The following is a 71,720-nucleotide window of genomic DNA, read 5'->3' as shown; positions in this document are numbered from 1 at the left end:
GACTTTGGTTCCAAGAGAATGAAGCTAATTTTGTCTTTCTTGATTTTGGTATGAATAGTTTGGGATCCCTACAATTTACTTTAATTTGCAGGCTAAGCTGAAACTCAGCAAAAAATAGTTTGTCTGGCTTCAGAATAAAAACGTTCTCAGTCATGTAGGGAATAGTGTGTGTTTTCCACCTCAAAATAAAATAAAGCTCTGAACTGCCCAGAGAAAGGCAACATTTTCACCTAAAATTAAATCCTGTTCTTTCCTCAGAGTTTTATTTTGACTTCTTGCCATTTATCCTACCTTCTCCATTGCTCCTGAGCTACGTACACACACAAATAGGATTTCTCCATTCTTTAATCTTGCATAAATTACATGTGAAGACTTCACAGGGGTTTCCCATAAACAATCTCACATTATCCATCCACTCTGCAAATTCTGGGATATGGCCATGGACTGTAATACGCCGTGTTTTGGTACATGACATCCATATTTTGGCTCCCACCTTAGGGCACATCTCTTCGTATGCTGATGTATCTTCCATCACAGCAAAGCATTTCAAACCACGAGAGACAGTTTCTGAACAAGCGTGGCCCTCATTTTGCCGAGAAAGATGCAGCTTGAAGATTTTGATCTTCAGTAGCAACAGACATGAGGACAGCATCTGAGTGTGACCGTAGGCTCTGGCTTGTCTTTGTGACACATCTTCTGACATGACTCTGACCGATTTTCCTGCTCTTGTTAGAACTGTTGCATGGATGATATTTGAGATATTTTCCAAGGGACTACTTCCATTTCCAAGGTTTATAAATGGCATGCACTGTGGGAAATGAAACAAATACAAGCAAGGGATGGAGAAGCCTTTCTCTTGCACTCACAGAAACAAAACCAGACATGGGGTTTCCAGCTGATATGATGAACCATCACAAATATTTATGTCCAAAAGGCTCTTTCCAGACTCACTGATCTTGGTCTCGTTTAGCCATACAGTGCCCAGAGAGTGTTTCAGCCCCAGATTTCTGTGAATGGGTGGGGCACTGGCTTAAACTGGATCCAGACTCCCTAAAATTGTGTATTTAAAAGGAATACTGGACTCTAAAATGAGCTGGATTAGCACCTCAGGGGGATAGGGGATGCACACCTATTTTATTAACCTGCTCAAAGAATTAGTAGCTGAAGTCCTGCAGAGAGTACTGCCAGTAACCTCAGATGGTCTGGGATTGGCAGGTTGAAGCATTCCTGTGGGCTGTTCTGTGCAGCTTTTTCCTGGGGTCTCTAATAGCATCTTTACTTACACCCTCTCTCCCTCCACTCACATATCTTCTGCCACAGCTGGTGTAGGCATCTCCCAAGAAGAGACAAAGTTAAAAACCCCTGGTCCAGTCACATTTCATCGTTCGTCAGCTCTCTGGAAGGGATGGTCAGAGTGTAACTAGAAGCTTTTATTAATTTAGCTTTCCCACACTATTGTTGCTGCCCTGCTTCTCCTACCTAATTAGAAACTCATTTCCTGAGGGATACACATCTCCCAGAGGGGAAACAATAAGAAGCATTCAGTAATCACTAGCCTGTGCTATAAGTTTATTTTAAGGCTATAATTGCTGGGAGTTCCAAGAGATTTGGGGGATATTTATTGTTACAGCAGAGCGAGCCGAAGAACTGGCACTAGGACAGAAAGCCTTTCATCTCTGGGTCACCAATTCAAATCCAGTACAGGTCAACAGTGGCTACAAGTGGTCTTAATCCAATGAGTTCTCAGGGGTGAATGTGACATTAGTTTGGTGGCCTTCATTTATTGCCTAGCAGGCAGATGCCAGGCTCCCAGATCTGGTGGCTCTGGGTGACCCCACCTGCAGTCTCAGCAAGGCCAGTCACCACAAGGGCCAGCAGAAAAGGTCTTGTGCAAATTATTCATTTTCATAAAACCAGCTGTATGCATGCACTCCTGGAAGAGGGGTCCCACCCTCTCTTCTCCTCCATACCCCATTCCTCCCATTTTTCTGCTCTGACTTTCAACTGAATGAATAGTGTTCTAAAGTTGCCATTCAATTTTAGCTTGATCAGCTGTGAATGCCCGATATGAGCACCCTTCATGCAGCCAAAGGAAAACAAATGCTGTTACTGAGTATAAAATCTTCATTGGTTTCACCAGTTGCAGGTGGATCTGCCCTGAGCATAGGCCTTGTGATAGATCAAGGGGTGTGGATCTGAGACCTGGTCCAGGCTTATGCTGAAATCCCCCATTAGCCAACCAGCCTGTCAGTCATTCAGGGTGACAAACCCCATGAGGTGCTGGCTATAGGGACTTTATATCTCTGTGAAGGCTATAGACACCATATATCTTTCTCACACTCAGCTCCTGCGCTCATGGGCTTTCGACACTTTCCATTGCAGCTTTGCACCTTGGACCTTGTCTCTTGCAATAGTTACTTCCGAGTCGTCAAAGATGTTTTCACGCAGACACAGCATGAGAAAGCAGTGGTGTCTGGCCAGCCAACGTGATATCTGAGACTGCAGCGGGGCTGGCCCAGCTCCAGCACGTACGTCAGGGAGGGCTGGAGTCTAGGAGCCAGTTTCTGACCTTAACTACATGAGCTTGTCTCCCACATATCTCTACCAAATTCAGTGGCACAACTGCACAGGGAGTTCACACGCAATCAAGACCAGGATGTGGCTCCGCAGTTGCAAACACCGTTATTGTAAAATGTGGCTCAAGGGCAAGTGGTTATGTGGGCTCTGCCATCTGGCAGGCTGAGCATGCACACCTGCCTTTTGGGGAGTGTATTTCCCATTTATGAATTGAAGGCTTCTTCTCAGACCTGGTGACAGCTCTTGGTTTGGCCAGGCTCAACTCAGTTTCTTGGGAATGCCTGAGGGCAGAGCTGAGCTTTGAAGCATTTAAACCTAAAAGATCCAAGTTTTATGAACCAGAAAAACACAAGGTGCACTTGGTCTTGACACCTTGTGCACGATTTGCGTATTTTCCCCAACAAGCCCTGCCTAAGCCTTCCAAGAGCTCAGCATGAGATTTGTAAATGTGGACAATTTGACAATTTTATTTTTGATGAGCACAGCTAAATTACACAGCTTTTCTCACTCTGTAATTTAATTGGCTGAGACATTTGAAATTAGACCTAATTACTTTTCTCACTCCATTAATACCCAGTGACAGTTGATTTCTGTTTTGTGAGAGCATTGAAGCTTTTGCTGAATTATTCAACTGCAACCTCGTTTTGAAGGATCCTAGGAAGTAATATCAACAACAGCCAAAGCTAGTTTATGCTACAATGCCTTATGCACACAACCTCCTTTTCACCCAGGTCAATTGGCTGTAGTTAAGCCTCCTTGGATCACACATTACTTTACTTTACTTTGCGGAGAGCTTGTTCTTGTTGGGGTTGCTGTGGACGGGCTCCCACTGCTCTCGTCACTGGCAAGTGCTTGACTGCTACCCCACACTGCTTGGATTGGCACCGGCTTTTGCACTTGGGTGTTCGTCTTCGCCCCAGGTTATTCTGGCAGGATCTCTCCTCCCCATTTAAATTCTTGTGGGCAAGGAGAACTTCACCACGTTTACCTCAACTAGCAATGAGGCCGTGTAAGCTTTCCAGTTGCCCTCTCCCTCTATGCTTGCACATTGCATCCCTTCAGAGCACCGCCTTCGCTTGCCCTGTTTCTTCGCTATAGAGATGACTATTTGTAGAAAGAGATTTGGAAAGCTTCTTAACGTCTCAAAAGAAACCTCAAAGTACAAGGAAAATATGGGAACAGCTAAAGAAATACAATCTTTCCATCATAGTTGGCCTTAAGATGAGGGTTGGGAACAGAAGCAGTTGTGCACTGACTCTCCTCAGCATCTTCCACGCCTTGGCTGACACAAACAGGAGAGCCACCACCTGCAAAGAGGGTGACCTAGGTCTCTGGGTGAAATTGGGAAGACAAGAGATGGGAAAACCACAGCCATTCCAAGAAATAGCCTTCAGGACAGCATTTCCTGGAGCATGTTCAGGGCATCAAAAAAGGTAATTTTGCAAATGTACAATTAAGACAATTCAGAGATAAAACATAGCAGTGAAGGTCTTGCTGCTAGGCAGACTATTTTCTGCTGTTCTGGCCTCCTGGAAAATACAGAGAACACTCTTTGATGAGACCAACATTTTTGGTCATAATAGTTTGAGGATCTTCCCAGCATTCACTTCCAGTGGAAAAGGAAAAGGAGAACCATTCTGGTTATGGCTTCAATTATGTGATTAAATGATGTGGCTACAATGGCTGTGTTCCATGGTCAGATTCATAATAACCTGATTTATATGCTTGTTTGTTGTGTTTTTTTAAAGATTCACTGGATTTTCTCTTTTTTATCAACTCTAATATCTGAATATTGTGCAACTCGTGGAAAAAATATCATCAAAGTGCTGTCTAACACTTCTAAAATTTTACATCCTCCCAGGGTATTGGTTTCTAGGAAATCAGAAATCCATCTTTTTTGTTCCAGCATTTCTCAAAGCAGAGGCGCAATGCACTCCTGTCCTTCCTGTTGTCGTGTGGGGCATTTTTTCACCCGTCCACAATATGTCTGCTCCAAGCCATGCTCCAGCATCTCCCTTTGTACTACACAGCCTTTTCCATGAAGCTGTTATCTCAAAAGAAAACAGATGGGGAACAGCCATGACTAGCACAGGGCACCGCTTCTTATCTCTCTGGCTTCCAGAAACACACGAGACCGGCATCCTCCACTAAGCTCTCTGTGTAAGGATCCATAGCAAACAATGAAAATCTAATCCTCCTCCAGAATGCCTAGAAAAATCACATCTCTGTCCATGTCCTTAAGTGATTTGAGAGCAGCCATTCCCTGGCTTGTTTTGGTCAGAAGGTGTTCGATCTGCAACCATGGCCCTTTTCAGACTGTTATCACATCAATATTGAGTCATCTTTGCATCACAGAGATACATTGTTCCTGCTGAAATGGCCGTTGTCCAGGCTAGGGGGGCATTCCCGTACAATAGCTTCTTCTCGCTTCTCTGAGAAATCCCAGTGAGGGGAAAATGGCAACAACTCCCATGCGCTGTTGGGCTTTAATGTCTCAGCACAGCCACAATCCACACCCATAGACTTCCTTGTGCATCCCAGGAACAACTGGGGTTGCAGACTGATAGTGACCATGCTGTGGGACGAGACTGAGGGGCAATAGCCATCATCAAAAAGATGGCAAGCAGGTTTGTACACTCCTGTTCTGGAAGAGGCACAGAGCTCCAGTCTGGAAAATGCCTCCATGGTTTCCTAAATCTGTATTACATCTCCCATGCTTCAACATAGTCTCATCTCCGGGGCTGGATGACTAAAAAAAGTTCAAGTGGTTTCCTGACCTCCCCATTTGCAGAGACAAAACCATCACTTTGCTGACTGCAATCCATCCCCAGGAGTCACAGTCAGAGTAGCCAATAACAGTCCTCCACTGAGAAAAACAGTGCCCGATAAATCATCTGCAAAAAATAACTGCCTTATTTATTTCTCCTCACCCTGCTCCTTCTTTAGCCACTGTGCAGAGCCACTGCAGAAGAAGCTGTAGGAAATATCAGACCTTAACCCCTCCACTTGAGCAGCAGCCGATGTGTGTGTGATCCTGCGACTGGCTGTTGTGATCACCATCTGAACTGATGAACGCTAGCAGAAGAAATATCAGCAACTGCTTGTTTATCCTTTCTGAGTCCCAGAGTCCTTATAGGTTGCAGGGGACATCACAGCAGCTCTTCCAAAGAACACTGCAGAGCACAGAGGTGCGGGATGGGACTTTGTGCCATGTGCTGCTTGCTCAGGGCTGTCCCTGGGTGCACAGCCTGGTTTGTGTGTGCACCCTGAGGAACAGGTTCCTAGAGGCAGATGAATTGCCCATCATTTTGAATCTTTGCCTGAAGCAAGGATATGCTTGTGACAGAAACACTGAATTTGATCACCTGTGCTGGGCAGAGGTCCAATTATCTGGGTATTAGATTCCATTTTAGCCTTGAAAATAAGTAAAAGAAATGCCTGTACTTCATATCAGCCTACCTACTGCACCGCTAGCAGCATCCCAACCAGTGAGCACTGGGACACAGGACTGGGAGGACCTCCTGTGTCACTGACACTTGCAATCTCAAGCGAAACGTCATAAATATCCTTCTGTAAATTAACCACACTTCATGTTCTACTGCCATCTATTTTCTTCCCTCCTGCTTAGGAGGGAGCTCGTTACCCCAATTGCTAACAACCTTCCCCGGTTTCTAACCTAGATTTATTCCTAGCCACTTCATGACCATTTGTTCCTGTGCCAATATTGTCCTTAGGCTGAAATAACTCTTTTCTCTCAACCGTATATTTATAGACAGCCAACACATCCTCCCTTGAGCTTTTGTTTTGCTAAACTAAACAAGCCAAATCCAGCAGTCCCATCACATGTGACAGGTTCTCCATAGTCCTGATCCTATCTGTGTTTCGTCCAGCCTCAGGTCACCTTCCCAGTTCCAGGAGGTCTGACTTACTCCAGATGTCCCACCTATATGACCAGGTCGTTTCAGGCCCTATTCATAGTGCCTGGGTGATGGAAAAACAGAGAGAAATGATGCATCAGCTGGGTTTTGACCCAGCTACACATGCCAGTAGCTCCCAAGTGCTACCACCACACACAACTCGTGCAATACCTGTGATGGGGCAGACCCACCATGCTGTGTGGGTAGCACAGCCTAGGGCCAATATGTGAAGCAATAAACTCAAGGGATGACGCGTGGTGAATACCAGCTGAGCACTTAGCACTGCAGCGATTTCTTCACCAGTTAGGACGATTTCTTCATGCATGTCCTGGGTTTTGTTACTGTCATGAGCCCATCCTATAAACATACTTTGCACAATGACTAAAACCAAATACAGAACAGCAGCACAGTGAGTTGTGTTAAATAAGGGGCAGCTCATGAAAGAAGAAATAGTTTGTGGGCATTGAGGAAAGGCAGGCACGTCTGGACACAACCAGTGATGGGGTGGAGAGCTGGGAAGGGGAGGGAAGAGAAGAAGCAATGCCATTGTGTCATCTGAGCACAGACTGCCCCATGGCACTAAGTCCTTTGAACTTCTCCCCCCTCCTGGTAAGCCTCTCCCTGCACAGAAGCATACAAGTTGGGCAGGGAGCCTTAATAAATTACAGCTCCTAATTAAGCTCCTGATTCGGCACCTAATCTGATTGCCTGCTTTTAGAACTTGGATTTTCTTTGGATGTGTATTTTTTCCTGTACGTGACCATTTTAAAGGTTATATTTCAAGTAAGCCTAGTCTTGATCATTCTCTTTAGCAGCATTTCACCATTGAGATGTACATCACGGACGACAAGCTGCCTGCCCAGAAACAGGGAGGTTATTATAATCACCCTGTCATCATGAAGAATCAGCTTTTGTGTCAGCTCTGAGAGGCAAGGGAAAGAGGGATGATGCTGAGCTTTCCTGCAAATATGAATTTATTTTGATTTTGCTGATGGATGGGTATTTGGGCAGCTGATTCACCTGGGCTGGGATTTTCCTGCTCATCTTTTAGTTGGGGAAGGTTACAATAACTTCTCAGAAAACTTAGGACTAGCAACTCAAATAAGGCCCTGGAAAATTACTCCGAAGTGACCTGATGTCCCAAGATATTGTGTTTCATTGTTTATTTGTTTATTTACTAGGAGGAAAACCTAGCAGTAATTTCTGCTATGCAAAATGCTAAATGTTTCAAAAATTCTTGGCCTGCACAGGACTTTTCCTACTTAGCGATGACCACCGGTGACCTAATTCAGATTTGACTGGACTAAGCTGCATGGCTCCAGTGTACCAGATATGTCCCAAAACTTCAGCAATGCATGCTGCATGGCAGAGAAAATAGGAATCGCTAATTTTAAGAAGCCCATGCATGGCTAGTAAGTCCCACCTTTTGAATCAAGATGCCTGACGAGAGACTGCCGCTCTGTACACCTCTTAATTGTGTTGTATTAGGTCCAATGATGGCCTGATGTGAGAAGCTCTTGGCCAGCAAAGAATTGCCATTACCACAAACAACCACCTGCTTGGCAGCAGCTCCAGACACACTACTGTCAGAGCAGGAGGGGTGGAGAAGGCCGTAACAGAGCACAAGTATTTGATGCTTTGGCATTTTCGGCAACCTGTTTCCCATGTTTCTAGTTTTTCTGCCCAAATTGTCCTCTGATCCCATTTAGCTTGTGAGGATGGTTGCACTCATAAAGGTACCGTGGGAGAAAGTCAGATAGAAAAGTCCTCCAGGTCCAACAATTCCAAAGTCAACAAAGGCACTTGGTGAAGCATGTCCTGTGTTTAGAAGTCCCCAAGTTTTGAGCTGTCTTTGAAATGCCAGCAAATAAAGGTTCTGAACCACCTGTCACATGATGTTCCATTAATGTCTGAATTATGATATCTCTTCTGGGAGAGAGAGCAGAGAAAGTTGAGACTGAAAATAAGAACTGAAATATAAGGAAATGGTTCTTGTGGTTCAGACAAGGGATATTTAAGTTATTTAATCAGAACTTTTTAAAATGCATTTGAATAACAGTGGTAAAATTCCCGGCTAACAATTTACAATTAGCCACCTTCTTAGACTTCCTCTTAACATTTACAAAAGAGTTGACTACACTTTTAGTACGATTCATGATTCAGCTTCAGTCCAGCACTGAAACTGTCTTGTCCCAGCCAGTCCAATTGATAGGTTCAAGTATTCTATTGTTGGGTTAGTTCAGTATTTTATTAATAAAAAGCTTAGCTTCAGGGATGTTTTCTTGGTTTTAAGTTAGTTTACTAAACAGCTCTAATAAAATATATAAAATTGAAATTGATACTGAACCCATCTCTCTGGAGCAACACTGCTCCAAAACCATGGTGGGCCTAGAATGGATGCCAGCCGGTCGATTAAAAGGCAATTTCCCCCACAATAAATCTGTGCTCTTACACACTGGGAAGCTGTTAACAGTGAGAGCAGGGAATTCTGCTCGAAGTGCCTGGCAGCAGAGGACCACACAAGGTGCAAGACAGAGGAGAACTGGACCATAAATAATCACTTTGTTATATTACTATTTAAATATCCTCAGGGATGGAGGTCGCCACCCTTCCACCATGCGTTTTGCTGTCCTCCAGCACATCCTTCCCCTGCCCCAGTCCTCCCCAGCCTGCCTGATGGACAGATAATCCACACATGAACACAACCATCCTCTCCATGGGGTCTCGACTTCTTATTCCTTGCATGCCCTGTGTATGGCAACAATATAAAGTGGGGATTTTGTGCTTCTTAGGTGTGTATTTAGTGTGGACCTTCACTTCACAGCAGGTATATAGATTCAGGAGCAGTATAGAGGCCACTGGAAGGAGCATTTTGGAGTAGTCTGTCATGGCATTGGTGTTCAGAGAGATCACTTGAAATAGTAAATAAAAGCTGGTGCTTGGCCATTCAAAATTTGAGTGAAGAGCTGCTATGTTCCACTAGGGTATTTAGTATTAACTTACAACCTCTTAGGATGTCATGGACACAGGAACTTGGTCCTTCCCCACAAGGTCCATCATCAGACGCAAAGCAACACTGCTCTATCTATACATTTTTCTTCAAATGCAGGAAAAATGAGCAAGAAAGACAAATCTGGTTCCTAAATAATTGTCGTAGAGACTAATTTTCTAGAATTCTTTGACATAAACATTTTTAGAAAAGAGGAAATTGGAAGTTTGTTTAAAAGTATTTGGGTACTTATGCCTTCCTTTGACATCACAAAGGCCCATATGCCAGAGGGCAGAGACTGGAGGCAAGGGGCACAGAAGGGAACCCGGATTTACAATTCCTCTGAGTGGGTAACGCTCTGCAAACTACAGCCCTATCAGCCTGTACACATATTTTCAGGTAACACATTCTGCAATGAAGACCCACACACCAACGCTCCTGATGATGCCACTAGCATTTAACTTCTCTTTTAGATTGATATTTTTATTTCCCAATCAGTATTTGCATGTAACATAATCCTTTTTCCCAGATGGTTACAAGAATATAAACTTTGTCATCTAAAACATCAGTTAAAAGCCAAAACCTGTCATCATTTCAAAAGAGTACACTCAAACGTCATATTGGCAGCTGATAGATGGATTCACCAGGAAGGCAAAGTGAAAATATACCTGTCCCGAAAAGCGCAAGTCCTTCCTCCCAGGGACCTTCTCTCCTAACACCAAGAAGACCAAACGGACACTTAGCAATGAACACCAAAGGCCTTAACAGTCTGTGGTAAGCTGAGAGAGGGCTTCCATTGGCTTCTTTCCTGAGTAATTGCGCTCTGTGATACCCATGTGCTGGAAACCTCTGTGACTTCTTCCCTCCTGGCAGGCACGTGTACGCCTTCTCACCAGCAAAACTTCCCATGAGTTTGTATTGATCCTGTGGCATAAGTTATTTCTGTCAGCCTCCCAAAAGACCACAAAGAATTACCAAGCAATAGACACTCAGAAATGCTAAAAATGGATGATAACGGTGCCCAGCATTTTATTAAAACTATCATTATCTATAATAAGCAAAGAGACTGACTGCGGGATCTGAATCCTTATCTGGCCATGAGTTCACTCTGCTCTCGCAGCGGGACAGGCAGCCAGCAGAGAGGACAGGATGAATTGCCCCAAATCCCCAGAGCAGAGCTGATATTTACGGACAATGCTAAAAATTATGGCACAAGGAAATCAACAAGCTGGAAGGCCATACTGGCTGCGGCTCTGTAGGAAACAGCGGGGCGGAAAAGCAAAGTTTGCCAAATAGATGAGGAAAAATCTGGTAGAGATGCTTTTTCTTTTTCTTTTCTTTTTCTTTTTTTTTTAAATCAAGTTTTGTAGGATGTTTTACAAACAATGAAACACAGAAGAAAATGTACAACATGTTTTTAAAAATAGTGGATGGCTGGGGAAGGCAGATGCACTTCAAGTGGAGTTGAAATCAGTGAATGATGGGCATTGTCTTCCAATTCTTGGTTCTATCACATCTTGCCCAATCCACCTCCAGAGCTGGACAGATATCAGGGTCTTCATCTGCTTTACGTGGCCAAACTTTCCTCCTGCCCTTGCTCACTGCAACAAATGTAACTAACAGGAGAGTTAGGATCACGTTTCTCTCTGTATCTGCTCAAACAGTTTTTGTTTCTCCTCTCTCCGCCCCAGATGCAACAAAAGACCTAAGCACATGCTTGACTTTAAGCCCTGCGTTTTGATCCTGCTTGATTTAGATGAATTCAAGCACATGCTCATTGCTCAGCGGGATCTGACACCATCACTGGCAGTGTTATATGGCCTCAGCCTTCAGGGCACCGAATACCCAGACCTAGACTCAGCTGTGAAGCTTTTTGGCTTGCATTCCTCATCTGTTTCGATCAAGGTAAATAGAGCAGCAAAGCCAGCGTAAGAGTTTGTCATTCAAAGAAGAAACGCAAGTGATTTGTCCCCCAAAATCATTGCATGGCCACGAACCTCACATACAACCTCCACCAAGTTTCTACACCTTCGCTTTTCGCCTGTGAAACACCGATATATGTGTACCCTCACTTCCCTGGACTTCTGTCAAGACAGACTCATTTAAGATTGGGAAGTATTTGAATACCATTGGAACAGGAATGACGTGTATGTTAGAAACAGATTTGGCTGCACATTCAAATAAAGACCCCTGGATGGGGTATCCCTGGTTGCTGGCACCCCTTTAGCATCACATGGGAAGACTGTTCTTATCCTGGTCAATTCAGTCCTGACCAGCAACACTCCCATGCATGGGAGACTTTTGCCCATGCAAGGAAATTGTTAGACCATCCCCTGGTGTGAATTTGTCCCATCCTGGTTCGAAATATCTCCAAGCCATTCCCAGGCTCGGTGTGGGGTTGGAGGAGTCCAGAACCTGTTCCCAGTTGATGTTTTGGATGCAGTCAATCTGTCTGAGTAGTGAAGAAGTTTGATAGGGTAGCTGAAGAACATCACCTCCCAGTTGGCCTCAATGCTCAGAAATGTCCCCAGGCACATTTCATTTTCTAGTACCTATATAGCTAGAGACACCATCACTGCCCTGTGCATATTCCCAGTTAAATAACAAGGCAAATAAATCACTTCCAAAGAAAAAATATTAAATTAAAATAATTAAAACAATTTAAAAGCTTCCATTGAAAAATTATGGTCACTTTGGACCGGTTTTACTAAATGTTCTGAGATTTTTTTATAACCTTCATACAGAAACTCATCCCATGAAGAGTGGAGTTTTGTTTTCTTCTCCTTTGCTGTACAGGTCTAGCTGCTGCTACAATGAAATCTGACTCTAGTTTTCGTTTTAATGATGTGACAGAGGCCCTTAAGGCAGGGCTTCTCTCATTTCTTACAAATAAAAATAGTTAAATAAGATTCAAATATAGTCTTTGGGGGACATTTTCTTAAAAGCTTCCATAAAGTAGGGTTACAAGTCACTGTAGATCCAGGCCTTTGTAGTCATTTCTAATGATAAGAGTCTTCATACACGAATTTTTTTTTTTTTAAATTGTACTTTTGTACTAAAAGATTGAATGATTTCCTGATATTAGGCATATTTGTAAATTCTAATGAAAAAAGATATTAGAGGGGACCACTGATTGTGAAACTGTAGCATAAACTTGAAACTAAGCTCAGTTAAAACTCTGGATGTTGAGACCTGGGACTTTGAAGTTACCCATTATGAATATGAACTAGGAAGTTCCAGTTTATCAGCAGAGTTATCTGACTCAGAGCCTGGGTTCAGAGGACCATCCTGGTTCCTTTTGGAGCCACTCCTAGGAATCTCAGTTAACTCTATTTCCCAGCATCTGTGGAGGACGTTGCTTTGGCTAGAGGATCTCCCAGTTGTAGCAAATATCATGTATCATAGAATCATAGAATCATAGGGTTGGAAGGGACCTCTGGAGATCATCTAGTCCACCCCCCCTGCCAGAGCAGGGTCACCTAGAGCAGGTTGCACAGGAACGCGTCCAGGTGGGTTTTGAATGTCTCCAGAGTCAGAGACTCCACCACCTCCCTGGGCAGCCTGTTCCAGTGCTCTGCCACCCTCAAAGTAAAGAAGTTCCTCCTCATGTTTAGATGGAACTTCCTATGCTCAAGTTTGTGCCCATTACCTCTTGTCCTGTTGCTGGGCACCACTGAAAAGATCCTGGCCCCATCCTCCTGACACCCACCCTTTAAGTATTTATAAGTGTTGATAAGATCCCATGTACTTGCATGGTATCTTCCACCCAAAGGCATCCTGAAACAACTGCTCCAAGGCTCTTCACCCATGAGTGCAATGCCATCCTTTCCCTTTTGGAAGGTGCCATCAGTTTAACATCCTGCAACATAATGCAAACCTTTAGAAGAGGAATTTCAGAAGACAGAGTCCAACTGAAACCTTACTGAAATGCCCCCTTTCCTTTGCAAATACAGACCGGAGGCAAAATTTTAGGGCATTAGTTTGGTTTCCTGCTCCAGGGAAAGTTGTTACATAGAGAAAAACTATCCCTGTTCATAACCCTGTATAACCCAGCTAAAATCAAATGTCAAAGCCCCATAAGCATCTGTCCCTCAGCCAGAGGTTGTTTTTCTTCACGGATGAATCAAACATACTGAGTAAATCATATGAATCACCAACGGAAACATCATCCTTACAGCATCATCTCACATTTATGAATAAGGAGCTTGTTTTGCAGGTCCCTAGAGAAGAAATAAAGCACTGGGAGTTCAGGGAGGGGCCCAGGACTTTCACAAGTGTTTTGTTTTAATATATTGTGAACAATAAGGTGTCTCCCTCCTCGCATCAAAAAAATTATAGTCAATTGCTTTGCAAACCATCTCTCAATTTAGCAGTCTTTTATTAATAAGAAAATGCTTATGCTGATGACATAGCTCAATAACCCAGTTATAAATCGTATAAATCTGTTGCAACGGTTACAAATGAGCAGCGTGATTTATGAGCGGGGCCACTGACTTCTACACCTGACATAAAACTGTAGGCTATCAGCCACATGTTTCATTTTAGTTTTATATTTGATGTATAAATCAGGCAGTGAAAGGGACTCTCTCTCCACCCCCACTTCTCCCCTTTAAACAGATGAAGCAAATATTTTACAAGCAACATGTAACCCACTGTAGCAAGGACACAATACAAGGCATGGAAAATATTATGCCATGATTGCATTAGTTTGATGTGAACCAATACGAGGTACAGCGACCTGCTCTGCAGAGCAGGCAGGAGAGCAGGCAGTTGAGAGGGGAATAACCACGCAGGTCACCGTGGAAAAACACTTGAGAAAACAAGCTGTTTCTCCTGCACTACGTGCCCCGTTCGTTTCCAGGTTTTGCAAACCTGTGGAAGGTCCCCATCTTCCCTTCCTGAGATAGGCAGAGTTTGGCCCTGCTTTTGAGAACAAGGTGTCCAACACAACCCCATACAGGTGATGTGGCCGTCAACAGTATGGAGCGGAAAAGGAAACTCAGCAGTCACTAACTGGCTTTTGGGGGGTTGCTTTTCATAGGTGTTAATAAAATAACTCTCTGCCCAGCATGCATCCCAGGATCCCTCCCCTCTTCAGATGCTACAGCAGATGTGCCTTATAGCTCAGAGCTTCAAATTTGAGTCCCAGCTCAATGCTGAACAACCATCTTTATTTTAAAAAATGCATTGGGAGCATGTTTTGGTCATTTTAGGGCATTCTGCGATAACTTGCAAGTTTCTCCTGCCGTTTGAGTGTGACCCAGCTCCAAAGTGTGTCAAAACCAGAAAGACTTCCTCATTCATCTGAATCTTCCAAACATTGGCAAGATGAGCCAGATCTTTGTGCAAAGAGCTGCCTAAAATTGGGCAGCATTAGGTTTCTACTTCCCTTAGAAACTCCTGTTCCCATTGTCTAGCTGCAAATTCAAATGTCTGATTTTCAGCAAGTATAAAATCGGACCCACAAATACGGAAAATTTTCTACAGGTAGCACATACAGAAGTGAGATGAAATGTAAAATAATTCAGATAAAATGCAAAATAATGTATAACAGCCTAAAGAAAAGTTTATTTTAAACAAGTGGTATAAATCTGTAGTACTTTCACTCAGTTGTACAAGTTAGCTTATCTCAGCTGGATCAAGTCCTGTTGAAGGTTTTTATGTGTTCTCTCCCAGGGATGTTAGTTTTTCCATAACAGAGGTGTTGGCCATTTCTGGAAAGCTCTCACTATGAGTCAGGCATGTACTACTTTTCCATTTTCTCAGAAGAACTCCTTAAATACACTTGAGGCAATGGAAAGCCATCTGGAGGCAGAGGTTGAAGGATGGGTTCTGACTGCTTCGTTCAGTGATGCAGAGCTCTGAAGATGGGGTAAGAAATGGATTATCCAATGTTACAGCAAGACTTTTGTCAGAATTAATCCACTATTTCTTTACTTCTAATCTTCAGTGATTTTATGTGATACGTTCTGTGAACACAGGCCTCTTGGAAACTCCAGTTAGCCTCTGATCAGCCATCCATGTTACACCACCATCCAATTTCTTAGTGCAGATGAGGCATTTGCATACCCTCAGATGATAACTACATCCTCAACAACGTAAATGTCTGCAGTCCTGCTAAGACTGTTAATGTCTTGTCTACTCTAAGAAATAATATATGCTCCAGCTTAATTAGACACCAACTGTAACTAGCTTTCTCTAGTGTGTGTTCAAAGTGGAAAACAGATGATTTGTTTATCCAGATGAGCTTCTTGGACCATAGCTGAGGTCTCATTATTTATTAAACATATGTTGTAAAAATACAGGAGAAAGCCAAACTTACACCAGCTAAGAATTCCCCCTGTATGTTTTTCAGCTGCTAATGACCTTAGGTCTTCCTGCTCACTGACAGGTAATGGAGTTGATTTCCCCATATACAGAAGGGGCACTGGATATTGGAAGGTTTACACCTCTGTGTGTCTTAATTAAATATGTTGAATGAGTCCTGGAAGAACGATAATGAAAATGTACTCTGCGTGCGAACTGACATTTAGTTTGGGTGATGGTATTGAAGCAAACACAGCAATGCAATAATTCAATGTCAGTATAAGATGGAGCTGCCAGTGCAGTGGTTGAGCGTTAACCCATGTCTGGATTTGACAGCAGAGGAATCCAGCAGTCCACCAGTATCTGAAGCCCTTGCCATGGCAAGGAATGCACTAGGATAAATACGTCCACATGAGTCCATAGCCCAGCTTTGCTTATTTGGCAGCCATTAATTAGCACCAAACTTTTCAGGCATAAATTGCTCTCACTTTCATACTCTGTGAGTCTTTTAGGTTGTCCTTGCATTAGCTCCTTGTAGCAGTGGGACTGTGCATGAGGCTTTTCAGTATCATATGGCTTGTATTATGTCTTTCCCACTGCCACAGTATTTATTTAAAAGCTGCAGATGAGTGTTTACATTTCCATAGGTCTCCCACTGGAGGTCCCATTCTTCCTTCTCTCCCCCGCACGTTAACTTCAAAACTGGCATATATAACAATCAGGAGCGATCGAGTGAGCAGGAGTAGTCAGCAAGGATTTACAAAGGGGAAATCATGCTTGGCCAACCTCATTACCTTCTACGAAGAGGTGACTAGCTTGGTGGATGAGGGGAGAGCAGTGGATGTTGTTTACCTCCACGAGTAAAGCCTTTGTCACTGTCTCCCATAACATCACCGTAGACAAGATGACAAAGTATGGGTTGGGTAAGTGGACAGTAAAATGGACTAAAAACTAGTTGAATCACAAGACCCAGAGGGTTGTGACCAGTGACACAAAGTCAAGTCGGAGGGAAGTCACTAGGGGTACACCCCAGAAATCCATTCCTGGGGCCAATACTGCCTAATATCTTCATTGCTGACCTGGACGATGGGACAGAGTGTACCTTCAGCAAGTTCACAGCTGATACAAAACTGGGAGGAGTGGCTGGTGCACCAGATGGTCATGTTGACATTCAGAGGGACCTCAAGAGTCTGGAGAATTGGGCAGAGAGAAATGTCTTGAAGTTTAACAAGGAGAAATGTCACATCCTGCATCTAGGGAGGAATGAACCCATGTACCAGTACACATTGGGGGATGACTGGCTGTAAAATAGCATTGCTGAGAATGATCTTGATGTTCAGGTGGACAACAAGTTGACCGTGAGTCAGCAATGTGCCCTGGCAGAAAGAAGGTCAGCAGTATCCTGTGTTGCAGTAGGCAAAGCATGCCAGCAGAGCAAAGGAGGTGACCCTTCCTCTCTACTCAACACTGCTGAGGCCACACCTGAAACACTGTGCCCAGTTCCAGGCTCCCCAGTGCAAGGGAGACACAGGCTTACTAGAGACAGTCCAGCGTAGGGCCACAAAGATAATTAAGGCATTGCAATATCTTTCGTGTCAGGAGAGACAGAGAGCTGGGACTGTTCAGCCTGGAAGGGAGAAGGCTCAGGGGCAATCTTATCTATGTGTGTAAATACCTTATGGAAGAGAATGAAGCCGAGGGAGTCAGACTCTTCTCAGTGGTACCCACTGACAGGACATGAGGCACTGGGCACAAATTAAAATGCATGAAAATGTTTACTGTGGGGACAGTCAAACACTGCAACAGGTTGCCCGGTGATGTTGTGGAGATAATTCAAAACCAGACTGGACACGGTCCTGAACATCCCTCTGCAGATAACTCTGCTTGAGCACGGCTGGACGAGATCTCAAGGTTGGACTGGATCTCAAGAGCTGCCTCCATCCTCAACCATTCTGTGATTCCGTGACTCCATAATAATACATGGCATGACACAGCATTGATCTTCTTTGAAGGTCAAGAATACCCAAAATATGGCATTGCTCATTAGCCTATTAATTGTTCATTAGCATAGTTCTCATTGACATATTAAAGTATGTATGTTTTCAGTCTGTGTTTTCAGTTGCAGGCAATGTGACACACTATAATATAATAATTATAATTGGAAGTGCAGCAGTGATCAGATCCAAAAAGCATTTTGGCTGCAAACCCACAAATTTTCAGGAAGTTCCAGTGCAGATCTGCACCTCGCACCTGGTTCCTGTCTATGTAATGGGCAGAACCAGCGTTTCTTATCTGAACCGCCACCTGCTATTTCAAGAAAACTCAAACCCCACAGCTATAGAGACATTCTTGTTTAGATTCAGACTGAAGTTTTTTTAGCCAAGGTCAAGACTGCAGCTGTAAAATTTTCTACCTGTTCCACTCTATTCTGCATCTCTAAATGCAAGAAAAATGTAGGTTTAATACACTTTTTAAAAGAAAAGAGGACATTGAATTAGAGCTGAACAAGACAAGAATAAAACGTTTTTTAAACAGATTTGATTGTCATTTTTTGGCAAGTTTTTCAAATAACTTTTGGTGACACATATTGCTAAAATGGAGCCAGAAATAAACAGTTTACAACAAATTGTTTTTCCAGTAAGTGAGAATCCAATTATTTTGATTCAAAGGATTTTTTTTTAATTAATATTTAAAAAAATTTTTCTTTAAATGAACTAAGCAATCTCAGTCTGCAGAGGAGTGCTCTTCCAGCGCAATGGCCCTTCTCTATCTGAAGAACCAGGCACAAGAAGAGAAATCCTGAGTCCCAGGTCTTCAATGAGAATTATTGCATTACACCAGGAGGGTCTAACCTCACAAATTGAGAATGTATTTGCTTGGCATCCTTTCCAACAAGTGTCGAGCTCCATTACGTTTAAGTGTGTATTATTAAAAAAAATGTGCCCTGATAGAGTGTAAATGCAGACTGCGATTTTTCCCGTTTTGTTTTCTGTTGGGGAATTCTGGTGACACTTACTTTTCTGCAATTGCCTGCATTCCTCATATCACTGGCATTCTCCTAAACCACAGCTAGTCTGGATCAAAGTCCCGTTCTTCCTTGTGTCAGTGTTGCTCAGGAGGGTTTTCCTTTCAGCAGCGCTGGTGATGGAGAGGCCGTATGGAGGTGCAGCGTCCCATCTTCACTTGCATGCCGAGAAGCGTGGGCTATGTCTCGAGGACGGGCTCCTTGTCCTCCTCCAACCCCTGGCACTGGCACAAATTGTGCAGCAGGCTGCTGTGTCTGTCTGTCTTGGAGGTTGGTTTTCTTTTGTGTTGAAATTTCATGAAGCCTTAATAACTTTCCCTCATAACTTTCCAGCCAAAACTTCACTGCCGTTGACCCTGAAAAAATGAATATATAAACAAAAGTCGGAGAAATGAATGCAGCTGAGCTGAACCAGCTTACTGATTAGGACTATAATGTCTTAATGGGTAAAGCATGTACCTTCTGAGCCTCTTGCTTTGGCTTACTTGTGGTGACAGAGAAGAAATAAAGACCAGCGCAGAGTAGGAAATCAGCAGACAAGATTGACCTGGCATTGGCTATTGGTAACATTTGTTACCACAAGGAATCTCAGGGAAGAAAACCTGATCCGACATGATCTGTTATGAGAACCATTAGCACGTCTCCTTGTGGATAAAACCAACAGTCTTATCGCGTTCTGAAAAGAAGGTATTGGGAAAATACTGTACCAGAGAAATTGTACGTGTTTGTAAAAAATATCTCCTCCATCAGTTTGACAAGTCCTGAAAATACTGAGAGCTAAAGTACATCATGCAATAGGTAGTCAGGCACAAAACCAAATAGAAAACATTACAAGTTTGGTTCACAGCTCAACAATAGCTCCATACAACCTCGTCTAACAGACAAATAAGGAAAATACAGTATTCAAATCATAGCATAGTGCCATTGTTTTCCCTTCCTGACACTCAAAACTTGGCCCCAGCTTTGCCGTGGGTTTCACTGGCTACTGAGAATGTGCCTGACAAACCTGGCTTGAGTCTTGGGCTTTTAACTAAACAGCTGGTATCCTCTATACAATTATTTGTCCCCAGTACCCACAATTTAACAGCCAGATTCAACACAACTCTCCTTCAGCTGCTGGAAGTATTGATGGTTCCCTTTTCTGTTTCTTTCAAGTGGGGTATTCTCCTCTGGGGATGAATCTCATCAGCCTTGAAGGGCGTCTGGAAAAAACAGGAATGCTGTAAGTTAAGATAGGACATGTTTGGAGAGAGAGAGAGAGAGATTTAGAAAAGAAATGGCAATGCGCTGGGGAAAAGGATGATACATTTTAAATGCTTCAAGGATATTCAGGCTCAGCCTAAGTCTGAAGTCTAAATTTATGAATCCATTCTGATTTTCTGAAATGATTGAACACGTACTTTAATAATATGGATTCTTGCTTTCAAAACCCAGCCAGCATAAATCGCAGATCTGCATTGTCTGCAATATATATGCCACATTTTATTACCCAGGTTCATGGCCGACACTTAACTCAATTTAATGCTCACCCTTTCATGTAATATATTCCAAGATATGCAGCACTTCACGGTTCTGCACCTCAGTGCTCAAAACTGCCTATGGAATTGATCTATATGATGATTAAATCTCAGCATTTTTTAAGAAGATGGACTTTCAGAGCACTAGATGGTGCTAGAGAATGCTCTTAGTCAGCTCCGGGGCCATATCCCCGTAAATTCTCTCCATGTACCATTTATTTTTGTAGGATATAACAGCGTAATCTGCATCAAGCATCTATACTCTCAGCAGTGTTTCAGATGGGCTGCTGACATTGCCCATCGCTCTTCTTTGTCCAGCGATGAGAAGTTGTTTATTATTGCCAGAAGCAAGCTGTCAAACCCATGAGTCAGGCTCCCCACATCGTGAGACTGCCTTCAAAAACTGAGGATATATATATTTTTTTAAAGTGTGCTTTTTATTCACACTCTGGTTCCTAAGCTTTAGGACTGTTATGATGCTATTTATGTGCTCCCTAGGAAAGCGTGGAAGTGCTGGGCATTAAAAGTGTCTGTGATCAGGGCCAGGGATGGGGCTGAGCAACCAAGGTTCAAACCACAGTTCCGACCTGACCTGACCTGGGGATGTTTGGAAGTATGGTTTTGACCGATCCAAAGTAAAGAAACCACCCTTGGAAACCACTAGAAGAAAAAGACAATTAGGAAACAGAGTAGGTAGTTGTACAGTTCTGAGTCTGCTAACAACAATAGCAATTTTTTGGCTGGAGCACACGCTGGTAGAGAAGGGTTTAGGGAAGACCAGAGCAGCCTGCACCCAGCAAGAGGTTTTCTCATGTCACTGAGGGCAGACGGCTACATCTTTAGCTGGTCCCAGTAGGGCAAGGCTGGGTATGTGGCCTGTGATGTCCAGAAAGGGAAAGGGAAGTCGTAGTGTCTTTACCAAGGCAGTGGTGGGCTGCACTTCTCCATCTCAGATCAACGTCAACGGACCACTTTGTCACCAGCAACTGTGCCATGCAAGGACAGGCTCTTGCAGAGAAACCCAAGTGTCAGTCCTGCTTCTCCTCCCAGGTGCTCCAAGGATGTGGGGTGTCTCAGAGAACGAAGGCACGCAGATACTGGCAGCGTAAGGGGGATGATACGGGGCACTTTTCCCCCCCTGACAGCTCAGCTGTGAGGCTGCACGCTGCAGCCTGTACAAGCCTCAGGTGCTTATAGGGAGACCATATATATTTTGTAGACAGGTGCCAAATCAACAACATTTTCAGGGCACTGGCGCTGTGAGAGATGCTCCCCAGCTGTGCCTATCTGGGGGGTCGGCGCAGCGCAGGCAGGCCCGGGGGATGGCACACAGGCGGCCGCCGAGCTGCAGACAGCAACTGCTGCCCGACAGCTGGAGCGGCCGCGGGCGGTGGGTTATAGGGCTGCCTTGGGGTTAGCCCCAGGTGCGCAGCTGGTAGCGAGCACCCCTCCTCCTCCTCCTCCTCCTCCTGCCTGCAGGGCAGCTGCAGTCGGCAGGAGGGCAGCTTCCCCAGGCGCTGACACAGCAAGCGCTTGGCCTCATCCTGCCCGGCACAGCATGGGCTGGAGCCTTCTCCAGCTGCAGCTACCCCATCCCACCAGGCTGCAGGCTCAGCCCAGGGACCCACCAGGCGTTAGCCTCAGACCATGGATCCATCCAAACCACAACTGCCATATACACAGGCAGGTCGGATCAAGCATGATGGGGGCCAAACATGTGATGGGCACATCTCCTGCAGCTGGTTCTTCCTAGACATGGTGTAGCTACCACGCGTTCATGCAGCAGCCAACAGCACTGACGGAAACACCGGAGTGCAGCCATTGACCATGCCATGCTTCATCCAACCAAGAGCACCAATGAAAAGCACTGTAGAATAAAAAACCATGGTTTGGACAACATGGAAATCCAGACAGATGTTAGGGGCCCCACACTTATGTGCCTCCGATATCATGAACTGAAAGCAATCGCTTTCGTGGCTTATTTAATCTTGGTTTTCTTGGTGATACAGGATCCCATTCTGCTCCAGCTTGATGATGGCATTTAAACCAGATGGAAACGGTTTGAAAAATTCAGATATGAAATCATGGAATTACAATATCATCACTAAAACAACCAATCAGATAACAGCTAAAGAATTATTTTTCCAGGGAACTGAACTTGAATTTTGCCTTTTTAGCACCATTAAGACATTGAAAGGATACAGTCAGACCACATTAAGCCCTTAGCTTGAGATTTTTTGAAAGATCAGTGGGAACGTTCTCATCATTTTTCTTTTAGCTGAAACCGAATCAATTGTTTGTATGAATTTACATACAAACATGAAGCATTCACGGGGGGTGAAACTGCAAACTGAAAGGGAAACACCACTGCTGTGCTGGTTGTGCCGGCTAAGTAACGTGCTTAAAGTCTTTGTGCTACCTGAGAAACTCACCATAGTGCCTCATCCCTGCCACATTTTATATCACCCACAGCCTTCTAACATTACACAGGGCGGGAAACTTACTTTTAATTGATTGTTAACCCACCAGCGTCCCTCTGTGTGCCTTTTATTTACATTAGCAGTCTGAGAGCGTAAAGTATTCCCCTTCAGATTTCATTCTGCTGGAGAAACGGGTCTGCTGTCATCACTCCTCATAAGCACAGCCTGAGACCCACTTTCCTAAATCTCTCCCTTCCACCATTTGTCTTTACTACCTCATAGCTGTCAGTTTTTCTTCTAGCTGCTACTACAAAATGAGCACAGGGTTGTTTGGGCCAAAAATCACTCAATAGTCCTCAAGGAGGGGAGGAGGGGAGCAATTATTGGTCTTTGAAGGGAAAATTTCCCTGCGATGGTATCCTTGATTGAGGGTTGCAACCCCCAGACTGAAAATCACCATTAATCCTACCCAATAATAAATTCAAGAGAATTATGAGTGATCATTTATTCTTGCATCACCCAAGTTCTCAAATCCCCCTGCCACAAAGAAACCCCTTCTCTCCTCAAATGATATGTGGAGAAGCCCTAAAGCGGCCCTCAGTTCTCTTATTGCAACAGCCGTATTAAAGAAAGATTGACAGCACCCTATGCCTCCCTTATCCAACAAAATTTTCCTTAGGCAAGGTATTTCATCCGTCCTGCCTCAGTTTCCCCTCCCATAAAAGGGACATAGTGGTAGCTGCTGGTTTGACAGTGGAAGGTGTTGTCCAAGGAGGAACCATGTTTTCTATGAGCTGGTTGGGTTTTTTTCCCCAGCTGAATGGGTATTCAAACAGAGAGAGAAAGTCAGGTGAGAAACATACCCAAGAATCTGGAAAGAGTAAATAGCCCAAATTACTACAGAGAGAGCCCTCATTGGACCATCCCATGAGAAAACTGAAAGCCATGTTCAGGCTCTTCCTGTTCGGGTGATAGACGCTTTAATAGACAGTCAGATAAATGTATTTCTTCTTCCAGAAGAAAGAAACCTTGTGCAGAAAAGCCTACTGTATTTTAATGTCATTGCAACTTTCACTTGGGCCAGAAAAGTCTAAGCATTTCTTTCCAAGCCCTTGGCTTCCCAGAGGGGTTTGGTTTTGGGTTTTTTTTTTTGTAATGGTCAGTGAAAATTGAGACAAATGTGTCAAATATCGCAGGGATTTCAGGATGAAAGAAGCGGTCCATCAAGACAAGAAAGAGAAGGCGCCTTCCTTTACCCTGTTCAAGCTTCTTGGCATCTTGCTGGTTAATTTACCCCCATTTGGGGGATCCAGGATGAATCCCAGGAAAATCTGAAGAGGGAAGGAGGCTGAATTCTCACTTCTGCGTGAAGTCCCAGCTAAGAACAGCCCATCAGATGTGGGGCTGGCGCACTATGCAATTAGACATAATTGATAAAAAATCATCATTCTGCGGTCCAAGTGGGAGCCAGCAGACACTGGTGGTGGCCTGGATTGTCACCCACATGGGTGACTTGGGTGCTGCTGGGTGCTGTCACCCATCTACCTGCCAGGCGGCCAGGATGCTGGCGGAGCCGTCTGGCGGTGAATCCGTGCCCTTTTCAGGGGAGCCCCCCTGCTGCCATACATCATCCCAGCTGGCCGAGCAGCAACCCTAACCTGGGTCCGTACGTCAGGGCGGGCAGCGCGGAGCCAGGCTGTCCCCTCGCTCCCCTCCCGCCACCCCCTCGCCGGCCGCGAGGACTTTGTGTCCTAAAAGCTCATTCTTTCCATAGCGTAAAAAATAAACCAGCATGTGCTCCTCTCCAAAGCCGCCCGTCTCCGCAACAGCCCCGGGTGGGTTGTTGTTGTCGTTCGACTCTGTCTCTCCTTAAATAACAGAATTACAGCGGGTCTAATCCTGCAAAGTGCTGAGTAACAGCTCGTTCCCAATAAATTAAGCAGGCACTCAGCGCCGCAGCCTGATATTTGTATCCATGTCCTCCCGGATTATCGGTCTCTCCTCCTCGCTCTCTCCCTGGCCCCTCGGGGAGCAATTATCTGTGAATGAGAACAGAATAACTCTTTTAGCAGAAGGTTTCCACACTCGCGCATAAGGAGCGCTCTGAATGGATTTATCATGCTCGCTAAAAAGGGAGGTGGAAAAAATCCCCCTTCTCTCTTTTTTTATTTTATTTTAAGGAGAAATCCCTGAAGCGGCAGCCGTTCCCCGGTGGCTCCACGCACCAGGAAAAAAAAAAAAGAAAAAAATGAAAAAAAAAGGATATAGTAAAACTTTTTAAGGGAGGCATGAATCGGTTCTTCAGAAAAACAAGGCAGCAGTGCCAACTGGAAATGTTTGCTTTGGGGGTGAGTTAGATGGCTGGCGTCAGCCAGGGCTAAAGACATGCCAGCGGAATGCAATATTGGGGAAGCAGCAGGTCACTCAATCACTGGCAATTTGCCCAGGAGCAACTGGATGCCTTCAGATTTTTTTTTTTTTCTTGTGTGTGTATGTTGCCTTTTTTTTCGCCTTTTTTTTTTTTTTCTTCTTCCCAGGCAAACAGAGCCGCAGCAGTTTTGGGGCCGAGGAGCTGGAGAATGGTATTTCTGAAAGGCACGTTCCTGCAGGAATACCCCCGTGGTCTGCACGGCCGCACGGCGGTGACATCTGGCAGAAGAAGTTGTGTTTCGATGGACGAGGCTGGATCCTGCCTGCTGCTGCCTCCATGCACAAAGCAGAAGATGCAGCGCCTCGTGCCAGGTCTGCCGGGGGAGCGGGCAGCCCCAAGGATGGGATGGGACAGGGGGATGGGACAGCAGTGCTGATGCCTCCGAAAATACCCTCCAGCAAACAAGAATATTTTTTCCTCCAGTAATAAGTATCAAAGACTAGAGAAGAGCCTTTTGTGTTTATATTTTCAGGAGGCAACAGGATTTTCTTTTTCAAGGTTAATTTACTTACGGGAGTGGAGGAAGTAGGTAAAAGACAAAAGAAAAATTTCCCCTCGTGAAAAATGTCCATTAACTCCCCGCAGCACAGGAGGAGGCGTTTTTGACTGCAGATCTGTAGTTTTTCGTTGCTATATCGTTTGTGCAGCGTGCCAGGCTGCACGCAGAGCCCAGATAACCTCCCAGGGAGGGAGGGCATCCTGGCAGGAGTGGCTCTGAGCAAGCTGGTGGCCCAGTTAACAGCAAACACCATCATTAGGGATTTGCCCGTTCTGCTAACGAGGGAAATCGGTGCTCGGCCAACAGCTGAATGCAGCACAGTCACCAGCACATGATGGGCTGATGTCGACTGTGGCACTTCTCCAGAGGTAAAAAGGAGCAACAAAATTTCCCTCCTTGTTGCCTTCTCCATCCATAAGGGTAAAACCCGATGTGTGAGAGGAGGTCTCGTGAAAGCAAACCCAGGGACTAAGCTGTAACTGCGACTCCAAACCCACAGGGTTCAATACCATTCAGAAGCATTTTCACAGTTAAATACAACATCGTGATGCCCATCACCAGCATCCGCCCCTCTTCCACTGCGATGTCACCGCTCCACAGGGCAAAGCCACCCAAGGAGACTGCCGTCGCAGACAGAGGTGATCTTCCACATAAGCAAATCTAAACGATCCATGAAGAAATTGGAGGGAAACTACAGATGTTTGGAGGCAGATCCCAGGAGGATCAGCAGGTAGGGATTCCTGAGGGGTTTCCTAAGCAGGGTCTGTACCTGTGCTCCGCTGCTGTCACCCAACCTGGCAGCTACCCTTGCACTGCCGTGTTATGGTGTCCGGTGACACAGCCACCAGCCCACCCCAGTCCAGAGACCATCAAGCTTTGAGCTGCAGCTTCAGCTCAGGGCTCACTCCCCACCTGAAATGCTGCTTTTTTTTTTTTTTCCGCTTCTGGCTTTCAGAGCCATTGCTCCAGCAAAAATGATTTTAGCTTGATCACTCTTGTCTCTCCATCGACTCCTTTCTTTTTATATTTTTATCCTGGTTTTGGATCTTGATCTAGCTACGGGGGAGAATGGACCAAAATGCACTCAGCATTCCAGCTCTCCATCGTTCTCCTTTTCTGCATCCCTTTTCATCTTAAAAAATTCATACTTGGAACAAGAGCTTGTCATTAAATCACTGGACAAGGGCTTGAGTTCAAATGGATTGCATTCCCAGGTCAGTCACCAGTGTCTTGTGTGATCTTGAGAAGAATCCCCCGGCCCCAGATCCTTCTACTGTAAGATGGATACTGCAACCTTTTCTTTTCCTTGCTGTGCTTTTTTTAGTCTTTAAGGGCAGAAAGTGACTCTCTTTTGCAAAGTGCAAAACCAGGAAAATTGTTTGGTTTTATTGTAAAGTACCTTTAACCTTTATTTAATAAAACACCCAAGTTCCTGACAATGTCTAGGGGAAAAAACATTTCCCGATTAATCCTTGTAAAAATGATCGCATCAGAGTGTCCAGCCCATACAACCGTTCTAGGTGCTGCAGTCATCCATTCAACCATGACACCTAACCACCTGCCCACAAGCGCCTCCATCTTCCCTGGAACACTTTCCAGTGTGGGTCAAGGGGAGCACTGATGGGCAGCAAGGAAAGAATGCGTGGACACACTCGATCACCCCGAAGGATAAATGTCGCAGTAAGCTCTCCCACCCAACCGTGTGCTCCGGGGCTGCCGCACCAGGCAGGGTGGCCACTGGAGACGGGCCGGACTGAGCCTTTCTCTGCTCCTGCTTCAGCGCTGCTGTGTAACTTGAGGAAATCGATTTTGCTTCCCGTACCTCAGTTTCCCCCATCTGGAACATGGAAATAATGATCTTGGCTTCTTTTTAAAGCTCTTTGAGAAGAACAGCCCTTTTAAAGAGGTAAGTAGTATTATAAGCAACGGACTCTCACGTCTGCCAAGAACCAAAGTGATATGAGGGTGATGAAATTCAGGCCACCTCATCGGCAAAGTATGTTGTCCTGGCCTTCAAGACAAGGTTAGGGCTCTTGGAGAGAGCCCATTCCTTTTCGGGACAGAAAGGAATGGACACAGACCCAGCACATGCTTTCCTATTATTAGTCATTTGTATCCATATATTGCCGCAAATCTATACAGCCCGCAAAAATCCAACTAAAGCAAATGCGTAGCCTAAAGCCATCTAACCCAGGAGCTCAGCCACGCCACATGGGCTGATCAGAAGTTGCCGAGTAATTTCCCTATGATGGCTTGAGTAGGATGGATGCAACCAGCCCTCAACAAGCCTGCAAGACCCAGCATCCCCATGAGCCTTTCAGTAGGACTGGAGGGGGACAAGAGCGGGGAGTAGAACCTGCTCAGGGACCAAAGCTGAAGAGCACGACATCTCCAGAGGACCAGGCAGGAGAGGATGGTGACGTACGGTTTGGCTGGGGGAAGGAAGCTGGAAGGAGGAGAGATACAGGCACGGGCAAGGTTGGTGAGGACCTCGCAGACGAGACCGGAGGCACGACCGAGAGCTGCTTTGCACGATAGGGCCAAATCCGTCCCTGGCACAGCTCCGCTCCAGCTGCCTCTGTGTGTTTGTGTAAGGATCCAGCTCTGGCCGCGCCGGGAGGCACCGGCTGCGAGGGGCTGGCATGCCAGCCCGGAGGCCCAGACACGAGGACAGCGCCAGATGCCCGGCATATTTTTTCAGCTGTGCGGGCTGCGGGGAGTCACACGGGGCTCGGCGTGCACCTGCGCGACCCTGAGCCGCCTGGCTATTAACAGCCGGCGACAGCGCTCTGATGCCGTATCGCTGACCGCTCCGTTCCCCAGCAGGGCGGTAAATCAGCCGCCCAGCTGACAAACCCAGGACTCTTCTGCAGCCGGGACTGATGCAAACGCTAATGCCCCTGACGCTTACTCCAGCACAGGATTCAGCTGTGTACGGCCAGCCCGGCTCCACCATGTTCTGCCACCCTGGGTCACTGCTGATGGGATGCCTGGTGCTCCTGTTGCTCCTGGACCCGCCCTTTGAGTCAATGGGGTGCTAAGGGTCTCTTGATGCACTTAATGAGTATTCGCAGTCCTCCAAGTGAAGATGAGACCAGCACAGATTTCTAGGAGAGGAACTAACGTGGGGATGACTAACACAAGATGTGAAGTCGCTGGGGTGTATTTTAGGACATATAAGCTACACAGAGACAAGAGCTGCAGCAGGCACTGAGTATCAGGGGGATAAAACCTTCTCAAACATGGGGGACAGCATCTGAAGGCGTCAGGGAAGGAGGCACTGATGGAGAAAGCTGCATTTATCTCTTTCCTCACTCATTCTACACAAACCTAAGCACCAGCCCTGCACAGTACTTGCACACCCGGAGGCAAAGTCCAGCCATGTCCAGCCCCTTTGCAAGAAACATGCAATGGGCGATGGCCTTCACATTCTCTCTTTTCTTTCACTGTTGACCCACAATAAGCACAATCTGACTCATTAACAGAGCTAGTTAGCATCAGGATGAAACGTCCAATATGGACCACAGACTCTTGGGAAATAGATTTTGGTGCCTTGGGACACAGAAAAATTATTTCCCAGGCATCATGTGCGCAGCACAGCCAGCTCTGTGACTTTTCCTCTTTTTCCTCATCAGTTCTTGGTTCTAGCACAAAGATGATTTTTAATGCCAAATCATTGTGCTTCTTCCCTCTTTATTTCAGGCCGCAGGCTCACCACATTCTGGACTGGTTGCAACCCATCTGGTTTCACTAATACTTCTAATATAATATTTGTAACTAGCTAAGGGGTGATCATATGACGGGTGTAATCAATAAGTCATGTGCCAATTGTGATTATTCTACAAGTCAAGCCATTTTTCTATATTTTGGTGTCCACAGCGTGCTAGGGTATTTGTATGTTTTGTTGCCGTTGTGCCTTTCCACCTTTGCAGCCTGGCATTAAAGAAGGCTGTCTTGAGTCTCTGTAATTGAGAAAAAAAAATCCATCACTTTGTTTCCACCCAAAAAAGGAAATGAGATGAGAGAATCAACCAAAGGCTCTGCTTGCCAGATACCACTTGCCACCATCTTTGGCTTTGCTGAAGGAACTTGCGCTTAGGAAAGTTGTTCAATCTAAACAAAATCATCTTCTCAACAAGTTCCTCCTTGTGCACTGCCAGAAGGATCACCCAACAGAAACCAAAACCAGGCCTGACAGTTTTAGCTTACCCGTAGCCAGCTGTGGCAGCCCAGCTTCATGTTCGACGGGCACAGGACATTTCCTGGCATTGGGTGACAGGGAGTAAAAATCCCCTATATTAAATGGGGAGTTCCCATTGCATGCAGATACCTCCTTCTTGTTCTTTCTGCCCTTCTCACCCTACGTGGCTAGGGTGGGCTAGAGAGAGTCATCTCTTGGTATGTGCTCAGATACAGCAAGAGGTGTTCTTGACCCCTCCCAAAAAGTGCTTATAAAATATCTCCAAGAAACTTTGGTTGAGACCATTTTTGAGAAAAAAAAAGAAAAAAAAGAAAAAAGAAAAAAAAAACACCAACCAAAACCACTTTGAGCTTACTTTTGAAAAGACTGAATACCTTTGGTGTAAAACCACTGGAGTGGCACCAGGCTGGGATTTGGCCCCGTGTGGCTGCATGGAGGCAGAAGGAGAGTGTATTCTCCCTTTCCACGGGTGCTTATAGCTGGCCACAGCCTGTAAAAGCAGATGATTTAACGATTCCTTCTGGCAAGCAGGGAAGGATGACTTCAGGTTTGAGCTTCCCACATCACTTCTACCAGCTTTCCCTGGAGAGCCAACACATCGGTGGCCAAGACGATTGCATGCCGCAGAGCCAAGTGGTGCTACCTTCTCAGACTCTGGAGCAGGACCACAAAGGAGGGTCCCTCCATGACACATGGGAATTCAGCAGCAAAACAGAGGCTGTGTGGCAGCCCCAGGAGGACAAATTAAACATCTCCTTTTTAGTCTGAGGCTTTCAGTGGCAACAACTGCTACCTTGTAAGTCAGTTTATTCAGAATGGCTCTGCACTAACAGGATTAACAAGCTCTTCACTGCTTGGATCACTTCATGGTAGGAAGATCCAAAATCAACTGATGGAAAAAAGGATAATTCCTCCTGTGGTGGGAGCAAGATTGTTTGTGGAACGAAACGATCAAACAATGACTCCGAGTGCTGCAAGTCAGCCATGCGAGGAGACACGTACCCAAACTCTGCTGGGCACTGGGCTGGATGATGCAGGCACATGGTATCATCACGTGGTTGGGACTCCGTGCCCTACATTCAGGTGGAGCTCTGTGGGATGGTCAGTGTTTGGAGATAGAAGAGGTGGAAAGAAGCAGTCATTCTCTCAGGCACTTCTCAATTGCTAAACCTCTAGGCTGAAGGCTCAGGTCCAGGGTGGAGTGCACACTACTTGAAGGAACTGCTTCTACTGAGCAGTCACAAATAACATATCCATATCCACCATCATATGAGGACGTGCAAAACACTTCTCTTCTTTGCCTAACTGGGTTTCCCTTCCCCACAGACACTGCATGGCCTTGTACCTTGCACAAACCTCTCTCTCCGAGGAGAAAGATAATCTCAAATTCCTCCGGTACCAACCTCGCCCGACTAATTTTCTGGTTCATCCAGCTCTCGTGAGACTTTTCTGGTTCATCCAGCTCTCATGGGACTGAAGAGGGTGAATTGGCTGAGCATCGGCACCAGCAGGCACCTATCATTTGTGAGAGTAGGACAAAGCAAATGGTGGAGACCCATAAGTCTCCACTATCGAGCATGGGAGTCACTCAGATAGTCTTGTTTCCTGCTCAGGCTGTATCTCAACTATTTGCCATGTAGCACAGATAAGCCTAGGGCCCTCCCTGCTCAAGGCATCCTGATCTGTGATCCACTGATCACCTCGACTTGGAGCACATGGACAGACATGGGCAGGACACCAGAATGCTACACTCTGGTGGGAATGAGCTATCATGCCAGCACCAAGAACCAAAAGCAGCTGTGCTCAGACAACCAGGGAGATGATAACCACAGGGCCCCAGAAAGGGTTGTGACTGTCACCTGAGGCAACATGATAGATACCTTACCAGTTCTCGTAAATTGGTATTTGGGATCCACGTTTTAGGAAAGAAGAACATCAAAGACCCTTCATGAATGCAAACCGTTTTGATGGTAGTCATTGCCTTAATGTGCGTGCATAATTTCAACTCTGAGAAGTTTTAGGACCTTGTCAGAAATTGTTATGAGAGATTTCATACATGACCCGTTTTCTTTTGGTCTCTACCATGGCAGGGAGCAAAGCCATGCAACAGGCATGAGTTAAACCTACCTAGCCAGGACCCTACTAAGGGTTTCCAGTGTTCACACAGAGCCTGACACTTCAAAATTAACATTCTTCAGGCTCTTCCCCATCTGGAAGAGCAAATGGATTACAGCTGGTCTGAAAATGGAGTTTTCTTCTCCTTTCACAAAAATTCTAACTTTTAGGTTAAAAAGAAATAGAAACAGCTGAAAATAAACTTTCTGCTTTTAGCTGAAAAGCTTCGGTAAACATCTGAAATTTCATGCTGAAAACAGACACTTCTCAAAAAAAGTCGCTTAATCCATAACGGCATTTTCTGTCAGAAAACATTTGAGGGGTAGACATTTTTGAACAACCCTGGAAATGCACTTTTGCCTAGCTCAGTTCAGTGCATATTAACCATTTTAAATATCAATTGGAACACTGTCATCTGGACCTTTAAAAAGAGAAATTTTTTTTACCCTCCCTTCCAGGTGAGGTCAGCAAATAGGTCCTCGTAATGGCTTTATAGCTTTCCTCCCATCCTATTTCCACCCTGATTGTGACCAGGTTTAATAGTTATCCAGGTCTGTACCTATGGATTTGAAAGCCCATGAGTCTCTCAGGAATTTATCAGGAGCAATCGGCAGCAGGAAAATGGTTGCAAGTTAGGGTCAATGCTAAAATTAAAGGGCCTCGATGTGTTGTCTGACTGCATCATGTTTGGCTCTGCTAAAAGGTGGGTGGAAAGCACAAGAATAAAAATGTCCACATGAAAACCGGACTCAGGTCCACACCGCATATTTCAATAGGCTCCTGTTTCAGGGTGGCTAAGGTTATCTTTCTGATCAACTCAGCCCAGTACCACAAAGAGAAACATTATGAGCTCCTTCTGTTGCGTTAATATCCAATTTATTTTTCAGCAGTGCAATTTCCTGCCTGCTCTTTGAATAGCTATCAAAGGACAAGACACCAGATCATGGCAGACATTCTTCTAGTGGTGACATCTGCTAAACTAGTCAGTCTGTTCCTATACAGCCCACTCAATGCATCCTAAAATATTTTATAAGCCACCAGTGGAACAGAGAATGGTAATGTGGGTCCCTGACCTTTATTTGAGCCACCTTGATGTTCAGTACAGATGGGGAATCACACTTCAGCAGCCAGAGTTTCTGGGTCCATTCAGCTTAGGATTTCTCTGTTACCTCCAAACCCAATAAATTTCAGTTAATGCCATCTGGCACTTCATATCCTTCACTGTTTTTCATCTGAGAGCACTGGCAAATCTGCATATGAGGCTTAATCCAAAAGCCTCTGAAAACCAATGGAAAGAGGGTTTTGGATCACGCCTAAAAGTGCAAAACTTTATTTAGAAACATGCTTTCTACAGCTTTGCTGGAAGATGCTCCTCCTTTGAACAAGTACTCAACCAGCAGTGAACACATTCCAAGAAAACATCTGGATACGATACCTAGGAAAAGGTTGGTCTAATTACATTTAGAGAAGCTAATAAATATCACTAATAAGATATTACCCAAACTCTGACATGTTAGTTCCATTGCTAATTTTACTTCGGGCAACACCAGTGATACCATGAATATCAATGGTCAAAAGTCAAGCACTGTTAGGGACTACTCACAGCTAATTTTCAGAGTTATTCATAGGACTTGCAGTCTCTGCGTCACTCTCTCCTGTGCTCTCTGGCTATATCCCAAAACATTTTCCATACCAGTGCTGGCTTCTGCCTGAATTTTGTGTTCTGCAGCCAGAAAAAAAATAAAATGTGCCCGAGCACCTGAGAGTTTTCTTGTAGGTTTGATTGGAGGTTTGCCTCAGCCAGACCCTATTCAAGGAGTCCTTTTCATTGCTCTCTGCTCCTCACCATCCTTCCGGGTTATGGTTGCACCTCCTGAGCATGACCTCTGCTGTGCTTGATGTCCCGATCCACATCTGCCTGAGCTCACTCCCATTCCGTCTAGTCCTTGTCCTGGATCCACTCCTGTGTCACTGCTTCCCAATCTTCAACTTATTCCCAGGCAAAACTTTTATTTTCTTCTTGAAAGAGTTCCTAGTTATATTTTGGCCAAATTTCTGGCCTTTCGTCTCACTTATCTGGACCGTTGTATTCTTCAAATTCACATCCATTGACCACAGTTGTCCTCATTCACACATCACGAGTTGACTGCTGTACTTCAGCCCATCAATAATTTCTCTTTCCCTATTCTGTTTTGCTACACTGTCCACCAGGACCCTGATCAGTGTAGAAGTAAGAAGTTCACAGACCAAACTGTCAGAAAGTTGATAATGTCCGCAGAGTATTCATTTATATGCCGTGAAACATGTTAGGAGGCCAAGGTGGAGAAACTGTATTACAGAACTAGCTTGAGTCTTGGCAGTGGTCATATTTTATATCGTATTAAACTGAGGAAGACATTTACTGACTAGTACTAAACCAGGTCCTGCAGTAAATTGATGTATAGGTTACCAGTCACATCTTCCATATGTTAGGTAATGGAGCTTTTTCTCTGCTTGTAGGATGCTGACAGGGGCTGACAGGGAGTAACACAAAACTGAAGAGTTGTACTGAGCGGAAGTTGAAAGGGAAAGTTAGGAGTCAAATGACTTTAGGACTCACAGTTTGTTTAAAACCGGTACATTTTCAATGCTACCTGTTAACAGAATTAACACCAGAATAAAGTCTATTGGAAATAAATATATGGGAATGGAGTTCAAAAAGGGAAGGAATATTAAAAAAAACCTTGCACATTGGTAAGCCAATGTTAAAAAATAATATAAATCTATTAAAAAACATTCTGAAGAGCATCTTCCTAAAGCTAATAATAAAAACTGCTCCAAACACTTCCAAAGCAAGTAGCTTGCCAGACAGCTGGTCAGACTAATAGATGATCAATATGCAATAGATAAGCACTCAAGCCACATTGTGTCACAATAACAAAGTCAAATACATACTGAGTACCTGTCCCACGCTACATCATTTCCTGACTGGGAGCACGTCTGAGGAGATATCTCAAATTGAGCATCAGTAGAAAAGATTTTCAAACAAACTGATAAATTGAACAAGACAAATCTGCAAGACCAGATGGTATTCACCCAAGAGCTCTATGGAAATCCAAAGAGTACATTGATGAACGGTTATCCATGACACAGAGCCAACCTGCTGTTTAAATCAGCCTACGTTAAAAGAATAGAAGCAGTAAATGTGATGCAAAATGAAACAGCAGTTTCCAGAGACAGCTCACTGAAGAAATAAATATAGACAAGTGTGATTCCGTATAAAGTAAACTGATAAATATTCTAAAAAACAATATTATACACATCAGGGAGCAAGGTGTAATGGGGAAGAGTCAAGTATTGCATCTATAGGTGGAAGTAATGTCTTGCAAATCAAGTTCTTTGAGGGTGTCACCAAGTTTTGGGGGATGGTGATCTGAGTAATACAGATCACTTGAATTTCCAAATGTGGGAAACTATGAAAAAATTAAGCTGCTCTTGAACAAGGGAGAAGGTCCTCTTGTGGCTCAGCAACTGGTTAAAGCTAGGAGACCAAACAAGGAATAAATGATCAAGTTTCATAACAAAGGGAGCCAATCTGCAGGACTGGGTGAGGCTCTATGCTGCTAGGACTTCTGGTGCCCAAACCACACATTTATTCTAGAAAAGGCATAAGAAGTGAAAAGTGGGGTGACAACTTTCTCTGAAAGTACTAAAATAAGAGAAGGCTGAGGGGAGACCTTATTATGGCATACAAGTATCTAAAGGGTGGGTTGAAGGAGGATGGTGCCAGACTCTTTTCAATGGTTCCCAGCAACAGGACAAGGGGCAATGGGCACAAGTTGGAACATAGGAAGTTCCGTTCAAATACACGGAAAATCTTCTTTACGGTGAGGGTGGCAGAGCACTGGAACAGGCTGCCCAGGGAGGTTGTGGAGTCCCCTTCTCTGGAGATTTTCAAGACTCACCTGGATGCAGTCCTGAGTAATGTGCTCCAGGCAATCCTGCTCTAGCAGTGGAGTTGGACTAGATGATCTCTAGAGGTCCCTTCCGACTCTGAAGATTCTGTGATTCTGTGATTCTGTGACTCTGTAAACCATCTACAATATTCCGAGCTAAAGCTATGAGCAAAGAAACTCAGAAGGACTTACAATGCTAAGTTACTGTGCAATAAAATGGAAGACAAAATTCAGAGTAATGTAAGTAATGAGAAAAAAAGAATCCTAAGGATACATGCACAATAATGAGTGCTGAGTGAGCTACTACTGTTTGGAATAAGATACTGCAGTTACTATGGACGGTTTACTAAAATTGAGAACTTAGTGCTCTATGGGGATTAAAAAGGCAAAGAGAAAATTAAAAACTAATAGGAAAGACTTCGGAGCAATATGAAGAACTTTTGAGCATAGCTCCAGTGCACCAATCTCATACAGGATAGAGCGGAAACACAAAAGGCAAGAAAGGGCAACATGACACCAGAGACAGGGAACAGTTTCCAGACAAGCAGAGCCAAAATAGGCTAAAACTCTTCATCTTGGGGGAAGACAGAGGGGATCTGAGGGAGGTCTATGGAGATATGAGTTGCATTGAGAAGACAAACAAGAAATAATTGTGCACCATTTCTCAGAACATCAAGGGCCAGAGACTAACTAATGAAACGATCAGGCAGCAAACTTAGAACAGAAAGAATGACAAAACTCTCACAAACAAGTTACGGTACTCATTGCCACGGACAGAAAAAATTACAAATGAGTACAAATGGGCTCTGGCTGTTGGCTGCCAGAAGCTGGGATGCTGTACCATGGGTAGGACCACTCTGCACTCAACCTGCTTCTTACTTTTTTTTTAGTTTATTACAGTCTTTCTACTTTATAACTCCGAGACAGTATGACTCTGGATTCACATGTCTTTATTCACTAACATGCTTCTAAAGTAATGTATCCCAATGTGAAGTTCAAACTTAACCAGAAACAAGCTGCTACATGAAGTTTTGTGGAAAAATGCTAAGTTACGCTTTTGATATACTCTAATAATAAATTCATCCCTTCTGATAAATGGTTAATAGAAGAAATTAATTAACTTTAGCAGGTGATAAGACCTCCTTGATGAAGATGAGCCTTTCTGGGAATTGTCTACCTTCTCAAAACCTCAATTTCTGCACCATCGTGGTGGCTGCCCACTGGAGGTGTGGGTACTTGGCTCAGATAAAGGCAGCTCTCAGTGGTATTACTCTTCCCTTTTCTCCATTAAAAGCTCTTTTACGCCTAGAGCATCTGACTAGAGCGCTTACAATAAATGTGCCTCTAATTCCACTCTCTTTACTCTAACCACTAAGAGTCATTGAGAATTTTTGGGACCTTGCAAACCACATTCAACAGCCACCATTAAAAAAATCTGGCAGACAAGTGCTTTCTTTGCCCTCACCCACAAAAGTAAACTTCCTTCCAAAATACATGGGTTTGAATGAAAAAACAGACTGTCCTGTACCTATGTTCTATTTAAGTTCCACTGTTCTTTTTCTAGAGCCAAAGAATATTAAGTGCAAGACTTCAGCATCCTCACACCTCATCCTTTCTTTTCTCTTTTCTGCCACAATTTCTCCACTAATATTTTTAATATTCTCATTTTGCCATGGCATTTGTCACTAAGCATACAGTCACTGAAGACAGCTTTACCCAAGGTCATCTCAGCCTCTTGTCCATTTGCATTTCAGAGTCGGCCAAGACCTGCAGAGTGAACCAAGCAATGCAGGAACGGGGCAGGGTTTGAGGCTGACCAGGAATATCGGCTGATGGGGGGAGACAGGTATAAGGGGATGAGCTCGCTCTCACTGAACAGAGAGAAGAAGCAATGCTGGAGGGAGACAGGCTGAGAGAGGGCACCAGAAACTCCAAAAGGAAAATCAGCAAAGCCCAAAGGATGTTCAGCATTCATGGGGAAACTAAAACAGAGGGAAGCCTGGGGCTGTTTGCATGAGCCTGTCTTTCTTGTCTAGATGTAAAGGTTAATTGTTTGAAAAGCCTAGAAAATGACATCCCCTTCAGTTCTCACCACCTTGAGAAGCTAAAGGAGAAAGAGTTTGAGCTAATGCTGATACTGGGCATCTTGTTGCTGCTGTAGGACACAGAGACCACAGTGAGGAGATTGGGCTGGAGCAAGGAAGGACACAGTACTGCTGCTTGCCAGGACCCACAGGAGACTAGGAGCACTACAGGGAACAACCCGCAAGAGAAGTGTTGGCAGAGCTGGGAGTACACCTCGTGTCCACCTCCACACACACAACCCCTCTCCTGACCGCATGAACAACCTCCCAGCCTCAGGCAGGCCTTAAACAAACAAATGGGAGGATTTTTACTGGATTCAATGATGGATGAGGTCAGATCGGGCTGAAGCCAGACCAGCTGCCAGTGCAATCGTGCATAAATCAGTGGATTGTCTCACAGATGGAGAAAGAGTCGAGGTTTTTGCAGGTCCCTACCCGGCTATTCAACCTTCCATACATCCTACATCCCTGCAATTCAGGAGCCTATATCTGCTCTTGCTGAAGTCAATACAAGAGTTGTCCTTGATGGCTCCAGGGTCACTCTATAAGCTGTTATGGGTGGCTAAGCCTCCTGGCAGGTTAGTGGAGACACATCTTTCATCTTGCCTTAGCAGGGGAGGCATTGGTGTGAGTAAGGTAGTACTTCCACTGGGCGTAGGCTGAGAACTTCAGGCTTTTTTAAATTTTAAACAAAAATGTTTTTTTATAAAATTGAGCCTCTCAATCTGTAGCGGAGTGCATCCAAATCGATCTGCAAGACTGCCAAGCACCCAGTGGCTTCCACCAAGATGTACACTGATGTTTCAGAAAGTCAGATACCTGATTGGAATTCAAAGATATTAGGGCCAGAGGGATCCTGTACAAGTATTTAGTTCAGCTTTCCACATAAAATAAATCCACACAATAATTCCCTTATCAAGTCCACAGCTTAAACCATAACGTGTATTTTTAAAATATGTCCGGCTTTTATTTATACGATTCAAGCAGTGTAGACTCCATTATTCCTTTAGGTAATATACTGCAAAGATCATTATGTGCAGCGTAACTACACAGCTCTTATCACAAGCCTCATTTGCTCTACCTCCGGAAATCATTGCACTTCTTTCTGATAGACTAGAAAGTCACTGGGCAGCAGCAATGTCCTCCTCAAGGAGATGTGAATGGGCCACAAGCATCTCACCCTTTGATCTTTGCTGAGATACACTGAAAAAACGTACTTTTCAGACCTTGGATTACTGCTACAGCCCCTCTTTAAGACGAGGAGAGGAGAGGAGAGGAGAGGAGAGGAGAGGAGAGGAGAGGAGAGGAGAGGAGAGGAGAGGAGAGGAGAGGAGAGGAGAGGAGAGGAGAGGAGAGGAGAGGAGAGGAGAGGAGAGGAGAGGAGAGGAGAGGAGAGGAGAGGAGAGGAGAGGAGAGGAGAGGAGAGGAGAGGAGAGGAGAGGAGGATTACATGTCATCATTCAGTCTAAGAGAATAAAATTAAGCTGCAGACTGTCAGAAGCACTTTTCCCTCTGAGTGCATATTGACTGTGTCAAGTGAAAAACAAGCATTTAAAAAGAAATACAATTTTAAGTCAATGACAGATATGCCTCCAATATACATTGAGTGTGAATAATTCTCATTTCTTACCTCATTTCACTATCCTTCCTCAGTTTCGTATTATCCAAGAGGACTATCCTATAATCCTGCCCATGCACATTTGCCAAGTCTCCAAATAGCTTTAAAAAACCCTACTGACGAGAGACCACCAACTTTACAGGTTCTTGCAACTCCCAATGTACATTTTATGGGTATTTAGCAATGCTACAGGGTTTTCCTAATGCTGGAGAAATTTCTCTTCTCTTTACTAATAACAGACACATGTTTCAGCAGCCTTTGCTCACTTTTTTCCTCCTCTTCTGCCTATATTCTCAAATTGCTGATTTTTAAGATGTATTTTTCATAGAACTATAAAAACAGGGCATTTTTTTCTTTTTTCTTTTTCTTTTTTTTCCAGATTAGGGACTGGACAAACTTTTAGCCTGCCAAACTTTTTTATTATTATTATTTCTTTTTTTGTTGTTGTTTAAATACTTCACAACAAAAGAATGTGCTCCTGATGGAATTTTTATTGCAAAAAAGAAAAGTTCTCCCTTTCTCCTTTCTTATATCTTACACACTGCAAAACATACTGAAATTCTGTAACGTCCCAAGGAAGACAGCTGTGTAAATGCTGTCAAACTATTAATGATAATGTCACAAATCACACAAGCGACACAAATTTAAACATGAAAAGAAGAAGGATTAAGGCTGCACCTCAATCTCGCTTTGATGACTCAACTTTACATTGATATACTCAGCATACCACTTGCGATCAGACTTCTGTTTTTGCTCTTCAACAGCACTTTAAAATAATTCCTCTTGCCTAAGGAGGATGTTGGAAAATGTTCATGGGAGCAAACGTTCCATTTTAACAAGTGCAGAGCTCTGGTTTTTCACAGGATTTGGAAGCGTGTTCTGGTTTTCAGAAAGTACAAAGCTGTCACCAGCTGAATCGCCTTTCAGAAATGCTCAGGATGCTTTCCTGGGGAAGACGTCCTGTCCTTCAGGCTCTGCTTTGGAGACATCTCCCTGGCACCCACCTGCAGCATGTCTTTCCCCCATCACCCATCCTGGGCACGGAAGACAAGCCTTTCAAACACCCCAAACAGCACCTACTGCTAAATCTCACCACTTAGTATATTGTTTCCAGTTCCTTTTCCTTTATTCTTATTTATCCTTTTAAAAAATATATTACCTGAAGACACATTCTGGGGTTTCACAATCATTTTTTTCAACCATATCGATTTTTAGCAGGGCGGACAGTCGCCCAATGAGGTGTTTCATTCACCAGCAGAAGGCAGACACCAGTTTAGGGCATGGTGCTGGAGTGTCAGGGAGAGCTTGACCCTGTACTGGATGGAGTTAATCCATGACTTTGAGTAATGCAGTGCCAGAGGATGCTGGGATGAGAGGTTAACACTTCTCCAGTGATACTCTCTGCTCAGATTTTTACCCAGGACTCTTACGTCCTTCACAGGGGACTGGCAAAGCATTTATTTCCTTATTTGTTTACCCTTGAAGATGGAAGTGGCAGAGTTGCATGACAGGCTTCTTGGTTGGTGCTTACACTGAAGTTATTTTCTTGGTGGGTCTCAAAGCAGAGGAGCGACCCCTTTCCCACCTCACTAGTGTGCAGCCATGGCCATGCCACCACGTCACAAAATGCCAGGCATATTAAACAGGACCAGGCTGGGTTGGCTTTGCTCACCCAGAGCTGGCAAAGGGAGGCAATGGAGTACAGCGAGAAGGAGGCAGGGCAATGGGATGGGACAAGGGCACCAGACCACCAGCTTGGCTCTGCCACAGAGGAAACCTCCCCCTGTGCGTGCCTATGCCCTGCAAGTACCTGCCTTACCTGTATCTGTGAATACCTGCCCCAGAGGACACCACAGGACTGCTGAAAAGATGCAACTCTTGAGTGCAGATGAGGCCGACATTAAGTGGTCTGCAGAAAGGAGAGGTCAGAAGTTTCGCTACAGCTCATAACCACGGTTCTGTTACTCTGCGCTTCTCCCCCACAGGCAGGCGATCCCTTCCATCTGTTTTTCACCCTGTGCCATCATTTTTGGCACATAGGTACCACGCAGCAGAATGAGCTGCTGCATCCATATGGCACAGAGCAGCCAGCAGCGCACGGGGATTTTCTTGCATTTGGTCCCGAAAGCCGTGTTGCTCCGGTGGCATGGCACGAGGCCGTGCTGCTCCTAGCCCAAATACCGATGACAGAATGGCCCTGCTGCTTTGATTTCCAGAGGCAATGTGGTCTCTGTGAGCTCAGGCATCGCTGCCTGTCTCCATTGCACATGGAAAGCAAGCCAATGGCTCTGAGGCTACCACAGCTTGCACTGAAGGGTGGGGTTTACTCTGCAGGGAACTCATCCCTGCTTAATCTAAAGCGTAACTTTCAGCTAAATAACTTAAGCTGGTCGAAGAAGTTGCATGGACCCTTTCATTGCAGTTTAAACCCCTCTCCCTTCAGTTTAGTCTCAAGCAAGCTTTAGTTTCAACTACCTTTACAGCGAACGCGAGCAACCCAATCGGATGATGACAAGAGAGTCCGTACACAGTGTGTGCTCCTTTAACTAATGAAGCAAAAGCAGGTTAATGCACTCGGTGCAGGTTTGTATGTACACAGTGTCTGTGCTGAACGGTTGGCAGCTGTCGCTGCTGCATCCTCTGCGAGCAGGGCACAGAGGGGACAGGCTATATGCACCACGCGGTTTGTCACCCTGAGGGACAAGGACCGTCATGACCCAGCCCTAATTGGGGCCTCCCCAGCTCTCTTGTGATACCCATAACCCCAAGGGTACTAAAATGAGAGAAGGGGAAGGTCTGACAGGCAGTTATGTGACTAGGGACACTCAGGTTTAGGTTTCTTCTTGGAAGCACTCCGTAACGCAGCTACCGCCAAGGGACTAGCTCTATAACCAGCACCCAGAAAATCCACGCGCCTTAAGGGCAAGGTGTGAAAACAAATGGTGTAAATGGTTGCAAATTCCTTTATTTTTAATGGGCTTCATCTATTTACCCGCCAAATGGATTTAGTCCACGAAGCCAAGCTGAAACAGTGGGGGAATTTTAGGTAGGCAGAATTTAATGGCTGAGACTGAAATTTGGCCAAGATCTTGAGTTTAATCCTCCTTCTCTTCTGAGAAGAGCCACCAAATGTTTAACATAGGCTTCCACTGAAAGATAGACCTTTCTGGAGGGGCTGGTGCTACTGCCACTCACTGGGACATTTGGGAGAAACCAGGTGAACCAAAAATCCCTTTGTTGGCTCTCATCTTTGAGAGTTAGAGGAATTCTGACATGAAAGATGGAGAAAATGGTCATTAGTGCATGCCCTGGCATTAGTAGCAATAATTCACAGGGTCTAGCTGAGGAAATTGGAGCAGTTTGCCAGCACCACCACAAGGCAGGGGGGGTGATGTTACCCACACTGGAAAGTCAGGCACTTCTGAGTTCAACTGACTTACCCGAAGTCTTTCTGTAAAAGAAAATCAAGCTGCAGGGACACCTGGGACAGAGGATTTAATAGAGAAGGCAGCACGGCTATTACAGACATAGTGCTGAAGCAGGACTCAGCATATCTTCTCCAGTACTATCTCCAGTACCTCTAGTTTCTCCGCCTGAAGAAACCCTTGCTATGTCTGCTCCAGGGCAGCCTGGCCACAGTAGCACGAAGCAGAGGATATTAGCCACCATGCAGAGCTTGTCTTGTTCACGGACCTCAACTAGGTTAACAGGAGCTCCCTCTGCTCGCCCTATCTGATGCCGATGGCTGCAAGGTTGACTTGCCATAGAGGAAGAGGAAGGTTAGGAATCAACATCCTTTCCTCTGCAGTGAATTCAAGCATCTCACAGCTTACATCCCATTGATTCTCAATACAACTTAATGCCTAAGGGGTTTAGTTGACTTGAAAACAGAAGCCAGCTGCCTAAACAGTAGAAATACTTTTAAAATGACAGAGGACCGCCCTAGGTCCCTTCTGTCCTAAACTGTCCCACAATCCTGTGAAATGTAGTTTATTCCCAGCTGTGCCACAGCTCTGACTGTGACCTTACGTGAGTCCCTGCACCTCTCCATCCCTCCCTCCCACCCTGCCTGCCTGCTCTGTAGAAAGCCCTGGCCCTGCTGAGCTGGGGCTGCTGTCCCCGGCACGGCAAGGGGAGTTAAGGGGTTTCGGGGTGCCAGCAGAAGGCAGCCCACAGCCGGTAGCAATTACCCACGCGTCCGGGCTCCCTTGTTATCCCTGTGAAAAACAGGGCAGCCCTTTCCTGCGGAAGAATTCTTCCAAGCGGATCCGAAGTCGGTAGCAGAACAGCAACCGAAGGCTTTGGGGAGCCGTGGAAGGCAAAGTGGCCGCGGGAGGTGTATCTGCGAGGTGTTGGAGCTTCCCCGGCTCCCCCGGCTCCCCGTCCCGCCGGGGTGCTTCCAGAGCTCCCGGGCGCGCTTAGGAAGGCAACGTGAAGTCAAGCACCCCCCCGCCTCGCAGCTTGATGAGGGAAACGAGTGATAGGAGCGGAGAAGCGGGATGAAGTGGGGCTGGAAACCAAAGCACATCATGGATTTCCCTGGGGAGGTGAAGGGGGCTGGTGGGGGAAGAAAAAAGCGCACGCGGTGGGTCGCGGCGAGTCTCCGGGGGGCAGGATTTCTCTTCCATCGCATGGAAGAACGAGATTAAAGAAGAAAGTGGGAGTGGGGTGGGAGGGGAGGGAAGGGAAGGGGGGGGGGGGGGATGAACAAAGGAGATTGGCAGCACAGCTGTTTTGGGAAGAAAAAAAAAAAAAAAAAAAGCCAGCCTTCCTGTTTCTTTAAAGCCGCTCATCTGCGCGGCGGGCCGGCTGCCGGCGGTGGGAGGCAGGCTGCGGGGAGCCGCGGACGGACGGACAGACAGACGCAGGGACGGACGGAGCGAGCCGGCCCGCCGGGGCTCCGCTGCCCGCCGCGGCCGAGCGGGCGCAGATGGGCGGCGGCGGCAGCGGGGCGGCGGCGGCAGCAGCAGCAGCGGGAGCGGAGCGGCGGAGCGTCCGCTGCTGAGCGCACCCGCGCAGCGCCCCGCGCCATGCGGAGCACGCCGCTGGCTGGGGGGGAGCCCTGGCCGCGCCTCTGCGCCGCCGAGCTCGGGGGGCTGCGGCGGCTGCGGCGCAAGCAGGGCTGCAAAAGTTTCCGCGTCGAGCTGAAAGTGCTGAGCGGCCGGCGGACGGGGCTCCGCGCTCCCCCACCGCCGCCGCCGCCGCCGCCCCCCGCCGCCGCCGCCTGGGAGCCGCGCAGCGCCGCGCTCGGCCCCCCCGCCCCCGCCGCCGCCAGCGCCTTCCCCGCCGCCCCGCCGCCGCCGCCGCCCCCCGCCGCCCGCCCGCCGCCGCCGCCGCCGCCGCCCGCCGCCTCCCCGCGCCCGCGGCCGGGCGAGGCGTCCGGCGTCTCGCCGGAGATCAAAGCCCTGCAGCAGACGCGGCGGCTGTTGGCCAACGCCCGGGAGAGGACCCGCGTCCACACCATCAGCGCCGCCTTCGAGGCGCTGCGGAAGCAGGTACCTGCCGCCGGCCGCATCCCTCCCTCCCCCGCCCCGGCCTCATCCCTGGCTGCTGCGGCCCCGCGGGGAGCCGGGGCTCCGCGGGCGGGATGAGGGATGCGGGATGCGAGATGCGTCGCGTGGCACACTGCAGGCACCCCGCACACAGGCGCACCCTCTGCTGTCCCTTTCGGGGACCGCCCGAGGGGCGCTGATGGGTGCGCGGGGAGGGCGCCCGCTCCGCCTTGTGCCTGAGGGCAGGGCAGGTTAAAGGCAGGAGCCTAGAGCAGACGCCTGACAGCAGGGGAAGTCGGTTCAAAATGCCTGGAAGTACCAACCCTAGAACTATGCTAACAATCAAGATAAATAAATAAGGGCTTATAATTTGTTTGCAGTTAGAAACTTTTAGACTCCCCCCACTCCCACCCCACCCCGGAGAGAGAATCGCGTGGAGGGAAAAATATGAAACAAACGGAGAAAGCCCTCCGAGTGAAAACAGAGGGTGGAGAGAGGCCAAGCTGCGAGCTGGGTGATGCTTCTGTACCAAGAGCACGTGTACTCGCTAGCTCTCCTGCTGGGATGGGCTGCCCCAAAGGGATCTCTGGGAATTCGGGCAGCAAAGTGCTCCTGTTGAATTCTGTGCAGGGTGTCTGAACCCTCGGCCCCCTTGGGGTTCCCGCAGCCACCTCTGAAACTTTCATTGTGCCCCATGTCTGCCAGGAATAGGCGAGTTAAGTGGTGGTCCCCTGCCGGTTAGTTTCCCATGATTTTTACTGTAGTGTGTGCTTCAAGTGTGTACGGTGCCGGGCTTTCTTGTTGAGAGGTCTTGAAAATCCTCATGGCTATCTGTGAAGGATAATAGACGTGTTCTCACTGCAGAGTGAAGCTTCTGAAAAGTAAATGAAGTTTTGGACACAATCCCTCCATCACCTCCCTGACATGTGGAAGGTGAGGAGAGATAGGGAGAAGCCATACCCCAGCCTTGATGTTTTTATATCTTGCCCACAAGGATAAATCAGTGTCCTGGCCCCTATACTCTGCCCTGTACTCTGCCCTCTCTTGTGTGTAGGCACCCTGTAACAGCTCACTGATAGACAAAGATGTGCTGTCACACTGTGCAAGCCCAGCTGTCCCGGCTTTTCTGCCTTTCCAGTAAATGCTGATGGGACTATTTCAGGTGTGTAAGAAGGAGGAGGTGCACAGGGCTTGAAGGGCTCTGAGCTGCAGATGAGTCTGTTTGTGAGAGATGCTGAGCATCGCCTCTCTCAGGATGGTCCCTCCAGCCCAGTGGGAGTGCTTGCAGGGGGGTTGACACAGCCACGCTTTTGGCTACCATCTTTCAGACGTTACTTATCCAAGCCATTCCCCAAGTGTGCTCACTTTAGGGCTCAATCCTCTTTCCTGCTTAGAGGAGCTCTGCTTGTTCCCTTCTCCTGTGTGCTGCACTTCTCCAGTGCTTCTCAATGACTGCTTTGTGTTGGGTAACTGCATCCCAAGAGTTAATCCTTCCCCGTCATCTGCTTCTGCAAACAGACTTCCAGCACTGACCTCGGTAGGAAGCGCAGGCTGAGACTGGGACTATCTGTCAGGAGGGAATTGCTGATGAGCATCTAAACTAGAGCATTTTTAATCACCACGTGGTGGTGGGATCTGACAGCTTCTGTTATAATCACAGTAATTCAATATTTGCCGGATGCTATCCCTCCGGTGCTGAGAGGCTGCCCCTTGTAGGTGCAAACTCCAGACTTGATATATTTTGTTTCTATAAGCTCCTTCCATATCTTGGTTGTTTGGCAACTGTCTGTAGCGCGCCTGGAAGTGTCAGTCTAATTCTCCGTGGACAGACATCTACACCACCAAAACCGCAAGGGGAAGTAGCACTGATTTCCCAAATCACTGGCAATCTTGTTCTAGGCTGAGCCTCAAGCAGAAGTCAGGCAAGCAACAAATTAAAGCCGCACTCTTTTGGGAAATGGGCAACTCTTGAAAAGCCTCAGATTCCTGGCCTTGGCCCTGTCTCCATAAATCATTTCAGCCCTGGACTCAGCTGGGAGCCCAAAGAGCCTGGAGAACAAGTTGCTGTCCTCTCTTCACATGAAAGCTGGTCTCTAGGGTCAGCACAGAAACATACTGGCAGAGCTGTATTCGCTCTGTAGAGAGAAAGAAATCATCCTCCGGGAAATGTTTGCTGCGAGGTTTTCCTAGCAATTTGCTGAGGGGTGGGCTGGCTGTCCCGACCATCATTGGATGACATTTGGATTCATTTCTTGTTGGGCTGCCAACGGCGTGCTTGGTGCCATACGTGACATCAGGTGACAGTCAGCTTCATTGCACATATGCGCGGCGCTGGCTTGTCACTCAAATCATTCACACCGGTGCCGGTGGAGAGGTTTTTGAGGAGCAAGTTTGGATCAGAAGAGGGGACGTTGCTTTCCGTGATGTCTTGGTCAGTGGGGCTGGGACGCGGGAGTATGGCGAGATGCGTTTGTAGAGGTAAACGCAGCCGGGAAGCTTTCCCTTGCCCCGGGTAAGCGCCGTCTTTTCACATCCCTGAACATACAAAGGGCCCTGTGCAGGAGGCAATCCTTGTGCGCCGTCAGCCGCAGACCTCGCTTTACTTCTTGTTCCTTGGTTAGCCCTCCGTCCCCTCCTTGTCATCACGTATCAGGCTCTTCGGCAGCTGGGAGGCTTTTCCTGAGGCCCTGAAACCGATACCTCCCCGCAGACGGGCGGGCGAGGAGCACGGGAGAGTGCTGTGTGCTCGCACGCAGCCGGCCCCTGCCCCGTGCTCCTTTGGGAAGGGGTCGGGTGCTGGATGTGGAGCCCCCGCTCAGCCACCGGTACCCAGCACCCACACAGGTGTCGTCCCCTTACCCACCCTGTTCGGATGTGAAGGGCTGGAGATACCCATCCTTGCTGTCATGCATGAGATAAAACTCCAATGTTTGCAGGATCAGGCCCACCACGGCCACGCCGTAGGGAGCACATCAATGCATGGTGAGGAGGAGGAGGAGGAGGAGGAGAAAGGGGAAGCCATGCCTCTCTGCAGGACACGCTCCCCGTCTCGGCAGCCCACCCGAGGGCGAGCGACTGGCACGCAGTGTGCCGGGCAGATGGGCTGACAGCGGCATCCCTGCGCTCCGCAGCTGTGTACATATGGCACACATGTTTCGGCTTGTGTCGGCTAGCTTTCCAGATGGCAGGAAGGGGTGGGTTTTGGGTTTTTTTCACCAGTTCTTGGTGGAGGAAGAACCGACCACAGTCGTTTCACATAAGGAGAGGCTTATCCAGGCATGTCCCTGGCTCGCCTCTGAGGCCAGGGCCCCCTCAAAGGTGGGAGGTAGGTGGGTAGCTGCTGGCTCTGGGAAGCTGCCTGCTGCTGGGAGAGATGTGTCATTGCCGTTGTGCTCGCCCCTTGGTGTCATGGCCACCAGGAATGAGGATTTCGCTCCCTCTCTCTGTATCAAGCTGCTGCCTTCACCATAGGGCCATAACACTGAAGTGGGACTGAGGAGTAGGTGCTCCTCAGATACAGCTCCTTCTCCGTAGTCTTCACACTTGTGATCTTCAGCTACTCAGTCCGGAAGAGATTTTCCCTGCTCAGTCCTCCAAGCATCATTTGTCCAAGTGATCCTTCCACTGATGATGGACTCCTGTAGCTAACAGCATAGCTCTCCATGGAAAACACTCACCTGCTCTAAAACACTTTCAGATGGTGGAGATACTTCTGCTATACTTTGCTTTCCCTCTGCTGCTGCCTTTCTGGGTGTCCCTCCTGGGTGCTGCTCCTATCCCCATGGAGGGGCAGCTGCTCCAGGACCCCCCATAAGTGACATGATGGGTTGTCACTTCCCATCCTTTTTCTCTCTCTCTCCCTGCCATTGTGGGTGGTCAACGAACCCAAAGATCCCCGATGCAGACAGAGACGCAGCACTGAGTTCACAAGAACCTAAGGTCATCTCCTCCTCCATCTAAAGTGCCCTTGTGCTGGTGGATGTTCCAGTTCATGAAGTAGTGCAGCTGTTCAGAGGAGACAAGATGCAACAGCACCACTGCACAGCTTCAGAGCAACTGCTGTCTAGGCCACACCACAGTTGCTAGCAACGCTGGCTCCTTTTTTTGTCTGTAAATTTCTTTTAGCAGCAAGAGTCTTTTACTCCAGCACATCCCAAGTGTGAAACTGAACCATCTTAGTGTTTATTACAGCATGGGCTTAGCCACCAGATTTGCTCCTGGAGGCCTTGGCCAGGAGGAAATGGTGCTCTCCACCATTAGGTTGCAGCGGGTACCCAAGCAAACCAACTCCCACCAATATATTGCGCTTGCAGGAGTTGCAATTGAGCTTCTCAGCTGTGCTGACAGACCCTAAGGTGGCAGCAAACTCTCCCTCGATGGACGGAGACAACCACAGCAGCCTTCCTGATCTGGAGCCTGCCTAGGCTTGCACATCTGGTTTCTCTCTGGAGCACTGCTGTCCAGCTCCTCCTCGAGAAAGCAACACATCGAGCCGCAGCGAGCTAGACTCTGCGCCGGGAGCAAATGTGTCCACAGACATTTATTTTTCCCTTGAAGTATATTGGCGTTTTTCTAAATCTTTTCACCACTGCATTACCAGGGCGCTCTCTGCCTTAGCAGCTGACAGCCTCGCTCTCCACACTCATGTGGGTTTTGAGGATATTTTAGGGTTTTATAGGGCTTTTTAGCTGTTGGAGTAGAGGTTTTTTCCCCCCACTAGCATCCTTTCACTTTTTGCTGCCAGTATGCACATGGCTGCTGTGGCTTGTTGTTAAATCAGTGCAGAAGAGACCCCGCTTGCTCCCATCGGGAGCGTGGTGGGACATCAGGAGCGGCAGCCTCAAGGCCACGGCAGGAGGTTGCGTTGCTGTGGGGTGGCATGGGGGCGAGCTGTCTGCAGGGGTTTGAAGGGACAAGCCAGGCACTAAATGCAGGCAGGACCTGCGGCTTGAGCAGTGCCTTAGCCACAAGCCAGTGGAGGCTGGGACTATTCTGGGGATGCATCATTACGTGCCCACCCTCCTCATGTGTCATCCCAAAGGCAGCTGTGGTTTGTCACCTCTGCAGGCGGGACACCGTATGCGACCAGTGTCGCTGGCGTGTCCTTATTGCGTGGTGGGGAGGCTGAGAGCTTTCCTCCATCACCTGCTGACATCTCCCAGCCCTATTCGCAGTGATTCATTCCCCCCGTGATGCCACCAGCAGGAAACCCTGGGATGCCTTAAAACCCAGCTCCTGAAGACAAACCGCCCGTTGAGCTCCCTGGGGGTGGCAGCTGGACAGGAAGGTTTGGCCCTGCTCCATGGTGGCAGTTGGAGAGATGCTGCCGGGCTTCGGGAGAGCCGGAGCATCCTCCACACGTTGCTCGCAACGTGCGGTGCCACCGCTGTGCATTGTCATCAAACAGCACAGCATTAACCGGAGCATCTCGGTGGTTTGAGCCAGTCCGGAGTGATGCTTACAGTTATTTAGAGCCCAGCTGGGGCAGAGCGGGGCAGCACTGTGGTTTAACAGCTAAAGAAGATGACAAAACACTGGCCTGAAGCAACACAAGCGGAGAGAAAATAAGGGAGAAACCAGACAAAAGGACAAAAATCCTGAAAACAATGACTGTGTGTCACCAAGAACAGGGCTTGTTTGCTCCCTTGGCTGCTGTCTAACTGATTTTATCCTCTGCTACAAATCCCGCTCCTGTCGGGAGGTATTTGCTTTGCCTGCTGCAGCCACCCCAAGTTAACCTCTGTGTTTTCTTATGGCTCCCACTGAAATCGGAGGAAAGAGTCTGCTTTTCTCTGTCGGGCTTTGAATCCAGCTTCCGCTCCCTGCCTTAATCCGCTCTGAAATTCCTCTCCGGGCTGCAGTCCCCATGGTGGGGAGGTGGGGCGCTTTAGTGGTACCTTGCAGAGAGCACCCTGGGCTCTTTGTTCCCAACCTGCATCTCCTTCAGTCCATGCCATGTGTGTTCACAAAGTGATATATCCCACCCCAGTCCCAGTTTGCACTGTCCCCTGTGCCAAGCAGGGATGCAGGGATGCGTGTGCTGTGGGAAGGCTGGGCTCCTTGCAGCTGGCCTGGGCAGGGCAGCTTCTGGGTCTAAACAGTGATAGCAAAGGAGTGGAAAACCTGTGATGTCCAGCAGTGGCTGGTGACTAAAGAATCGCCAAGGCCAAGTTGGGCCTGGTGTAATTCCATTAGCTTCGGTGGAGCTTGTTCTCCTGTTCCCCAGGTGAATTGGATCAATTGGACCTCAGAGATGGGGATGACCACTACGAAAATGTCACCCGAAAAAGTGTTTCCCCACTGTAGTGCTTGAGGGTGGCCCCTTCTAGAGGAGATTTTCTGTGCCCAATGGCCCTGGGATTTCTCCTGTGATACCCCAGTAGTCCTCTCTGTAGTTCCTATTCTGGGAGGTGGTTCAAAGATCCTGCAATAAGGTAAGAGCTTTGCTGCAGCCCGACAATGTGTTGTTTTTCACGCATGATACTGAGAGTTTGTGTTGCATGCCCTGAGGATATGCAGGAGGCTTTGAGGGTGCAAAACGTCTAGGGATAGTGCAGGAGGACTGTCCAAAACGGAGCGGAGCCAGGCCTGGGGCAGCATTAACTAGACTGCCGTTTGGAAGAGATCCCTGGGGTGAACTCACCCAGCACCACACCTAGGTTTTGTTTGGAGGAAGCCAATTCATTCGCTCCAAGGAGTGAACTCATGTTTCTGCAATGTGAGCGATGGGGGAGCCAGGAGCTGGGAGGGAACCGGGAGCTGGGTTATTTGACAGCGTGGACCCACCCGAGAGGCGAAGGCGCCTCGGTCGGAACTAGTGCTCCCGCCGGAGCGATGCTGCTTTTGTTCTTGTTGGCATTTTTAAGCTAGGTTTGGTCCCTGGCTGGATGCTTCGCTGCCTGTGGCGAGGCAAGGATGAGGCTTTCTTTCAAGCTGCTGTGATTGCTTTGCTAGCACGGGGCTGCCCGTTCTGCTGCAAGTCTGGTGGCAGAGAAACAAAAGCCTCCCACACCCGTGGTATGAAATAGCTACCCGTTGCTGGCCAAAATAGAGCTCTGCGGAGCATCTGACACCGTGACACCCACAGATGGTGGAGGGAGGTGATTCTGCCCCTCTACCGGGCAATACTGCGTCCAGCTCTGGAGCCCTCAGCACAGGAAAGACATGGACCTGCTGGAGCAGGTCCACAGGAGGGCCACAAAAATGCTCAGAGGGATGGAGCACTTTTCCCGTGAAGAACGGTCGTGAGAGTTGTGAAAGAGAAGAGAAAGCTCCAGGGACATCTTAATGAGGGCCGTCAACACTTAAAGGGGCATATAAGAAAGATGGGGACAAACATTTTAGTAGGGTTTGTTGCGATAGGACAAGGAGTAATGGTTTTAAATTAAAAGAGAGTGGATTCAGACTAGATAGAAGGAAGACATTTTTTACGATGAGGGTGATGAAACACTGGACTGGGTTGCCCAGAGAGGTGGTAGACGCGCCATCCCTGGAAACATTCAAGGTCAGGTTGGACGGGGCTCTGAGCAACCTGATCTAATTGGAGATGTCCCTGCTTATTGCACGGGCTTTGAACTAGGTGACCTGTAAAGGGATGGGTTGGAAGGGATCCAACCCAAACCATTCTGTGATTCTATGATATCAGCTGCACCCAAGCCACAGACAGCTTCAAAAACTCAGTGACGGCACCATTTTGAATGCGCACACAAGCCAAAGCCCTGCAGAAACACATGCAACATATTCCTCTCTGCCTCTCTGGTAGCTGTAAGTTGCTTGGTGGTTCTGAACCACACACTGCGGTTCTCCTGGGTCCTAAGTTCAGGCACTCCACGGAAGTTGTCTGCTTCTATGGTGCTGTTATTGCAATTGCCAGATCCACCCACTGATAACCAACTGCACTGAAGGGGTCTGACAGGACTGTTGAAAGGACGCCCCAGCAGTGCTTGCAGGCTTTTCCATCATACAGCTGTACAAATCATCATCGTCCCCCTCGGACAATAGGAAGACTCAGGGCATGTATCTGTCAAGAGCAAGGTAGGGAAGCCAAGTCCTTTCCTGGTGAATCTGGACACACCAACTGGCACATCAATCAACGGGTCCTCCAAGAAGTGGAAGGACCCATATGTGTTCACCTCCCCCCTGGAACTGGGTGGAAAGAAAAGGGCTGGCACCAAACCCTTCCCAAACATGCTCTACAATGTAACATATCTTGAAACAAGGAATGGTCTTCTGGACAAGGCCTTCAGCTTGTTAAGGCTGTTATAGAATCACAGAATGGTGACGTTGGAAGGGATCCTTAAAGATCAGCTAGTCCAACCTCCCAGTGTGGGCAGGGCTGTCTGTCACGGGATCGGGTTGCTCAAAGCCCCATCCAGCCTGACCTTGAACACTTCCAGTGGTGGGGCATCCACAACTTCTCAGCTCCTCCTCCCAGTAGCTCCACAGACACTAGTCCTGGAGGTACTTTGGGATGGTGAGAGAGGTCTCCCCTGTGCTCGGGACCGACGAGCAAGGAACACCAGCAGTCCTGTGGCCCCAACCTGCTGCCTTTCCCCTGAGGTGCCTTAACCCCAGGAAATGTCTGACTCAAGCTGGGGTGGAAGGAGAGATGTGCAAAAGCCAGAACTATTAAGCACTGGACATTTATATGAACCTTCTGGAAATATTTTTGGCAGGAGGCACAGCACAAACAATGAGACAGTGCAGTTGCGCTGTGTGTTCAGATGCGGGGAAGAGGCAGCCAAATGCTTTCTCGGGGCGGGGGCTGGTGTGTTTTAACTCCCAGCATAAAAATAAACCAGATGAATTAGCAGACAGGTAAATTCAGCAGCTTATTATGGCATGTTGTGGAGGAGCTAGCTGTCAGGAGGGCTTAGCTTACGCTGCATCGCAAACACGGACATCTCTCTGCCTTGGAGCCAACCTGTCTTCCCTGCCGTACCCGGGGGGGGGGGCAAATTCTGCCCTGCATGACCTTCACGTGGAGGGGATCTGTGTAAGTCTGTGCTGCTGAGTCCCGTTTCTAGCACGGTAGCAGAGAGGTCTGGACCCCCAGCACTCAATGCTCTTCTTTCTTCCAGTGTTTTCATGCAGCGTAAAAGCAGAGTGGACTTGGCTTTACAGACATTATCTGTACAAGTCCAGAGGGTGTTTATAGGAATTGTATCTAATTGATAAGGACAGAGCGACCCAGCCAGAAGCTCAATAGTATGAACTGGCTTAATGCTTCTAAAGTCCATGGGTTGTTCCCCACAGACCCATCATGGTGAAGATATCCTTCACCCTCAAATGGTAGGGGTGGTTATTGTACCCTCTCACCCATCTTTTTCTCTAGTTGTTCCCTGCCTCATCCTGCAGTTGCCTCTCCTGTGCCCTAGGTGAGAATCGGCTCCAAGACCTTGTCTTTGGTGGATGACAGTGACCCTCTGGGGAGCTGCAGTGGAGCCTTGCCTTCCTCAAGAGGGCTGGCTGCGGGCCGAGCACTGCTCCGGTCAAGTGCGCGACAGACTTCCCACGGACTTCAAAGGGAGCATCTTTGGTCTTCCAAGGGCGCTGCCTCTGAATCGCAGACGTCAAGGATGGAGAAGACCTGTTAGGTCATATCCCGTCCTATCTTCCTGCCAAAGAAGGGCTCTTCTGCACAGGAATATGTCTCAAGAACGTTCATCTTGCTACTGCCAGCCTGGAGATCACTGATAACACCCATGAGACTCTGCAGAGCCTTTAGCAAATACAACCAACAAACATCCTCTGGCTGAAGCTCTGGTTCCTGCTGGTCCCAGCCCACTGCTGTGCCGGTCTCCCGAAGCCGAGGATGGTGACATTATCCTTTCCTTTCTAGCAGACAGCTGCATTCCTTCGGATCAGTGTGAAATTTCAGTTGCAGTTCCTTCCTAATTCCTTTTAATCATCGCAAATATTGCAGGCAAGATGGTGAGCCGCGCTGCCGCTCGGCAGAAATCAGTGAGGTCAGATAAGGGAAATATTTTCATTAACTGCACGAGAACTTGAGCTCTCCCTTGGCTCCCCCTGGCTCTGGATGGACCTGCTCAGCTCCTGTCTTCACAGCTCTCCCACCAAAGGACTGATGTCTGTTCGGCTCAGGCATGATGAGCAAGAAGGTGGCAGAAGGAGAGGGCTTGGTGCTCACCAGGAGCATGACGGATGCCTGCTCCCGTTACCTCCTGCCAAAAATCTGTGTAGCGCAGATCCCATGGGAGCTGCGGGGGTTACGCCTGCATGGCCACACCAGCATCAGGCACATTTCCCATTTCTAAGGTGCTTACTCCGTTTTGGGTTGGATTTTGGAGATTTCTTGGCATCCAAGTGTGTCATCAACACCCTTCACTCTATCTCGTGCAAATCTGTCCCCTCTTCTCTGCTGGCTTTATGTTAAAGAAGGGATAAAACCAAAGTTCACTTTCTTCCCTGCCGCCCCCCCACACACACACACACCCATCCCTGCTTGGGGAAGCTTTGGATCTGAACTAAAAGTGGCTCATTCCTCTCTCAATTTCCCATGTTTAATTCAAAAGGAAACATTAAAATGGCAGGAGCTGAGCCAAGACAGGGAGGGTTCCTGCAAAACAGTTATTCTAACACTGTTACCATGGCAAAAACTCTTATCTCCTAATGTTGGTGCCCCGCACCCATCCCGGTGGTATCTGAGCTGCTCAAGGTGAAACTCTTCCCCTGTACATACAGCTCCAGTTTGGACTTTGCTCCAGCGTGTGGGAAAAGTGTTGTGTAATCCCAGTCGAGGGTTTTGTCAACTGTGTTAGTTCTGAGATCTTTCTTGGAATTTGTAGCAAACATGTCCTACAAAACAGTTTGGTTTTTATTTTGTTTCTTCTTCTTTTTTTTTTTTTAAATAAAAACACAAAAGAAAGAGCAAAACAGATGAGGAAAAAAGACATTAGCCTGCCTTCTTGTGTTGTAACTGGACAGCGTCTGTTCATCAGCCTCAAGGATTTCGTGGTCTATTTTACTTCCACTCGATTTAACTTCCTTCTTACTCTAATTCTGAAATTATTCCCACATTTCACTGAATCCTTCCATTTTAGTTTCCATCTTGCTTTGGTCTTTTGCGCCGCTGTTTGATCTAGGATCTCCACTGTTCTTGTTACATCGGCGTCAAAAGAGACTTGGGTGGTTTTGCTGCCCAAAGCTCTTGCTTTCAAAATAACTCTCAGCTTATTGCATCTGGGGGCCAGGTATTAGGGTCTGAGGGCAAGCGCTGTTGGCGGGTTCATAAAGCCGGCAAAGAACTCCAGGCGAGGATTTGGAGAGAGATTTTCTAGTGTAAGAAGAGGCCCTTTGTGCCACCAGATTCCAGCCATTTCCAGCAACCCCTCTGATTTACACTGGAGTGACGGGGACAACACTTAGCCTTGCCTTTTCCTTGACTGCCAGCTTTGCAAAGAGGGTCTTACAGGGCGTATCTCAAATCCCGTGTGACACCTAGTGCTGGTTCCAGCAGGAGGGGTCTGGAAGTGGCTCTGTCCCTTTTGGGTTTCTGTTACCAGCAGAGAAGTTTCTGTTCTGTGCAACTGCTACCGGAGGTCAATGCCGCGGTGGCAGCGGGTGTTCCCAGGGAATAAAAAGATTCCCTGCCACCTCAGGGGTATCAGTAGCAGATGATGTGTATAGAAAAACTATGAAAGGTTTGACTTGCTTCTGGAGAGGTTGGATACTGCTGGACACCTCAGCTGTATCATACAAGCCAAACGGCCCATAGGGTTAAGAGCATTAAAATCCACGTGCTTGTGGATAAGGGTGATCCAGCTGATTGTTGTTGGCCTGGATTTCCATAAGTAGTATGTCAGAGCTCCTCCTAAGCAGTGCAATAGGAAGTTTCTTGGCAATACTCCAGAAAAAAGTACTGATATTTGCTAAAGGTAGCAAAGATAAGAAGAATTACAGAGAGACCTTATGACTCTGAGTGACTAGGTAATAATACGGCAGATGAAATAAATACAATGTAGATAAAGTGATGCATACGGGAAAAAACATACCAGATTCCACGTGTGAAGTGATAGACCCTGAGCTGACCATTATCTCAGAGAAAAGAGACCTCAGGGTTTCTATAGATGTTTCAGTGGAAGTCTTGGGTCAGTGCCTGGTAGTGTTCACAAATCAAATCAGGAGTTACGAGAAAAGGAATATTAAAGAAAACAGAGAACATAACATAAACATCTGTTAGATAAATACACAGAGCACCCACAACATGAATACTGTGTTTGTTCTGATCGTCTCAGCTCCAAAAGGACTAGGAAGTGTTCAGTGAAGAGCAGCAAGGGTCATGAAAGGTATGGGATGACTTCCACAAAACTGTCTGCTAAGGAGGTTTGATCTTTTTCATCTGGAAAAGAGGCTGAAAAGATGATGGAGGACTAAAAACATGTGTCACACAGAAGGTGAATAAAAATTTGTTGTCCTCTCTTCTAGTACAGGAGCTGGGGAACCACAAGTGAAGACAGTAGGAGCCAAGTTCAAAACAAGCAAAAGGAGGGCAGTGCTATATAGACTGGGGAGAAAACTTTGCAAAAGGATGTTATGGGTGCTCAAAATTGACAGGGGTTCAGCTTACCAGACCAAATTCATGTACGAAAAATCTGTTATGGGTTGCTCAATACGGGGACTGCACATCTAGCTGAGGTCACAGAGCTGACTTTAGTTGGAGCCCGGCAGAATACTTGGGGAAATCCTATATAAGTCTGAGCTGTTCTGCTCCTCCCTCGGCATCCGCATATGGCCGCTGTGGGGTTTGGGAGGGGGTGAACCCATCTTACCTTATGTAAAGTCAGGGACATTACTCCAGTGATGAGCCTGGCTTTGTGTCTCTGTGGAGAAAAGAGAAGCTGAGGCATGAGCATGGAAAGAAGCATTAAAAAATCTCCAACCGTAAGCAGAGTGTGGCACCCTAGAGGGATGAGGAGGATGCAGACCCGTACGGAGGTAGATGATAGAGGGGCATTGAGGCATTCCAGTAATTGATGTAGTATGAAAACTTAGATTGACGGGCGGTCAGACAACCTGAGTGGCCAGGATGGATTTCAGATAAACGCCTGGCTCCATTTTCCTGTAGGCGATAGACTCTTTCGCATTGAAGGCTGAATGACCTTTAGCAATTTAGCAAACTAGCGAATGTGGCCCCAAGCCTATTGAACTCAGAAGAAGACCTCTCTTTAAGCTGGACATGTCAAAGTTGTGTGCCTAAAATTGAGCGTATATGTAGTGTTTTGCTGGATGACAATTGAAAAGCAATCAACCCCTCTGCAGCAGGAAATATACTCTTCAGTTGTGTAGACACACACTGTTTAGGTTGAATTGTTTGAATGTTTCACATTGCACTAGAAATCTTCAAGGGTAAAGAAATAAATAGGGTAAGATACGGCCAGGGCCCTGAACCAGACTCTGGTTTGGTCTCTTCTGGGAGGTTGAGGTACCGTGACGGGGTGTTTCAGCAGGTGGGAACTACTGTCTCCATGTCCTGCTCCTACAACAGCACCATGTTTTTGCGCAGGCTGGCAGCCATGATTGATGCTGTTTGAGCGCAAAAACACCAGGTTGTGATGTATTTGCTCGTACCTCCCTTATTGCCTTTTTCTGCAAGACCTGCGATGGCATTGGAGCTACTTGCAGGGAGTAAGTTACTCAAGACGAGTAACTGGGTGGCATGGGGCTTGCAGGTTTCCAAGAAAAAAAGGGCCTCCCAGAAGCGAACTGAACATCAGGCAGACATCCCAGGCCATATCCTGCCATCACGTTTTAAGCAGAACTGCCCCGCTGAAATCAAGAGGCTTCGTGCTGCTTTCATCCCCATGGAGATCAGCGGGGGAGTTCTTCTTAAAAACCTGTTGGGACCATATGGCCTTTTATCGCTAGAGTTCCTATTTATGTAAAAAATTGCTAAGAAAATAACCTACAGTTGTTTTTTTCATGCTTCAAGCAAGATATTTTGTTTATCTGGCCTAATTTTTAATTTATTTTTTTTTTTCCCTGTTACCCTTTCTAGGTTCCCTGCTATTCTTATGGTCAAAAGTTGTCCAAACTGGCCATCTTGAGAATAGCCTGTAACTATATCCTTTCCCTGGCCAGACTAGCAGACCTGGATTACAGCGCTGACCACAGTAACATGAGCTTCTCTGAATGCGTGGAGCAGTGCACTAGGACCTTACAAGCAGAAGGAAGATCTAAAAAAAGGAAGGTATGTTACAGCCACCCCCCCTCGCCCCCCAAATAACGGTAAAAGTTACAAAAGGGAAAAAAAAGAAAAAGGAAACAAAAAAAAAAAAAATCCAAAGTGGTTTTCTTCCTTTCTCAACCTCTTGAAATTTTCCCGATTTTTTTTATCCCTTGCCTTTCTCTCTTGCTTTTTCTCCTCCATCCCTCTGATCTTGTAATAACCGCATTCCTCTCTAATCAAAAGCTTTTCTCTCCTCCCCGTCCTCCGCGCCGGGCTCTTCCTCTCGTTAGTCACCCGTCGTGTGTTTTAGCACGAGCATGATCCTATTCGAGTCATTTCGGGACTGTTATTTGTTAAACCAAACCAACCTCGAGTCGCCTTTTGGAGCCCATAAAACACGGTCGCCCGCCTGTGTTTTCTGTTTTGTTTAAGCTAACACTTATCTCTGAGAAAAATCACCCGACAACAAAAAAAAAGTAGCTAATGGAGACGTTGTATGTATAAACACATTAGTAAGATGTATGACCTGAAGGACATGTGGGTATCTTGAGGAAACAACGTTAAATCTAATTACGCCTTGCATTCCTTTAGGTTACTTAACACTGAACCAATTAGGTGAAATCATCGTCAAGCGGCGGGAGGAGGAAGCGGTGCGTTCTGCCAGTTTTCCTCTCAGGGAGTGACGTGGGTGAATTAAAGGAGTGATTGATGTCTTTGTTCGGGCTTTTATGACAAAAAGAGTTTTGTAAACTTGAATTGAACTTCCCCCTGCTTTCTGGGCTTGCTTGTCAGGCGGGATAATAAATCAGTGGGATTTTAATGGATGAATGGGCAGCTAAGCCAGGGAGCAGGCTCCTTCCCCGGTGTCATTAAGGTCTGCCTCCGATTCAGGCAGGTTTCCTCGGTTTTCCTCCTCTTTAGCCCAACAAATCATCCTGCAGAAATCCAGTTTATAAATAAACACAATAGCACACTCCCTGTCGCTTCCTCTCGCTGTCATGGGCCATATTTATGCCCCTGGAGCAGCAGTGCCAGGTGGAGACACGGCACTGCTTGCCCACGGCCGACAGCACCAGCTGAAACTGGGAGATGCTGGGGGAGCTCCTGGGCATGGCCCGAAATTGGGTGTTCAGTGTGGGGTCTGTAGTGCTACAGGCGGGGCTGTGCCAGGGGCACTGATGTGATGCCACCAACTCTAGGGTGAGGTGAGACTTGGGTCTTGGGTACCCTCCCGAAGTCAGGATGGGGGAGAAAAAGAAGATGAGCATCCTTTGGGGGCTTTACCAGATTGCTAGTTGGGTCTTGGGTCCCCTCTCCAAGTTGAGATGGGGGAGAAGAAGAGGATGAGCATCCTTCTTGGGGTTTTAGCAGATTGCTAGTTGGGTCTTGGGTACCCTCCCGAAGTCAGGATGGGGGAGAAAAAGAGGATGAGCATCCTTCTTGGGGCTTCAGCAGATTTCTGGGCTGGTGTTCAGGCTTTGGGTGCCCAATGGACTGAGACCCATTGTCTTGGCTTATGTAAACCAATGTCAGCTTAAAGACAGAAAACATGGAGCCAGATTTCAAATGGCTCCAAATCCCAGGGTGCTCACATCTGAGGGTTAGGGCTCAGCCCATCCTTAATTAAAAAAAAACAAATTAAGAATTAAAAGCCTTCCATTTATGGCATCTTATTCTCTGAAGTTCGCTCCGGAGCGGATGCATGGAGAAAAGCCCCGAGCCCATCGAGAGCGTGTGAACAATGAAACTCTCATGGGGCATTGGCACATCCCACCTCCCAACAAGCCACCACCGATCCACAGAAACAGCATCACCAGGAGAAAATCTGTCTTTTCTCCACATTTTTGAAGGACACCCACCCTAACCCTTCTCCAAAGGCCCTCTCCGAAAAAGCAAGCTGGGCTTTGTACCTGAGGCAGGGTCTTAGTCCTTGCTCTGCCTTGCTTTTCTTTCTGGAAAGTGTCTTGCAAATGCATTTCTGCTATTTGGGAAAGCCCAAGTTTAGGACAGCCCAAGAGCCTGTGGATGCCCCTGGCTGATAGGTATCATTTTATTTTCAGCAGTATTTGCTCAGGTGATGGCAAGAGCACATTCAGCTGATGATTAAGCTAAAACCAGTAGGTGCCACTAAGTAACAGCAGTAATTACCAATAGATAGGAATGGGGACGCAAAGCCTGGGTTGGGAGGACTCATCTTGGTATCTCCCTTTCTCCTTGAGCCAAGCAAATCGATGTCATTGTGAGCACGAGGGAGGGAAATTATAGATCCGGAGTGGCTGTGCAGGGAAGATCCGAGCTCTGGATGTCAGGTGGTGTGAAGGGATGTCTCTCCTGGGGGGTCTCACGTGGGCGGCTGGATGAGGATACAATGGCTTGGCCCAAAATCACCGCGCCCTCATTAATTTTGAAATAGGCACGTTTTTCTAAGCTGTGTGTGTTTTTAATCAGGTCTCCAAAACCACTGCTAGCTGAGCAGTTCCTCTGAATTATCGACTTTGGGGTGGTTGTTATATTTTTGCTGTTGTTGTTTTTAGATTTCCTTTTTTATTCTCTCTTAAAAAAAAAAAAATCACAGCAAGCCTGAATACAGACCTCCACTCCTCAAGCTGTACTGTTGGGTCCACAGCACACTTATCTCCTGTCATCTCAATTTTATTGTGTCTCTGCCTCTATCGCTTGCTCTCTCAGTGCTCCGATTGCAATGTGCTGTGGCACTGTGAGCTTTTAACACAAAAAAGTAGCTGGTTGGAGTTTGTTTTGGCAGGCAAGGGCTCCAGATGTTGCATTTGCTGGATTGTGCGTCGCCGCTTGCTTTGCTTTTGAGGGCGAATTATCTGCTATCCCTAACGTTGGGTTGTTCAGACTTTGCTGTTGCAATATGAAATTTAGTGGATGTTTTTTCCCCCACTTTCTACACCATTTTGTTATTAGAAAAGTTGGCTTTAGCCTCTCAAACTTGACTAGGGAAAAAAAAAATCCATCCCCTTTCCAGTCCTAACTACAGTTATATGGTGATTTTAGTTGTTGCAATTGAGACTTGACTGAGGGTGTTTGGTGATGGGAGATCTCATTTATAAGCGGCAAAAGGGGTAATTGAAGGGTTTCAAATGCCTTTTACTTTAAAAAAGAAAGAGCTGCATGAGGGGGTGATGAATTCTGATGAAAGTCTTCATTCTTCTCACAGGTAATTAGCGATAGAACAAGAGGGAATGGGTTCAAGCTGCAACAGGGTAGGTTTAGACTGGACATTAGGAAAAAATTCTTCACAGAAACAGTGGTCAGACACTGGAATAGGCCGCCCAGGGAGGTGGTGGAGTCACCATCCCTGAATGTGTTTAAGACTTGTTCAGATGTGGTGTTAGGGGATATGGTGTAGGGGAGAACTTTGTAGAGTGGGGTTGACGGTTGGACTCAATGATCCCAAGGGTCTTTTCCAACCTAAATGATTCTATGACTCTATGATTCTATGATTTTTTAAAGCTGCCTTTTGGTTGGTTATACAAGTGATCTGGACTAAGCCTTGCCCTTTACCGCGCAGGCAAGGGTTGCACCATGTCAGAGATTTGGGTTGCGACACCCTCAGCAGGGCCTTGAGTCCTGCTGGGACCACACTGATGTCCTGGGAGAAGGGGGGGATCTACCTTTGGCTCCAGCCAAGAGCATCCTCTGGCAGCGCTGAGGTTGTGACAGTGAAAGGAGGTGGATCAGAAAGGGGAATGCAAGTTTTCTGATCCCCGGTGTACGCTACTTCTGCACGGGACGTGATCCTGAGTGGCCAGAGGTCACTTGAAAGCCTCTCGCAGATTTTGTAGGGTTTCAGGTCCAGCCTGCTGTTTGCACAGTCTCTTTTTAAAGCCTTTTTCCCCCAGGGCCAAATTCTGGTGCCCCGCAGGAGGGCGGCATTATGGCTCAGGATAGGATTAGGGCTTCAGGGTGCGTGGCCGGGTGCTCTCCCTGGAGACCAGTGGTTCTGTGGGTGCAGAGCTGTGCACCACAGCCCCCGACACCCCCCAGCCCCGCAGGATCGAGCCCCCAGGGCTGTGGGGCAGACCTAACCTCCCCACCAGGCAGCAACACGACGGCCCTTCGGTCTGCGCAGAGCAGGGCCCGACTGCTAACAAAACCCCGTACAGCACACCCAGCACTGAACAGAAAACCCCCAGCGCTAAAAAAAAAAAAACAAAAAAAAACAAAAAAAACAAACCCCAAACTTCCATCGCAAGGTTCGTTTTCTTTTCCTTCCCTTCCCCTCTGTACTTTTGGTGAGCCCTTGTGCAAGGCAGCAACATCGCCGCGGCCATGGGAGCTAAGCCGGGAGGGATGGGTGAGGGATTTTTATTTTTTTTATTTTTTTTTTTTTTTAGCTTCATCCTCCCCCCCGTCCCGGCTCTTCTGGCAGTCGCAGACTCCAGATGTTCGGAGCGCGAGCTGGGAAGTCCTGCTGGCGCCACTTGGGGCAGAGGGCAGGGGAAAGGCACGCGAGCTGGAACCCGGAGTACTCAGTCACTGCAGGACTTGGCGCATTCCCCAGCTCGCTGCTGGCACATTCCCCAGCTCTCTCCTGGCCATCTGTTCCAAAAAAACACTTTCAGAACCTCATCATCACTCAGGATACAACACTGCGAGCAGCTGTTAGCGAGGCAGAAGGAAAAAAAAAAAAAACACACACACACACACACACATTTTAAAAAAAAAAAAAAACCCAACCCCAAACCATGCAAAAGGTCTCTTTGTGAGAGAGGAAACTGGGTTATGAATAACAGGCGAGCAGTTGGAGCTCAATAAAAGTTTTCGGCTGGAATTTAGTTTCTTGTTTTTGTGCCTGTGTGTGTGGATGCGCACAGACGCAAGGAATTAAAAAATTAAAAATGTACGCGCGCGCTCTCTCTCTCTATATATATATTCCCTGATAATTAAATGATATAGAAGCATATATAGAATGAAAAGCCACTCTATTTGTTGCAGTCTGCTGCACTAAAATGGCTCACATTATGTATGTAATTATTGCATTATATAAAATAGTTATTGTGGTGTTCTGCCATGCCTTGACGCCGCCTCATTGCTACTTTGCTAAAAGCAGAGCTCCTGCTGTAGGTAGTAACACTTACTCCCATTGAAAAATTCAAAGGAGGGCGTTCTGCAGGCGTATTTACTTGCAGGAGCGAACAAGTTAAGGTTTTATATTATAAAAGAGAAATGGTAGTGGCAGGCTTGATTTGTATTGCTTTGTATTGAAACCGTTCGCTTGGAGCATATTTTTTCTATAACACTGTATCATGACTCGTGATTTATTTAGACAGAGCCCCGAGATAAAGCCACAGCTCCCACCCCCTGGTTTGCACGGATGATCCTGGCTGCTGGGGCTTGCTGTTATTGATCATCTGATATTGATTATTATAACACATTCGGAGCCAGCACAGTAAAAATCTTGATGATCTGCATGGCATTTCTTCCTCGCGGCTTCCCGTCCTGTGTGAGGAGGAGGAGGGGGTGGGTCTGATAATGAGGTTCGACCTCCCTTCCCCTGCAGTTTGACTTAGCAGAGGTTCCTCTTTAAAAATAGCTTCATTTCCCTGCTAGGACTAGCAGGCGAGAGCGGGCAGCCAGCCAGTCTGCTTCCCCACGGCCGCCGGCTCCGCGGGCCCCGGGGAGGAGCTGGACCACAGGAGAGCAGCGACCCGCTCCCGAGCCGTCCGTCCATCCGTCTGCGGGACAGGGGGATGGCAGCATCCCCGGGGAGGCAGCCTAGATCTGCCTGACCATGAGTTATCCCTGCCCCGTGCTAGCTGAAGGATTATGCACCCGGGGGCAACAGACCTGCTTAAAAATAAGGCGGCCGTAGAGGTGGTGAGGCTGTGTAAGTGCCATGGCGGGTTCCCGCGCTTATTGCTTGCGTTTGATATGTCCCTGCAACCCGAAACAGCAGTTGCAAATGGGGCAGGGCTGCGAGGCTGAGGGCTCGTGATGAGTTCATGAGCAAGTTCACCCAGTGCTGGGCAGGGAGGTGGCGGCAGCAACGTGCATCCCCGAGGGCACTGCACACCCTGCCTTAGCCCGTCGGGGGGTTGAGCATCAGTACCCCAAAGAGCAGGGCCGAAAGCTTTCCCTTGCAAAAGGCATGTGATGAGGGACCCCAGTGTTGCATGGCAGCACCCCAAAACCCCCTTTGCTTTGAGGGGTGTTGGAGCAGCCGCATCTCATCACGCAAAGGCTGGGGCCAGGGATTTGCTCCCACAGTGGGAGTCCCAGTGTAGGCTCCGTTCCCTTTGTAGCAAGGGCATTACCAAGAATAGGGGGAGATCCACCCCACAGATATCAGGTAACTACAGCAAAAGGAAAATGTGAGTAGAAGCGACAGGAGAAGCCCTGGAACAAAGGCTGACTCAATTCCAGAAGTGCTTTGATTTATAGAGATTGAAATGCTCCGGGATGCTGCAAACTCACCAAGGTCATTGGGCCAGTTGTCAAATTCAAGAGCCGTGGGAGTTCTGATATTATTAGTTTAAAGCAGACCCTGGTTAATAAATCTGTCTTCAGAGCTCCTGGCTGGAGTGGAAAAGGGTGGAGGGGGAAAGAAAAGAGCCTGTTCCCACCTAACATAACCCATGGCCAGCGTTGGGCAGTGCCTGGGGACCGGCCAGGCAGTGCCAACAGGGTCTGCTGTGCTCCTCCATTGTGTTGCAGAGGGATCTCGCCATTCCCTTCATTTCCTTTGCCGGGAAGGCATATCACGATTGCCCTTACCTGCCCTTGGCTGATTGGTACATATTTCCTCTTGCCCCCGCCATGACTGATCTTCCCTGATGGGGGGACTTAAGAGCAGAGACCTGCTGCTGAATGAAGCTCCTCTTCCTAAACCCATCCCACTTCCCAAAACCCACCAATGCTTTTTATCAGCATCAAGCACCCTGAGCTAAAGGGTAGGGTCTCTCTGAATGAATGCAGGAGGTGTTAACTGCGATCTCAGCTCCTATTTGTTCTGTGCTTTAAAGACCACGGGAGGCACAGGAGAGGGGACCGGGGGCCCTGTGACTCCGGTGGCTTTGACTTAGGGCAGGAAGCTGCTATTGCCGGGTAATTTGTTCCTGCAGTGGAAAAGATTTTGCTTGCTAAGACTGCTGTTCCAGACGGGAACAGGGAGGATTTGTCTCTCTACTGTCTTTTAATATTAATGAGAGTGGTCATTGCTTCCCTCCTTTTTTCTTCTCTTACATTTTCTTTCCATGTGGGATGAATTAAACAACTGACTTTTCTATTACAGGTTATTAATATATATTATTTATTTTGGAAAATAATTTTAGGGGGTCCCCAACAGAAGCGTTTGCAATACACAAGGCTGTTTGTCATTCTCCCACCTAACCCTCATTTATTTAAAATCCCAAATCCCAATTAGGGCCTTGAGTTAGGGCAATAGTTGCTACTTTCTCCTGCTCTGAGCAGCACTAGGTAGTGTTTTACAGTCAGCAGAGACACCTCCCTATTGATAATAATTGCAATAACGAGCTCTGTTTTCAGATTTGGCATGTGCCAGATGCGAAGAGTTTATTATTGCTTATGTAGGAGAACAACCGATGTGGGCTGGGACCGATGGAGTGACATTTGTCCAGGGACTTTGTTATCACTGGGATGCGCTGAGATGCAGCCAGCCCACAGCTCTGTCCTGTCCTCCCGCAGAGCTGCACGGCCAAACGCCTCCACCACCATATCCAGATGTGCTGACCCCAACTCCAGGAGTCTGGGGTCCAGCAGAGACCAGCATTTCTTGCATGGAGAATGACCTGGGTCCTTTCAATGAAATACTCTTACTGAGGGCAATCCTGATGGTCCTGGGGCTATCCTGTGCTTCACAGGGTCCACACTTTGCAGGAGGGGGTGGCAAGGTAGATTTTGGGTCCCTCTGCCCCTTAGCCTCATGTGGATGCTCAGGTGTGATGGTGGATCTCATTAGGGCAGCTGCCCTAATGATAATTAAAATAAATGATCATTAAAATGAAATAATAAAATAAAATAAAATAAATCAAAACATCAGTATCTTCGTAATATTTTATACCTCAGTGTTACAATATTCAGTAATGGAAAAGAAGAGGCAGTACAGAAACAAAATGGATTGAGGAAAAAAATGTTTTTCAGGCCAAGCGTTAAGGAGTTTGACCTTTTTAAGACTGTCAGAAAGACGGCTGATCTGTCCAGGGAATTGATGACCGTGTCCAAAGGACTTTCAGAGGCCGTACTGCACCCTGAAGGGCTCTTAAATCCACTGGCGAAAAGCAAGAAACGGTGGTTGGATTCGGTAAATGTGATCTCATTTCCAAGTTTCTAATTCCTAAGTTACTTAAAGGAGGATTTAGGAGCCCACGTGATGAAGGCAGTTTGGACAACACCGATGTGATCTCATGAAAGAGCAGGCCCTGAGGATTTTACTCTGTTTTGAACTATGCTAAGGATTGCTTGTGGGATATTCATGGGGCTTATTTTAAGGCTAAAGGGGGTTTAGATGAGGTTTTCCCTGTCTGAAGCTGCTGTGCTTTGGAGCTGTGCATTTTCCAATGGACTTGGACATAACTCTCTGTAGCCAAATGCAATTACCCAAGTACATCTGCCACGGCCGTGACTGGCAGGGAGATGTGCAGGCACAGGGGACAGGTCGCAGTCCTGCAGGCTGAGAAGCCGTGCACACAGAAAAGTAAATGCAATCACTAAAATACAGAAATAAACCCCATACCCTGCACAAATCCAGCTTGTCCCAACTCCTTTGCTTTCCCTCTCTGATTCTGACATCGGCTTCTGAAGCTGAAAATAGACCCCAAAAGCTGCAGGTCTTGTCAAAAGCAGGTACTTGCCATCACTTCTAATATTTTTTTTTTGCAGCAGGAGCTGGAGCCAGCACCTAATTCTCTGGTTGCGTTTCTTCCCCAAACCTTCCTCATCCACTCTTTGTCGGTCCCTCTGCTCTGTGTGGGCTCTGGCCACCATTGTGGCACCTGCAGGTGGTTGCCCTTGCAAGCCCAACTCTTTGTGGGTTCCCGTGGCCAACAGTTCCTGAAGATACTCCAGCCATGTGTCAACGACGGTCGTTCGTGCAAGGAGCCGCCAGGACACCATGTGTTCACTGTTCTGATGGTGCATCTTTTTCTTTCCAGGAGTAATAACCAGGAAGGGAGGATTCAGAAGAGCTTCCAGCCAGTGTTACATCTGTTCTTGGGAAAGGTTGCACGATCCAGATGAAGACTGCAAGCAGCTTTTTTGCAGAAACCCCTTTTCGAGATAACGATTGGCCAAGGAACTTTCTCAATCTCTGGAACAGAAAGGAAAAAAGGAAAAGAAAAAAAAAAAAAGGACAGGGATGCTTCTTATTGTTGTTAAGCCAGCCACCTTTTAGTACGTGCAATTTATTTAGCACTTTTCCCTTTGCTTAACTGGGAAATGTTACCCTCTCAGCTCATGTGTACAGTAATTTTTTGTTGTTGTTGTTGTTGCTGTTGTGCCAAAGATTTGATGGAGCTTCTACACTGTGTCTTATTTTTGCCTTAACGTTAAATCTTTGAGCCAAAGAAAAATCAGAGGTGCCATTCAGATGGTGGCGAGCAGGCCAGCCAGCTCTCAGTGACAAATCTGAATTTCTGAATCCTTCTGTGAGTCGCCTCTTATTTCTCCTGCCCGCACATCTCTGCCTGCAGCCCTGGAGCCAGCTTTCCGTGTGGGCAAGGGCTGAGACAACACCAACTCGTGCTTCGGCGTTCAGGTTTGCTTCTTGCTTTGAGCTACTCTGTAGTTCTGCCTTTTGGGCAATTTCCTGACCTTCCTGCCTGTGCGACAACATCCACAGGGTAGAATACTGACACGAAAGTGAGAGCTGAAACAGGAGCTATGAATTTTTTTTAAAAAAAACCAAATAAATAAATAAAATTAACTAAGCAAAAGCTAAGTGGCATGTAAAACCAAAAAAAAAAAAAAAGGAAAAAGGAAATCAAAAGAAAGTTCAGCTAGGCAGAATGAAATTGAAATGCAGCAAAACAATTCAGTGGGTGTTTCAGGTTTGTGAAGTCGTTTTTTTCCGTGGGGTTTTTTTAAGTGGTCAGAAACCCATGTAATGCAAAAGCATTTGAATCCTATACTGTACCTTTCACTTCAAATTGAAGTAAAAAAAAGAAAAGATTGAGAAACATTTGCTTGGAGTAAGCAGACTTTATAGGTAATGCAGTTTGTATGCAAGACATCTGCTAATGATGAGGGGACAGAGCTCTGTGTTCAAGTTAAAAAAAAAAAAAAAAGGGTTTCCAAACCAAGGAGATTAACATATTTTGTTTCCCACTCAAGGGGAAAGGTTATTTGCGAGGCCAGATTCGCATCCTGGCTACATCAGTGTAGATCAGCTTCCCGGGGGTCTGACTTACTCCAGTCAGAATCCGGCCGGGCATCACCGGGCGTTGGGGCGGGCAAGGGGCTGGGGCGGGCGAGCATGGACGGGCAGGGGAGGGAGAATAGACTCTGTTTTACTGACATGAATACAAAACTTGAACTCCTCAGTGCCTGCCCGTTTATTTCCCAAGCTGAGCAATTGGCTGATGAATGCGGAGTCGGGGAGCTGGTATGCAAAACCTGAGCTCACCAGAGCAAGGACTGGATCTGGGGGGGGAGCCAGGTTGTGCAGTGACAGTCTACTCGCTGCCAAGTCCCCTGGCCCAGGCAAGGATGGGCGAGCTCCCGCTGAGGATGCTCAAGATGTCTTCTACCTGATTTCTGGGACACGCGGGGGACGACTGTATCTAAGCCCCATCCCAGGAACTCATTATACTGCTCATCCCTCCGCCGCCACCGCTGGTCATTATTAGCAGCCCAATAAAATACATTTTTAGATTGTCATTTGTATTTCTTTATTAAAACACAGTTTTTAACCCTGTCTTTTGTTATGTAAATTAAGGACAGCTTTTTAGCTTTTAACAGGGAAAGGGGCTGCGCTCATGGACCATGGTACCCATGTCAAAGGGTTGGGTTTAAAGTGCATTTGCTTTCAAGAACTAGCAAGCGGCTGGACCTCAGGGTTGTGACCCAGCTGCAGAAAACAATGAGAGAAAGGGAACTGGAAGGCAGTAGGAAAAAAAAAACACAGCATCACAAGATGACCTAAAGGGGGAAATGCAGGTTTTGTATGAGGCCATGCTGCAATTCTCCTGTCTGGGCTTTGAGCAAGGGTGTTGACAGCCCCAGGTTGTCCCCACGCTGGCACACACAGGCTACACCATGTAGCCGGGGGCTAGGGAAATGCTGTGAGCATTTTCTGTCTGTGAGCAGCGCCCAAAATTCACCAAGCATTTTTCATTTCAGAAATACCATCGTATCTTAGTCAAGAGTTGTGCAGTGGCTCAGTTCGTGAGAGTTAATAATTATCAGTAAGGCAAGGTCTGCAGGGGGAGTCAGCAATACAATATTGCTGATACTCTTTATTTACCTTTTTTTTTCCTTTTGATTCCTGTTGATAGATAAGGAATTTGTTGCAAATACGTAAATCACAAGCTGGGCGGCATCATTGAGTTGTAGCTGAGGCTTCAGGTTTTGCAATAGTGTTTGTCTCCCCAAATAGGGAAACATTAACCCTTGGGATCAAGTTGCTTCATTTACAAATTCCTAAATTCACTTTTCTTAAACATTCCCTGCTATTCCCACTCTACTGCTGCCCTCCCGTAAATGCAAGCAGAAAGGTAGCCCTTAAAAGTTTAAAAAATATTTTTTTGCTTGGTTTAAGTGACTGTGCCTCTGCAAGAGGCTGCACGGATGCTTTTGCATCCCAACGAGAGGTCAGGCGAGGCGAGAAGATCGTCATCGCTACCACTGCCCCGTGCTGCCCAGCCCAGTTCCACCAACCGACTCGGACAACAGCAAGGGTAAATTTTTACCAAAAGGCAGCAAACATGTGAGTTTGAACAGCGTAGAGGAGGTGACACTCTGCTTTCCTGGCCAGGCACGCAGCCAGGGTCGGCCGAGGTGCAGAGCCGGCCTTGCCTCACTCCTTCCCAGCAAACATGTTGAGCGATTGCTCTCCTCTGACGGTAACAAGGTAATGATGTTTGTTGTTGTGCTGGAAAAGAAAAGCAGCACTCATGCTGTCACCTCCCCAGGGTCAGCAGAGCCAAAGCCTTCGCTCCCAGTTGGCACCAGCCCCCAGGCCCAAGTCTTGGATGGGAGGGCACAGGAGCCCTTGTAACGCGCCCCCTTGTAGGACAGGGATTCGGCTGACCATGACCCACCATGGGACAGAGGAGAGATGACGTTCATTAGGCGAAGGGGATGCTGAGACGCCAGTGGGATTTATATGTGGTTTTGCCAGATGCTGGATGCCCTATTAAACCATTAATCACACACCAAACCAGTAACATCACCTGGACATAAAGCACTGTGCCCCATTAAT

General features: G+C 47.1%; 1 protein-coding gene across 2 annotated transcripts; it reads left to right on the top strand.

The window, feature by feature from the left end:
* The first annotated feature begins 44,337 nt into the window (after window positions 1-44,337).
* On the top strand, window positions 44,338-70,177 carry ATOH8 (atonal bHLH transcription factor 8). Of its 2 annotated transcripts, XM_074587310.1 has the most exons (3): window positions 44,338-45,129; window positions 59,144-59,335; window positions 68,455-70,177. In XM_074587310.1, exons 1-3 carry the CDS (start codon window positions 44,338-44,340, stop codon window positions 68,458-68,460), a joined length of 990 nt encoding a protein of 329 aa, XP_074443411.1. In that variant the 3' UTR covers window positions 68,461-70,177. The 2 variants fall into 2 exon arrangements, with proteins under 2 accessions (XP_074443411.1, XP_074443410.1); XM_074587309.1 differs by lacking the exons at window positions 59,144-59,335; window positions 68,455-70,177 and adding an exon at window positions 54,504-55,438.
* The last annotated feature ends 1,543 nt before the right edge of the window (window positions 70,178-71,720 follow it).

This window comes from Larus michahellis, chromosome 5, assembly GCF_964199755.1.
Source record: "Larus michahellis chromosome 5, bLarMic1.1, whole genome shotgun sequence".
Taxonomy (NCBI): Eukaryota; Metazoa; Chordata; class Aves; order Charadriiformes; family Laridae; genus Larus; species Larus michahellis.
Note: the sequence above shows the minus strand (reverse complement) of the source record. Positions and strands in the feature narration are given on the sequence as shown.

Coding starts and splice junctions, on each gene's coding strand:
- ATOH8 (XM_074587309.1), top strand. CDS start 44,338: ATGAACAAAGGAGATTGGCAGCACAGCTGTTTTGGGAAGAAAAAAAAA. Junction 45,130..54,503: donor TCGAGGCGCTGCGGAAGCAG/GTACCTGCCGCC, acceptor CCTGTGCCCTAG/GTGAGAATCGGCTCCAAGAC.